Source organism: Phocoena phocoena, chromosome X (genome assembly GCF_963924675.1).
Source record: "Phocoena phocoena chromosome X, mPhoPho1.1, whole genome shotgun sequence".
Classification (NCBI taxonomy): Eukaryota; Metazoa; Chordata; class Mammalia; order Artiodactyla; family Phocoenidae; genus Phocoena; species Phocoena phocoena.
In genome coordinates this window covers 64,049,703-64,121,791 of record NC_089240.1, presented here as the reverse complement: position 1 = coordinate 64,121,791, position 72,089 = coordinate 64,049,703, and the positions used below count along the sequence as shown (strand labels likewise).

General features: G+C 37.8%; 1 protein-coding gene across 1 annotated transcript; it reads right to left on the bottom strand.

The window, feature by feature from the left end:
• Nucleotides 1–29,585: 29,585 nt before the first annotated feature.
• Nucleotides 29,586–68,311, bottom strand: UPRT (uracil phosphoribosyltransferase homolog). The gene is made up of 7 exons (XM_065901281.1): nt 67,932–68,311; nt 39,873–39,915; nt 37,086–37,155; nt 35,962–36,024; nt 33,823–33,984; nt 31,858–31,956; nt 29,586–29,692 (listed from the first exon to the last, which is right to left on the bottom strand). The coding sequence occupies exons 1-7, from the start codon at nt 68,309–68,311 to the stop codon at nt 29,586–29,588; spliced, it is 924 nt and encodes a 307-aa protein (XP_065757353.1).
• Nucleotides 68,312–72,089: the final 3,778 nt, after the last annotated feature.

Genomic DNA, 72,089 nt, shown 5'->3' with positions numbered 1-72,089 from the left:
GAAACACAATAGACAGACCAAAAATAAATGCAAACTTTTATGGTCAATTAATCTAACAAAAGAGGCAAGAATATGTAACAGAGAAAAGATAGTCTCTTCAATAAGTGGTGCTAGAAAAACTGGAAACCTTACATGTAAAAAAAAATGAATTAGAATACTCCATCACAACATATACAAAAATAAACTCAAAATGGGATAAAGACCTAAATGTAAGGCTGGAAACCATAAAACTCCTAGTAAAAAGCATATACAAGGGAATCCTCTTAAGGCTATATGCTGATTTTTCTGCAAAAACTTTGCAGACCAAAAGGGAGTGGCATGATATATTCAAAGTGCTGAAAGCAAAAACTTGCAACCTAGGATACTAGCTAACAAGATTACCATTTAGAACAGAAGGAGAGATAAAGAACTTCTCAGAGAAGCAAAAACTAAAAGAATTCATCAATAATAAACCTACCCTAAAATAAATGTGTAAGGGTCTTCTCCAAATGGAAAAGAAGAATCTATAGAAAATGGAAAATCCCAATAGGAAAGGCAAATGTATATTAAAGATTAAAGATGACTTAAATAAGCCAGCACATAGACTAAAAGACAAAAAAATTGTAAAAGCAACTATAACTACAATAAACTATAAAGGGATAAGCATGAAGATATAAAATATGATACCAAAAATACAAAAAGTGGGGGAGGAGAGTAAAAAATGTAGATATTTTAGTATGTGTTTGAACTTAAATGACTATCAGTTTAAGCTAATTAGATATAATTATGGGTCAACATAGATGAACCCCATGGTAACCACAAGTCAAAAACCTACAACAGAGACAGAAATCAAAAAGAAATGAATGCACACACACTATTAAAAAAGTCATCAAACTACAATAGGAGAAACAAAAAGAAGAAGAAATGAACAGAGAACTACAAAAACAACTGGAAAAAAATAATTAAATGGCAATATGTTAAGGTATGTTCCCTCTACACCCACTTTCTGGAGAGTTTTCATCATAAGTGGATTTTGAATTTTACCAACATCTTTTTCTGCATCTATTGAGAGGATCATCTGGTTTTTATTCTTCAATTTGTTAATGTAGTATATCACTTTGATTGATTGGCATATATTGAAAAATACTTGCATTGCTGGCATAAATCGCACTTGATCATGGTGTATGATTCTTTTAATGTATTATTGGATTTGGTTTGCTAGTATTTTGTTGCAGGTTATCAACATCTATTACAAACCCACAGCTAACATCATCAACACTGAAAAGCTGAAAACATTCCCTCTAAGATCAGGATCAAGACAAGGATGCACACTCTCACCACTTTTATTCAACATACTTTTGGAAGTCCTAGTGACAGTAATCAGAGAAGAGAAAGAAATAAAAGGAATCCAAAATGTTAAAGAAGAAGTAAAGATAACATGATACTACCATACATAGAAAATCCTAAAGATTCCACAAGAAAACTAGAGCTCATCAATGAATGTGGTAACGTTGCAGGATACAAAATTAATATAAATAAATCTGCCTCATTTCTACACACTAGCAATGCAATATAAGAGAAATTAAGGGGGAAAATCCCATTTACTGTTGCATCAAAAAGAATAAAACACCTAGGAATAAACCTACCTAAGGAAGCAAAAGACCTGTACTCCAAAAACTATAAGATGCTGATGAAAGAAATTGAACATGGCACAAACAGATGAAAAGATCTACCATGTTCTTGGATTGGTAGAATCAATGTTGTTAAAATGACCATAATACCTAAGGCAATCTACAGATTCAGTGCAATCCCTATCAAATTACCAATGGCATTTTTCACAGAACTAAAACAAATAATTTTAAAATTTGTATGGAAACACAAAAGACCCTGAATAGCAGAACGAATCTTGAGAAAGAAAAACAGAGCTGGAGGAATCATGCTGTCTGACCTCAGACTATACTACAAAGCTACAGTAATCAAAACAGTATGGTACTGGCACAAAAACAGACACATTGATCAATGGAATAGGATAGAAGGCCCAGAAATAAACCCATGCACTTATGAACAATTAATCTATAACAAAGGGGGCAAGAATATACAATGGAGAAAAGACATTCTCTTCAATATGTGGTGCTAAGAAAACTGGACAATTACATGTAAAAGAATGAAGTTAGAACATTCTCTAATACCATACACAAAAATAAACTCAAAATGGATTAAAGACCTAAATGTAAGATCAGATACTATAAAACTCCTAGAGGAAAACAAAAGCAGAATACTCTTTTGACATAAAATGACAGCAATAATTTTTTTGGATCCATCTCCTAGAGTATTAAAATTTTAAAAAATAAACAAATGGGAACTAATTAAACTTAAAAGCTTTTGCACAGCAAAAGAAATCATAAACAAAATGAAAAGACAACCCAAAGAATGGGAGAAAATATTTGTGAAAGCAGTGACTGACAAGGGATTAATCTACAAAATATAAAAACAGCTCATGGAGCTCAATATCAAAAAAAACCCAAACAACCATATTACTTTTATGGTCAAAAAAACAACCAAATCATAAAATGGGCAGAAGATCTAAATAGACATTTCTCCAAAGAAGACATACAGATGGCCAAAAAGCACAGGAAAGGATGCTCAACATCACAAATTATTAAAGAAATGTTAATCAAAACTACAATGAGGTATCACCTCACACTGGTCAGAATGGACATCATCAAAAAGTCTACAAGCAGGGAATTCCCTGGTGGTCCAGTGGTTAGGATGCTGCACTTCCACTGCATGGGGCAGGGGTTCAATCCCAGGTGAAGGAACTAAGATTCCACAAGCTGTGCCACTTGGCCCAAAAAAAAAAATGTCTACAAACAATGAATGCTGGAGAGGGAACCCTCCTACACTGTTGTTGGGAATGTAAATTGGTACAACCACTATGAAGAACAGTATGGAGGTTCCTTAAAAAACTAAAATAGAACTACCATATGATTCAGCAAGCCTACTTCTGGGCATGTATCTGGAGAAAATCATAATTAGAAAGGATACATGCACCCCAATGTTCATTGCAGCACTATTTACAATAGCCAAGACATGGAAGCAACCTAAATGTCCATCGACAGATGAATGGATAAAGAAGATGTGGCACATATATACAATGGAATATTACTCAGCCATAAAAAAGAATGAAATAATGCCATTTGCAGCAACATGAATGGACTTAGAGACAATCGTACTCAGTGAAGTAAGTCAGATATAGAAAGACAAATATATGATATCACTTATATGTGGAATCTTAAAAAATTATACAAATTAACTTATTTACAAAACAGAAACAGACTCACAGACTTTGAAAACAAATTTATGGTTACCAAAGGGGAAAGGTGGGGGGTGAATGTAAATTAGGAGTTTGGGATTAACATATACACACTACTCTCCATAAAATACTCAACAAGGACCTACTGTATAGCACAGGGAACTCTACTCAATATTCTATAATAACCTATATGGGAAAAGAACCTGAAAAAGAATGGATATATGTATATTTATAACTGATTTACTTTGCTGTACACCTGAAACTAACACAATATTGTAAATCAACTATACTCCAATATAAAATAAAAGTTAAATAAAAAAAAACACAAGGGAAGAAACTTAAAAAAAAAGAAAAGAACAAAGTACACACACACAAAAACAGAACACAGGTAACAAAATGGCAGTAAGTACATACCTATCAACAATCAATTTGAATGTCAATGGAGTAATTCTCCATTTGAAAGATATAGGGTAGTTCTATTTTTAGATTTATGAGAAACCACCATACTCTTTTCCACAGTGGATGCACCAATTTACATTCCCACCAACAATGTCCCACAAACAAAGGGTTCCCTTTTCTCCACACCCTTGCCAACATTTCTTATTTGTGTTGTTTTTGATGATAGCCATTCTGACAGGTGTGAAGTGATATCTCATTGTATTTTTTTTTTTTTTTTGCAGTATGCGGGCCTCTCACTGTTGTGGCCTCTCCCGTTGCGGAGCACAGGCTCCGGATGCACAGGCTCAGTGGCCATGGCTCACGGGCCCAGCCACTCTGCGGCATGTGGGATCTTCCTGGACCGGGGCACGAACCCGTGTCCCCTGCATAGGCAGGCGGACTCTCAACCACTGTGCCACCAGGGAAGCCCTCATTGTAGTTTTGATTAGTATTTCCCTGATGATTTGCCATGTTGAACATCTTTTCATGTGCCTGTTGAACATCTGTATGTCTTCTTTGGAAAAATGTCTATTCGGGTCTTCTGTCCATTTTTGCTAGGTTTATTTGTTTTTTTGATATTGAGTTGTATGAGCTGTTTATTTATTTTGGATATTAACCTCTTATCTGACATATCACTTGCAAATATTTTCTCCCGTTTAGTAGGTTGTCTTTTTGATTTGCTTTATCCAGCCAGAAACAGAAAGATCGCCCTGGAACCTCTGGCCTGGAATATGCATGTCCATGAGTCAAGGTTCTTGGAAAGGAGATGAGGTCAAATACTCTGCACTTTCCTTCCCTTTGTTATTACTTTTATGGTCAAAGTGGGGAGATAAGCACCTTTTTGGTACAGCCAGCTGCTACTTGTTTTTACATGGTAGGTTAGACTTTAGGTTTTACAGTGTTGGGTGTTTTTATTTGGAAAGGCCCCCTTTGCGCAGCCTGGCATTCTAGTCTTGGTCAGGTACACTGTCCCCGTGATCTTTCATGGTGCCCTCAGGAAGCCTGAGGACATTTTGCAAGTTCCCAGAATTTAGGGATTGATTTCCTGACTGTAGTAGAGGCAAAAATTGCTAAGGAACCATCCTTGGTGTGAACCTTCACCGATAGGCAGAGACTGGGGAAAATGAGCTGGGGCTTATGTATACTGTTATTCTTTGGGTGTTTGTTGGAATAAGCTGTGGAGGTTGAAAAGGAAGGAGGAGAGAGGTTTTTTTGTTTTTAAGAAAAAAGAAATGATTTTCTCTTAGATGCATCTCGAGTTGGGGTTTTTGAGCCAACACAGACTGCCAATGCTGTTTTTTCATTTGGGGAGCAGGGGTTGGACTTGAAATCACTTTGGGATTTTTTTTTCTGCAACACTGGTGAATTTTGCCTTTTACAAAAAACACTTATGGGGGCTTCCCTGGTGGCGCAGTGGTTGAGAGTCTGCCTGCCAATGCAGGGGACGCGGGTTCGTGCCCTGGTACAGGAAGATCCCACATGCCATGGAGCAGCTAGGCCCGTGAGCCATGGCCGCTGAGCCTGCGCGTCTGGAGCCTGTGTTCTGCAACGGGTGAGGCCACAACAGTGAGAGGCCCGCATACCACAAAACGCCCCCCCCAAAACCCAAAAAAACACTTATGGAGATATGTATATATATATTTTTAATCCTTTTTATAAGAGACTCTCTTCATTAGGTGTGCACCTCCATCCTAGATCCTGTTAGAGACATTGTTTTGCTGTCAGCTGGGTTAAAGGGCTAACCCTGCATGAGTTTGGTTATAAGAGAGTTTTGAAGTTTAAAAAAAAATGGGCAGAAGGTCTGCATAGGCATTTTTCCCAAGAAGACATGCAAATTGGCAACAGGTACAGGAAAATATGCTCTACATTATTATTCATCACTGAAACGCAAATCAAAAGCACAATGCAATATCACCTCATTCTATTAGAATGGCTATATCAAAAATATTAACTAAAAATAACAAGTGTTGAAGATGATGTGGAGAAAAGGGAATTCTGCTCATTGATGGGAATGTAAATTTGTGCAGTTACTATGGAAAACTGTATGGATTTTCCTCGAAAAATTAAAAATAGAACTACCATATGATCTAGCGATTTCATTTTGTTTCATATGCAAAGAAAACGAAAACATTACCTTGAAAAGATATATGCACAGATGTTCATTACAGCATTATTTACAGTAGTCAATATATGGAAACAACCTAAGTGTCCATCGAGGGATGAATGCATAAAAATGTTGTGATATATATATATATATATATATATATATATATATATACATATGTATATGTTTATATTATTCAGCCATAAAAATGAGGAAATCCTACCATTTGCAACAACATGAATGGACCTTGAACACATTATGCTGTGTGAAATAAGTCAGGCCAAGAAAGACAAATACTGTATGATTTCACTTATAGGTGGAATCTAAAAAAACAAAAACAAAACTCCCCAAAACCCCACCCAACTCATAGAAAATGAGATCAGATTTGTAGTCACCAGAGGCGGGGTTGGGGTGAGGGATAGGGAACTGGAGGAAAACGGTCAAAATGTACAAACTTCCTGTTTAAGACAAATAAGTACTAGAGATGTAATGTACAGCATGATGACTCTAGTTAACACTGCTGTATGATATATAGGAAAGTTAAGAGAATAGATTCTAAGAGTTTCATCACAAGGAGAATTTTTTTCTTTTCTTTTGTTGTATCTGTATGAGATGACATATGTTCACTAAACCAATTGTGATAATTATTTCACAATATATGTAAATTAAACCATCATGCTGTACACCTTAAACTTATAGAGTGATGCATATCAATTATTTATCAATAGAATTGGAATAAAATAAAGAAATGAAAGGGAGCCATTACCATCAACCTTACAGAAATTAAAAGGATTATAAGAGACTACTATGAAGAACTGTACACCGACTAATTAGATAACCTAGATGAAATGGACATATTCCTAGAAACACACAAATTATTTACACTGACTCAGAAAGAAACAGAAAACCTGAGCACCTATGACAAGTAAGGAGACTGAATCAAAACCTTCTAACAAAGAAAAGCCCTAGAACAGGTGGTTTCAGTGGTGAATTCTACCAAGCATTGAAAGAAGAATTAACACCAATCCTTCTCGAACCCTTCCCAATAATTGAAAAGGAAGGGATAATTCCTATCTCATTCTATGAGGCCAGTATTATTCTGATACCAAAGCCAAATAAAAATATCATAAGGAAAGAAAATTACATACCATTATCCATTATGGTTATAGATGGAAACATCCTTGACAAAATACTGGTAAACTGAATCAAATAGCATATTAAAAGGATTATACACTCTGACCAAGTGGGATTTATTCCAGAAATGCAAGGGTGGTTTAACATGAGAAAATCAATCAATACCTTATATTGATAGAACGAAGAAAAAAAACACATGATTATCTCAATTAATGCAGAAAGGCATTTGATAAAATCTAACACTTTCATGAAAGAACACTCAGAACATTAGAATAGAAAGGAAATTCCTCAATATTATAAAGGACACTAATGAAAACCCCAAAAGTAACCTCATATTCAATGGAAAAAGACTGAAAGCCTTCTCCCTAAGATCAGGGATAAGTATTCCCACTTTTGCCACCGTTATTCAACATTGTATTGTAAATTCTAGCCAGAGCAATTAGACAAGAAAAAAAAATAAAAGGCACCCAAATTGGAAAGTAAAAAGTAAAACTACCCTATTTACAGATGATATGATCCTATATAGGGAAAACAACAAGGAATCCGCAAGAAAGCTACTAGAGCTAATAAATGATTTTAACAAAGTTGTAGGGTACAAGAACAATACACACAAATCAGTTTTGTTTCTATAAATCAGCAATTAACAATCTGAGAAAAGAAATAAAGCAATTCCATTTATAATAACATCTGAAAGAATAAAATAACTAGGACTAAATTTAACCAAGGAGATGAAAGTCCTGTACACTAAAAAACTACAAAACAGTGCTGATAGAAATTAAAGAAAACCTAAATAAATGAAGAGACATCAAGCGTTTATTGACAGAAATACTTAACATTGTCAAGACCTTCCTACTACTCAAAATAATCTACAGATTTAATATAATTTCTATCAATATTCCAACAGCCTATTTAGCAGATATGGAAAAGTTGATCCTTAAATTCATATGGAATTGCAAAGGGCTCCAAACAACCAAACAATCTTGAAAAAGAAGAACAAATTAAAAAGACTCACACTTCTTGATATCAAACCTTACTACTAAGTTATAGTAATGAAAACAGTGACAGTGTGCTGCTAGGATAAGGACTGACATATAGACAGTGCAATAGAAATGAGAGGCCAGAAATAAGCTCGTATGTCTATGACTGGTTGATTTTTCATAAGTGTGCTAAGTCCATTCAGTGAGGAAAGAATAGCCTCTCAACAGATGGTACTGGGATGACTGGATATCCACATGCAAAAGAATGAAGTTGGACACTTACCTCAAACCATATAAAAAAGTTAACTCAAAATGGATCAAAGACCTAAACATAAAGCTACAACCACAAAATTCTTAAAAGAAAACATAGAGGGAAATATTCATGACCTTGGATTTGGCAATGGATTCTTAGATATGACACCCAAAGTACAAGCAACAATAACCAAAACTACATAAGTTGCATGTCATCAAATTGAAAAGCTTTTGTGCATCAACAGATATTAACAATAAAAGCAAAAATATTATCTACAGAATAGGAGAAAATATTCGCAAATCATATAACTGGTAAGGGCTTAATATTGTTTATATAAGTACTGCCACAACTGAATAGCAAACAAACAACCCAATTTAAAAATGGGCAAAGAACTAGAATAGACATTTCTGCAAAGAAGATATACAAATGGGCAATAAGCACAAGAGAAGATGATCAAAATCCAGTCATCAGGAAAATTCAAATCAAAACTACAATGAGATATCACTTCACACCCATTAGGATGGCTATTATATATATAATTACAAGTGTTAGCGAGGATGTAGATAAATTGGAACCCTTGTACATTGCTGTTGAAAATGTAAAATAGTACAGCTGCTGTGAAAAGTTTACCAACTCCACAAAAAGCTAAACATAGAATTACCATATGATCCAGCAATTCCACTCCTACATGTATGTCCAAAAAATTGAAAACAGGGACTCAAACAGATACTTGTATGTTAATGCCCACTGCAGCCGTATCACAATAGCCAAAAGGTAGAAGCAAGCCAAGTGTCCATCATCAGATAAATGAATAAACAGATACTGTTATTTACATACAGTGGAATATCATTCAGCCTTAGAGGAATGAAGTTCTGACACATGCTAAAATGTGGATGAACTTTGAAAAATTATGCCAGACACAAAAGGATACATATTGTATGATTTCACTTACATGAAATATCTAGATTAGGCAAATTCATAGAGAGAGAAAGAAGATATAAGGTTACCAGGGTCTGGAGGGAGAGAATGGGGAATTATTGCTTAATGGTTAGAGTTTCTGTTTGGATAACAAAAAATGAAATAGTGGCTTGGCTGTACAACACTGTAAATATAATTAATGCCAGTGCACTTAAAATGATTAAAATGGCATGTTTTATGTTATATATATTTTACCATGATAAAAAACAGAGAAATAAATACATTCCTAGACAAACAAGAAAGAGAGAATATGTTGCTAGCAGCCCTGCTTAGTAAGAAATGTGAAAGAAAGTTCTTTGGTATGAAAACAAGTGACCTCAGACAGTAATTCAAATCCCCCCACACACAGAGTACCAGTAAAGGTAATTATAATTATATGTAATATAAATATACACAATTAAAATTCATAATATAATTATAAATGTATAAATGCATATTTTTTCCTTTCTTAACTGATAAAAGCAATTGTACAAAACAATTTGTATACAATGTACTGTTGGACCTATAACATATAATAATATTATATATTTGGCAATTGGAGCACAAGGGAGGTAGGGGGGAGCAAAGCCATATCAGAATAAGGAGATGATACAAGATAGTAAGTTGAATCTATACAAAACAATGAGAAAAGAAGAAATGATAAATAGGAAGGTTAATATAACAAACTCTGTGACTATATATTTATTCTTTCTTAGGTTCTTTAAAAGACATAAAATTATACAAAGTAACAATTGTAAAAATGAACTGTTGGGTTTGTTACATTTAGATGTAATATATATAACAATAATAGCACAAAGAGGGGGAAGAGGGAATAGAGCTATACAGGAGTAACATTTCTATATGTCATTGGAATTCAGTGTGAATCTAAAGTAGATTCTGGTAAGTTGAGATGTATATGGTAAGCCCTGGAGTCTAAAGTAACCAATAAGAAAATAACACAAAAATATAGTGAACAATAATTAAAGTATAATATTATAAAACTTAATGCAAAAGAAAGTAGGGAAGGGAGAACGGAGGAACAAGAAAGATATAAGACATACAGAAAAGAAAAAGTAAAATGGCAGACATAAACCCAAGTATTGATACATCGATAATAATATTAACTGTGAATGAATTAATCAATACAATCAAAAGGCAGAGATTGTCAGAATGGATAAAATAATATCCAACTACATGCTGTAACAGGAGAGACAGTTTAGATTCAAAAATAAAAATAGGCTGAAAGTAAAGACATATCATGCAAAGAGCAACCTTAAGAAAACTGAAGTGAGTATACTATTATCAGCCAAAATAGACTTCAAACAAAACATGTTGAGATGAAGAGGTATACATTTTATAATGATACTCAATGATGAAATTCTGAAATTATCCCCCCCTAAGATCAGGAACAAGACAAAGATGTCTGCTTTCACCACTTTTATTCAACATTATAATGGAAATTCTAGCCACAAGAATTTGGCAAAAAAGAAATAAAAGGCATTCAGGACGGCTTGAAGATGGTGGAAGAGTAAGACGCGGAGATTGCCTTCCTCCCCACGGATACACCAGAAATACATCTACATGTGGAAGAGCTCCTACAGAACACCTACTGAAGGCTGGCAGAAGATCTCAGACCTCCCAAAAGGCAAGAAACTCCCCACGTACCTGGGTCGGGCAAAAGAAAAAAAGAAAAAACAGAGACAAAAGAATAAGGACGGCACCTGCACCAGTGGGAGGGAGCTGTGAAGGAGGAAAAGTTTCCACACACTAGGAAGCCCCTTCGCGGGCGGAGACTGCGGGAGGCGGAGGGGGGAGATTCGGGACCGTGGAGGAGAGCACAGCAACAGGGGTGCGGAGGGCAAAGCGGGGAGATTTCCGCACAGAGGATCGGTGCCAACCGGCACTCACCAGCCCAAGAGGCTTGTCTGCTCACCCTCTGGGGCGGGCGGGGCTGCGAGCTGAGGATCGGGTTTCGGTTTCAGACGTAGCGCAGGGAGAGGACTGGGGCTGGCGGCTTGAACATAGCCCGAAGGGATTAGCACACCACGGCTAGCCGGGAGGGAGTCCGGGGAAAAGTCTGCACCTGCTGAAGAGGCAAGGGACTTTTTCTTCCCTCTTTGTTTCCTGGTGCGCGAGGAGAGGGGTTTAAGAGCGCTGCTTAAAGGAACTCCAGAGACTGGCGCGAGCCGCGGCTAAAAGCGCGAACCCCAGAGACGGGCTTAAGCCGCGGCTAAAAGCACGAACCCCAGAGACGGGCGCAAGCCGCGGCTAAAAGCGCGGACCCCAGAGACGGGCGAGAGACGCTAAGGCTGCTGCTGCTGCCACCAAGGGGCCTGTGTGCGAGCACAGGTCACTCTCCACACCCCTCTTCCGCGGAGTCTGTGCAGCCCGCCACTGCCAAGTTCCCGGGATCCAGGGACAACTTCCTCGGGAGAACGCACGGCGGGCCTCAGGCTGGAGCAATGTCACGCCGGCCTCTGCCGCCGGAGGCCCGCCCCACACGCAGTGCCCCTCCCTCCCCCCCCTCCACCCCCAGCCTGAGTGAGTCGGAGCCCCCAAATCAGTGGCTCCTTTAACCCCGTCCTGTCTGAGCAAAAAACAGACGCCCTCCAGCGACCTACACGCAGAGGCAGGGCCAAATCCAAAGCTGAGCTCCTGTGAGCTGTGAGAACAAAGAAGAGAAAGGGAAAACTCTCCCAGCAGCCTCATAAGCAGCGGATTAAAGCTCCACAATCAACTTGATATACCCTGCATCTGTGGAATACCTGAATAGACAAGGAATGATCCCAAATTGAAGAGGTGGACTTTAGGAGCGAGATCTATGATTTTTTTCCCTTTTCCACTTTTTGTGAATGTGTACGTGTATGCTTCTGTGTGAGATCTTGTCTGTATAATCTTGCTTCCACCATTTGTCCTAGGGCTCTATCCGTCCATGGTTTTTTTTAAAAACTTTTTTTCTTAATAATTAATTTTAATTGTAATAACTTTATTATACTTTACCTTCATTCTTTCTTTGTTTCTTTCCTTCCTTCCTTCCCTCCTTTAGACAACGAATCACCCCAAATTGAGGAGGTGGTCTCTGAGAGCAAGATTTATGATTTTTCCCCTTTACCTCTTTTTGTGAGGGTGTATGTGTATGCTTCTGTGTAAGATTTTCTCTGTATAGCTTTGCTTCCAACATTTGTCCTAAGGTTCTATCCATCCCTTTTTTTTTTTCTTTTCTAAATATTTTTTAATTCAATAACTATATTATACTTTATTTTATTTTTACTGTATCTTCTTTCTTTCTTTTTTCCTTCTTTACATCCTTCCTTCCTTCCTCCCTCCCATCCTCCCTCCTTTCTTTCCTTCTTTGCTTCTTTCTTCCTTCCTTCCTTTCCTCCTTTCCTTCTTTCTTTCCTCATACTTCTACTAATTCTCTCTACTTTTTCTCCCTTTTATTCTGAGCCGTGTGGATGAAAGGCTCCTGGTGCTCCAGCCAGGAGTCAGGGCTCTGCCTCTGAGGTAGGAGAGCCAACTTCAGGACACTGGTCAACAAGAGACCTCCCAGCTCCACATAATATTAAACGGCGGAAATCTCCCAGAGACCTCCATCTTAACACCAGCACCCAGCTTCACTCAACGACCAGCAAGCCACAGTGCTGGACAACCTATGCCAAACAACTAGCAAAACAGGAACACAACCCCACCCATTAGCAGAGAGGCGGCCTAAAATCATAAGGCCACAGACACCCCAAAACACACCACCAGACGTGAACCTGCCCACTAGAGAGACAAGATCCAGCCTCATCCACCACAACACAGGCACTAGTCCCCTCCACCAGGAAGCCTACACAACCCACTGAAACAACCTTAGCCACTGGAGACAGACATCAAAAACAACGGGAACTACGAACCTGCAGCCTGCAAAAAGGAGACCCCAAACACAGTAAGATAAGCAAAATGAGAAGACAAAAAAACACACAGCAGATGAAGGACCAAGATAAAAATGCACCACACCTAACAAATGAAGAGGAAATAGACAGTCTACCTGAAAAAGAATTCAGAATAATGATAGTAAGGATGATCCGAAATCTTAGAAATAGAATGGACAAAATGCAAGAAACAGTTAACAAGGACCTAGAAGAAATAAACATGAAACAAGCAACGATGAACAACGCAATAAATGAAATTAAAAATACTCTAGAAGGGATCAATAGCAGAATAACTGAGGCAGAAGAACGGATAAGTGACCTGGAAGATAAAGTAGTGGAAATAACTACTGCAGAGCAGAATAAAGAAAAAAGAATGAAAAGAACGGAGGACAGTCTCAGAGACCTCTGGGACAACATTAAATGCACCAACATTCGAATTATAGGGGTTCCAGAAGAAGAAGAAAGAAAGAAAGGGACTGAGAAAATATTTGAAGAGATTATAGTTGAAAACTTCCCTAATATGGGAAAGGAAATAGTTAATCAAGTCCAGGAAGCACAGAGAGTCCCATACAGGATAAATACGCCAAGACACATATTAATCAAACTGTCAAAAATTAAATACAAAGAAAGCATATTAAAAGCAGCAAGGGAAAAACAACAAATAACACACAAGGGAATCCCCATAAGGTTAACAGCTGATCTCTCAGCAAAAACCCTACAAGCCAAAAGGGAGTGGCAGGACATACTGAAAGTGATGAAGGAGAAAAACCTGCAACCAAGATTACTCTACCCAGCAAGGATCTCATTCAGATTTGATGGAGAAATTAAAACCTTTACAGACAAGCAAAAGCTGAGAGAGTTCAGCACCACCAAACCAGCTTTACAACAAATGCTAAAGGAACTTCTCTAGACAAGAAACACAAGAGAAGGAAAAGACCTATAATAACGAACCCAAAACAATTTAGAAAATGGGAATAGGAACATACATATTGATAATTACCTTAAATGTAAATAGAATAAATGCTCCCACCAAAAGACACAGATTGGCTGAATGGATACAAAAACAAGACCCTTATATATGCTGTCTACAAGAGACCCACTTCAGACCTAGAGACACATACAGACTGAAAGTAAGGGGATGGAAAAAGATATTCCATGCAAATGGAAACCGAAAGAAAGCTGGAGTAGCAATTCTCATATCAGACAAAATAGACTTTAAAATAAGGACTATTAAAAGAGACAAAGAAGGACACTACATAATGATCAAGGGATCGATGCAAGAAGAAGATATAACAATTGTAAATATTTATGCACCCAACATAGGAGCACCTCAATACATAAGGCAAATACTAACAGCCATAAAAGGGGAGATCGACAGTAACACATTCAAGCAGGGGACTTTAACACCCCACTTTCACCCATGGACAGATCATCCAAAATGAAAATCAATAAGGAAACACAAGCTTTAAATGATACATTAAACAAGACGGACTTAATTGATATTTATAGGACACTCCATCCAAGAACAACAGAATACACATTTTTCTCATGTGCTCATGGAACATTCTCCAGGATAGATCATATCTTGGGTCACAAATCAAGCCTTGGTAAATTTTAGAAAATTGAAATTGTATCAAGTATCTTTTCTGACCACAACGCCATTAGACTAGATATCAATTACAGGAAAAGATTTGTAAAAAATACAAACACATGGAGGCTAAACAATACACTACTTAATAATGAAGTGATCACTGAAGAAATCAAACAGGAAATAAAAAAATACCTAGAAACAAATGACAGTGGAGACACAATGACCCAAAACCTATGGGATGCAGCAAAAGCAGTTCTAAGGGGGAAGTTTATAGGAATACAAGCCCACCTTAAGAAGCAGGAAACATCTCGAATAAACAACCTAACCTTGCACCTCAAGCAATTAGAGAAAGAAGAACAAAAAAACCCCAAAGTTAGCAGAAGGAAAGAAATCATAAAAATCAGATCAGAAAAAAATGAAAAAGAAATGAAGGAAACGATAGCAAAGATCAATAAAACTAAAAGCTGGTTCTTTGAGAAGATAAACAAAATAGATAAACCACTAGCCAGACTCATCAAGAAAAAAAGGGAGAAGACTCAAATCAATAGAATTAGAAATGAAAAAGGAGAAGTAACAACTGACACTGCAGAAATAAAAAAAATCATGAGAGATTACTACAAGCAACTCTATGCCAATAAAATGGACAATCTGGAAGAAATGGACAAATTCTTAGAAATGCACAACCTGCCAAGACTGAATCAGGAAGAAATAGAAAATATGAACAGACCAATCACAAGCACTGAAATTGAAACTGTGATTAAAAATGTTCCAACAAACAAAAGCCCAGGACCAGATGGCTTCACAGGTGAATTCTATCAAACGTTTAGAGAAGAGCTAAAACCTATCCTTCTCAAACTCTTCCAAAATATAGCAGAGGAAGGAACACTCCCAAATTCCTTCTACGAGGCCACCATCACCTTGATACCAAAACCAGACAAGGATGTCACAAAGAAAGAAAACTACAGGCCAATATCACTGATGAACATAGATGCAAAAATCCTCAACAAAATACTAGCAAACAGAATCCAACAGCACATTAAAATGATCATACACCATGATCAAGTGGGGTTTATCCCAGGAATGCAAGGATTCTTCAGTCTACGCAAATCTATCAATGTGACAAACCATATTAACAAACTGAAGAATAAACACCATATGATCATCTCAATAGATGCAGAGAAAGCTTTCGACAAAATTCAACACCCATTTATGATAAAAACCCTGCAGAAAGTAGGCATAGAGGGAACTTTCCTCAACATAATAAAGGCCATATATGACAAGCCCACAGCAAACATCATCCTCAATGGTGAAAAACTGAAAGCATTTCCACTAAGATCAGGAACAAGACAAGGTTGCCCATTCTCACCACTCTTATTCAACATAGTTTTGGAAGTTTTAGCCACAGCAATCAGAGAAGAAAAGGAAATAAAAGGAATCCAAATCGGAAAAGAAGAAGTAAAGCTGTCACTGTTTGCAGATGACATGATACTATACATAGAGAATCCTAAAGATGCTACCAGAAAACTACTAGAGGTAATCAATTAATTTGGTAAAGTAGCAGGATACAAAATTAATGCACAGAAATCTCTGGCATTCCTATATACTAATGATGAAAAATCTGAAAGTGAAATCAAGAAAACACTCCCATTTACCACTGCAACAAAAAGAATAAAATATCTAGGAATAAACCTACCTAAGGAGACAAAAGACCTGTATGCAGAAAATTATAAGACACCGATGAAAGAAATTAAAGATGATACAAATAGATGGAGAGATATACCATGTTCTTGGATGGGAAGAATCAACATTGTGAAAATGACTCTACTACCCAAAGCAATCTACAGATTCAATGCAATCCCTATCAAACTACCAGTGGCATTTTTCACAGAACTAGAACAAAAATTTCGCAATTTGTATGGAAACACAAAAGACCCCGAATAGCCAAAGCAATGTTGAGAACGAAAAAAGGAGCTGGAGGAATCAGGCTCCCTGACTTCAGACTATACTACAAAGCTACAGTAATCAAGACAGTATGGTACTGGCACAAAAACAGAAAGATAGATCAGTGGAACAGGACAGAAAGCCCAGAGATAAACCCACGCACATATGGACACCTTATCTTTGATAAAGGAGGCAGGAATGTACAGTGGAGAAAGGACAGCCTCTTCAATAAATGGTGCTGGGAAAACTGGACAGGTACATGTAAAAGTATGAGATTAGATCACTCCCTAACACCATATACAAAAATAAGCTCAAAATGGATTAAAGATCTAAATGTAAGGCCAGAAACTATCAAACTCTTAGAGGAAAACATAGGCAGAACACTCTATGACATAAATCACAGCAAGATCCTTTCTGACCCACCTCCTAGAGTCATGGAAATAAAAACAAAAATAAACAAATGGGACCTAATGAAACTTCAATACTTTTGCACAGCAAAGGAAACCATAAACAAGACCAAAAGAGAACCCTCAGAATGGGAGAAAATATTTGCAAATGAAGCAACTGACAAAGGATTAATCTCCAAAGTTTATAAGCAGCTCATGCAGCTCAATAACAAAAAAACAAACAACCCAATCCAAAAATGGGCAGAAGACCTAAATAGACATTTCTCCAAAGAAGATATACAGAATGCCAACAAACACATGAAAGAATGCTCAACATCATTAATCATTAGAGAAATGCAAATCAAAACTACAATGAGATATCATCTCACACCAGTCAAGATGGCCATCATCAAAAAATCTAGAAACAATAAATGCTGGAGAGGGTGTGGAGAAAAGGGAACACTCTTGCACTGCTCGTGGGAATGTGAATTGGTTCAGCCACTATGGAGAATAGTATGGAGGTTCCTTAAAAAACTACAAATAGAATTACCATATGACCCAGCAATCCCACTACTGGGCATATACCGTGAGGAAACCAAAATTCAAAAAGAGTCATGTACCAAAATGTTCACTGCAGCTCTATTTACAATAGCCCAGAGATGGAAACAACCTAAGTGTCCATCATCAGATGAATGGATAAAGAAGATGTGGCACATATATACAATGGAATATTACTCAGCCTTAAAACGAAACGAAATTGAGCTGTTTGTAATGAGATGGATAGACCTAGAGTCTGTCATACAGAGTGAAGTAAGTCAGAAAGAAAAAGACAAATACCGTATGCTAACACATATATATGGAATTTAAGGGAAAAAAATGTCATGAAGAACCTAGGGGTAAGACAGGAATAAAGACGCAGACCTACTGGAGAACGGACTTGAGGATATGGGGAGGGGGAAGGGTGAGCTTTGACAGGGCGAGAGAGAGTCATGGATATATACACACTAACAAACGTAGTAAGGTAGATAGCTAGTGGGAAGCAGCCGCATGACACAGGGATATTAGCTTGGTGCTTTGTGACAGCCTAGAGGGGTGGGATAGGGAGAGTGGGAGGGAGGGAGATGCAAGCGGGAAGACATATGGGAACATATGTATATGTATAACTGATTCACTTTGTTATAAAGCAGAAACTAACACACCATTGTAAAGCAATTATACCCCAATAAAGATGTTAAAAAATAAAATAAAATAAAAATAAAAGGCATTCAAATTGAAAAGGAAGAAGTAAAATTATTTCTATATGCATATAACATAATCTTATATATAGAAAATCCTAAAGGTTACACACACAAAAAAACCTTTTAGTGCTAATAAACAAATTCAGCAAAGTTGCAGGATATAAGATCAACTCAGGGACTTCCCCGGTGGTCCAGTGGTTAAGACTTCACCTTCCAATGCATAGGGTGCGTGTTTAATCTCTGGTCAGGGAGCTAAGATCCCACATGCCTCATGGCCAAAACACCAAGACATAAAAACAGAAGCAATATTGTAACAAATTCAATAAAGACTTTTAAAATGGTCCACATCAAAAAACTTTAAAGAAAAAAATAAAGATCAACACAGAAAATCACTACTATACCTATACAGTAGCAATGAACATTCTGAAAGGAAATTAAGAAAACAATTCCATTTACAGTGGTATCAAAATGAATAAAATACTTAGGGATAAATTTAACCAAGGAGGTACAAGACTTGTACAATGAAAACTACAAAACATTGTTGAAAGAAATTAAAGACACAAATAAACGAAAAGATCTCATGTTCATGAATTGTTAAACAATATTGTTAAGATGTCAACATTACTCAAAGTGACCTGCAGATTCAATGTAATCCATATCAAAATCTCAGTGGCCTATTTTGCAGAAATGGAAAAGCTTATCTTAAAATTCATAAGGAATTGCAAGGGATTCCAAGAAGCCAAAATAATCCTAAAGAAGAAAAAAGTAGAAGAACTCAAACTTCCTGATATCAAAACTTACTAAAAAACTACAGTAATCAAAACTGACATAAGGATAGACATATACAACAATGAAACAGAATTGAGAGTCCAAAAGTATACTCTTACATTTATGGTCAATTAATTTTTGACAGGGTACCAAGACAATTCAGTGGGGAATAAATACTTTTTAACAAATGGTGCTGAGATAACTGGATAACTACAAAATGCAAAAGAATGAAGTCAGGAACTTCCCTGGCAGTCCAGTGGTTAAGACTCCATGCTTCCACTGCAGGGGCTGCAGGTTTGATCCCTGGTTGGGGAACTAAGATCCTGCATGCCACACACAGCTCAGCCAAAAAGAAAAAAAAGAATAAAGTCGAAATCTTTCCTTACAATATACATGAAAATCAACTGAAAACGGATCACATATTATACGATTACATTTATATCAAAGTTCAGAATAGGCAAATCCAAAAAAACAGGAAGTAGATTAGTGGTTTCCAGGGACTGATGGAGGGAAAATGGAGAGTGACTACTACAGTAAGTCCCCTACATACGAACCTTCAAGTTGCGAACTTTCAAAGATGTGAACGTATGTTTGCATGTCAAATCACATAATTCACATGTCTGGCATACGTTGTCACATGTGTGCATCTTCTACAAGTGGTTGTGCTTTTGTGTACTTTATTGTACAGTACTGTATAGAGGACAGTAGTACAGTATCTTTATTTCAAGCCCAGGATGACGAGAAAAAAAGAGCTACTACCCAGACATCACTGGATCGTTTATTCAAGAGGGTAGATAGAATTGAATCCAGCAAGCAACCAGAACCTGTGCCATCAACATCAGGTGTGAGTGAAACTGCAGCTTGCCCTCCGTCTCCTATTGCTGAGGATCCTTCAGCTCTACCATCTCCCACCTCCTCTCCCTCCTCCAGTCAGTAACTCTTCTTGCCTGTTCACTCGATGCCTGCCCTTGTATGCCAGCTGTTGTACTGGACTACTGTACTTTTCAAGGTACTGTACTGTAAGATTAAAAAGGTTTTATTTTTTGTGTTTATGTATTATTTGTGTAAAAAGTATTATAAACCTATTACAGTACAGTACTATACAGCCTATTGTGTTAGTTGGGTACCTAAGCTAACTTTGTTGGACATACAAACAAATTGGACTTATGAACAATGCTCTTGGAACGGAAATTGTTCGTATGTAGGGGACTTTCTGTAATGAATACAGGGTTTCTTACTGAGTTGATGAAAATGTTCTGGTAGGCTTGTATCCCCACAGGAAATGACCCTACCTTGAGACAAGGAGGGCCCGGGGAGGCCTTTATGGCATACTCAGAGTAAATTGCATCTAGGTGTGACTACTACACATATAACTTTAGTATGTGGGAGCCAACATTTTTGGGTACAAAACATGTATCCTAATCAAAATCAGGCAATTAGTGTGCAATGGCAACAACATGCCTGGTAGATTGGTCCATGAGATAGAAGACATTGGTCGTGATATAGAAGAGAGCTGTAGGAGAGATAGGTGCCAGTTTAAGCATCAAAGGGCAAACTCAATTCACTTTTTTTTTTTTTATTTATTTTTTTTTTTTGCGGTACACGGGCCTCTCACTGTTGTGGCCTCTCCCGTTGCGGAGCACAGGCTCCGGACGCGCAGGCCCAGTGACCATGGCTCACGGGCCCAGCCGCTCCGCGGCATGTGGGATCCTCCCGGACCGGGGCACGAACCCGCGTCCCCTGCGTTGGCAGGCGGACTCCCAACCACTGCGCCACCAGGGAAGCCCTCAATTCACTTTTAATGAGTGGCAATCAGAAGAAAAAGTTGTGTTAGTGAGGACAGACCAATTAGAAGGGATTCTCTTTCAGAAGAAAGGAAAAGAATGGGAATCAGCCTGGGAAGATGATGAGGCTTTAGTGAACTAAACCAGGCAGATTCAATGAATAATGCTGGACAATGCTAGGCCTTGATGTTGGGAAAGGGCTTGTACCCTAATCCCCAACAGGGTCTCTTGACTATTTTAAAACAGATTCAGCCTTAAGTAGCAATGGAGCAATGACTCTTCACCTAGGGCACACTTATGAAAACTTTTGGACCTTCAGACATATGGAAGTTCTCTAGGGGCAAAGAGTAATTTGCATTGATGCAACTCTGCTAGCCCTCATCCCAAGAATGGATCAAAATCAGATATACCCTGTAATGCAGTCAGCAGGAGTAAGAACCATACTGAATTACACTCTTGTCCTTGCCATAGGAAAGAGATGGGCCCTGCTACACAACAGTACATAATGGAAACGGTCTCAGTAAAATCATGTAAACGCCAGAAAGATGACTAGCTTTGTCTCCCTATTAGGGACAAAATCATATGTTGAAGCCTTAACCCCCAGTAACTCTGAGTGTGACTGTACAGGAGACAAGGCCTTTAAGGGGGTGATTAAGTTAAAGTAGGGCCATTAGGGTAGGCCCTTATCTAATATGACTGGTATCCTTATAAGAGGAAATTAGGACACACAATGGGAGACCAGGGATATGTACACACAGAGGAAAGACCATGTGAGGACAGAGAAGACAGCCATCTGCAAGCTAAGAGAGTCCTCAGAAGAAACTAAACCTGCCAACACCTTCATCTTAGACTTCTAGACTCCAAAACTGAGAAAATAAAATTCTGTTGTTTAAGCTACTCAGTCTATGATATTTTGTTATGACAACACTAGCAAATTAATACACGTGACTTAGAACCTGGAAATAACCCAATCCTGGCCAGTTGCGACAATACCCATCCATAATAACACCTTGTAAACGAGCAAAGGTCAGTTATGCTGGGAAGGTATAATAAGTACCTCTCTTGATTCTTACTGGCCTGTGGAATGAAACAAAACTGGACTATAACCATAGTGTGATACAGTTTAATATTGGCATTGCTCCTAAGAGTCAATTATCTCATATATATATTGATAAGTATATGTATTGGGAAACTGAATTAAAGCCTCGCCAGGATGTGAAATCAATGGGAAATGGTTGATGTTAAGAGGAATCTGATGTAGTTAACATCAGTTAATTAATGTGCTAAATAGTTCTACACAAGTTTATCATAAGGTACAAATAACTATAGGCCAAAGACAAATTAATACAAAAATATGGAGATTTATATAATGGCTTTATAGGATGGACTAGTTGCTTCTTCATGTCTATCCCTATCCTGCACTGGCTCCTTCATGCTGGGCATACTCATGTTAATATATTACTACATCTTTTATATCAATATAAATGCTAAACTAAATGTAGGTACTCAGAAAAATACAATCATTTTCCTGTAAGAGAGCCAAAGGCCAAGAGGGTGAATTTTGCAGAAAGAGTTGACTTAGCAGGTCTAAGTTGCTCAAAATCTGCACATTCCCATTAAGAGTCTGTTTTCATAAATGGCCCTTGTCCAACTACCAGGAATTGAGCTCTCAGAATATTTTAACTCATAAAAGTGTTTTTGCACACTTGGAGGTTTGAAACACAGTCTATCAATATGTTTAGATAGTCTGTAAATAATGTAATTTATGGTGAACACTTGCTTTCCTTAAGGTGGTCTGTTTTGATAACTGTGATCAATCATGCAGGTATTGGGTACCTATGTGACCAAACCTCAGTAAAAACTCTGGAATCTTAAGCAAGTGAACTTCTCTGGTAGACTACACTTCACACATGTTACAATCTATAGATAGAGGAATTAAGTGCATCCTGTGCAGTTCTACTGGAAGAGGACTCTTGGAAGCTTATACGTGATTTCCTCCAGACTTTGCCCCATGTGCCTTTCCCTTTGCTGATTGTGCTTCATATTCTTTTGCTGTAATAAATCATAACCATAATTATAATGAATTCTGAGTCCTAATGAGCCCTGAGAGTGGTCTTGAAGATATCTGACACAGGCACACTAGAAAATATCCAATTAACATAAAAGAAAGCAGTAATGGAGGAACAGAGGGACAAAATAGATATATAAGACATATAGAAAACAAATAGCAAAATGGCAGATGTAAATCCTACTTTATCAGTAATTGCATTAAACATAAATGGAAGAATAACAGCAGACCTATCAATAACATGACAAGAAAGAGAGTGAAGCAACATCTTTATGGTACTGAAAGAGAAAAAACTGCCAAGCTAAAATTCCACACTGGAGAAATATCTTTCAAAAGCAGAGGTGAAATAAACTTTTTCATACACACAAAAGCTGAAAGAATCTCTTACTAGGAGACCTGCACTATAAGAAATGTTAAAGGAAGTCCTTTGGGTAGAAGGAAAATAATATGTGATGGAAACCTGGATCTACACAAAGAAATAGAAAGCACCCAAAATAGATAAATTAAAACGACTTCTTTTTTTTTCTTATTTCTTTTTACATCTCTTTAAAAGATAACTGTTGAAAGCAAAATATAATAGCAATGAATTGTGGAGTGTAACACATGTAGAAGTAAAATGTATGACAATAATAGCACAAAGGCTGGGGAGGGGGGAATGGAAGTACAATATATTGTTTAAGTTCTGAAATGTGAAATAGATTGTGATAAGTTAAAGATGTATACTATAAGCCCTAAAGGAACCACTAAAAAACAAAGCATTATATCTAATAAGCCATTAAAAGAGACAAAATGGAATCATAAATATTCAATTAATCCAAAGAAGGTCGAAAAAGAGGAAAAAGCAAATGGGACTAATAGAAGACAAATAGCAAAATGGTAGATTTAAAAACCAAGCATATCAATAATCACATTAAATTAAAATGATCTAAACATCCCAATTAAAAAAGAGACTTGGATGAAAAAGCAAGATCCAACTCTAGGCTGCCTGCAGGAAATCCAGAATAAACATAAAACACAATAGGTTAAAAGAAAAAAGATGAAAAAATCAAATACCATACTAACACTATCGAAAGAAAGCTGGAATGTTTATATTTACAGCAGCCAAAGTAGATTTCAGAACAAAGAATATTATTAGGGATAAAAGGAGACATTTCATAATGACAAAGTATCAATCCATCAAGAGGACATAGCAATCCTAAAAGTTTATGCACCTAACAACAGAGCTTCAAAATACATGAAGGAAAAATTGATAGAACTGAAAGGAGAAACAGACAAATCCAGAATTTAAGTCAGCGATTTCAACACCCCTCTCAATAATTGATAGAATAAACAGAAAACTTGTAAATAAATCAAAGACCTGAACAACACCATCAATCAACATGAGCTAACTGACATTTATAGAACACTCCACCCAACAACAGTGGTATACACATACCTTTAAAGCACACAGGGAAGATTTACCAAGAGAGACTATATTATGGGCCATAAGACAAATAAATTTAAAATTGAAAAGGATTCAAATTATATGATGTATATTCTCTGAATTAAATTAGGAATCAATACCAAAAAGAAATCTAGAAAATCCAATAAATATTTGAAGATTAAATAGCACACTTCTAAATAGCCCTAGATCAAAGAAGGAATCAAAAGGGAAATGAAAAAAGTATTTTGACCCAAATAAAAATGAAAACACAACATATCAAAATTTGTGGGGTATAACCAAACCAGTATTTATAGGGAAATTTGTATAATTAAATGCTTATATAAGAAGAAATGTCTGAAATCAAGTTGTGGCCACCCAACCAGCAACATCAGTATCACCTAGGAACTTAGATATGCAAGTCCTTGGGACCTCCTCCAGACCTACTGAATCACAAACTCTAGGTGTGAGGCCCAGCCATCTGTGGCCCTCCAGGTGATTCTGATGCACATTCAACTTTTGATAAACACTCATGTATACTGCTTCTTGTTTTTATTGTGTTAGGGTTTCTTTCTTCAATAAGGAATCTACACAGTTTATACTGTTGTTAAGTTCATGTCATTAAAAACAACTAGTTTTGAATAGACTGCTAATTTTGTGTCATTTAGAAAATTTCATGGGTTCAAAAGAGTCCTGCAATTGGTTAACCCTACAAATAATGCCTCATTTGCTAAAAAGATTCAAACTTCAAAAGACATAGTTACAACTGCTCTTGAAATCTGCAGAGGGGTAGAGGACAATCACCAGTGGGAAATGTGACCCCACTGAATAATTCCTACTGCTTATAGTAGGAATTCCGTTTATGTGGGAACCAAATGTAGTCAATTCCCAATCATGTTCAGTGATGAAAAGGAACAGAGACACATTAAATTTAAATGGCTGATAATATAAAATTAATTTGCTTGAAATATTTTATACCTATACTCGAATATGAATTTGTCTAATGTTCTGGAAAGTCACTTCAAACAAAATACTGAAACCCTAATATAAGCACTAACTCAGAAGCACTGATTCCTACAGTGGTAGACATCACCTTTCCAAACTAATTCAGTGCATCAACCTGAAGCAGATCTGGTCTCTATCTAAATTTGCTGGCTCACATCTTTCCTGGGACAAGGAGATAAAGATCTTGGTTTTAATGGGTTTCAGTTAGAGCTTCTGCTAATCAGTAATAAACAAAATCTACATTGTATCAACATACTTAACTGACAAATACAGATGATAATTTCAACAAGAACATGAGAGCAACATTTGTCTTGGAAGAATTGTAATATGGGTAATCTATCAATTAATCTCAGTTTATTATGAGTCTTCAAAAATAAAGGGAAAAATATAGTGAAGTCCTTCTAGGCTCCAAAGGGAAAATGCAGTCCATTCTACACCAGCTTTCCTTCCTTTCCCGGAATTTTTGCTGACTTCTGTCAGCTTTGATTCTAAGAAACGGGCTTCTGTTCTTTTCTGCTTTTTTTTTAAAAAAAAAAAAACAGAAGGCCACAAGAGCTGCCTATGGGGCTATAGGAGTATAATTAATCAAGTAAACAGCCAGCCACCATTGTTAAAATGTTTTAATATCAATGTAAAATGAGATCAGGGTTTTACAAGAAAGTTTCAGAACATGAACATCCTTTCCTAAAATGATTTATCTTCCTTTCAGAAGCCTAAATATGAACACATATAAATCTTAGGGATTTTTTTAATATCATGGTATTTTTTCCCATTTTAATACATCTACAATTGACAAACATGCAAAAGAACTAAGTTCCAAATTAAAAGCCTCTAGTAGAAACATCCAAATTAAAAATGAGGCATTTTATTTATTTTTTTTTTCACGTGGGAGATTTTTTTTTACATCTTTATTAAGCATAATTGCTTTACAATGGTGTGATAGTTTCTGCTTGATAACAAAGTGAATCAGTTATACATATACATATGTTCCCATATCTCTTCCCTCTTGCATCTCCCTCCCTCCCACCCTCCCTATCCCACCCCTCCAGGCAGTCACAAAGCACCGAGCTGATCTCCCTGTGCTATGCGGCTGCTTCCCACTAGCTATCTACCTTACATTTGGTAGTGTATATATATGTCCATGCCTCTCTCTCGCTTTGTCACAGCTTACCCTTCCCCCTCCCCATATCCTCAAGTCCATTCTCTAGTAGGTCTGTGTCTTTATTCCTGTCTTACCCCTAGGCTCTTCATGATATTTTTTTTCTTAAATTCCATATATATGTGTTAGCATACGGTATTTGTCTTTCACTTTCTGACTTACTTCACTCTGTATGACAGACTCTAGGTCCATCCACCTCCTTACAAATAGCTCAATTTCGTTTCTTTTTATGGCTGAGTAATATTCCATTGTATATATGTGCCACATCTTCTTTATCCATTCATCCGATGATGGACACGTAGGTTGTTTCCATCTCCGGGCTATTGTAAATAGAGCTGCAGTGAACATTTTGGTACATGACTCTTTCTGAATTATGGTTTTCTCAGGGTATATGCCCAGTAGTGGGATTGCTGGGTCATATGGTAGTTCTATTTGTAGTTTTTCAAGGAACCTCCATACTGTTCTCTATAGTGGCTGTACCAATTCACATTCCCACGAGCAGTGCAAGAGTGTTCCCTTTTCTCCACACCCTCTCCAGCATTTATTGTTTCTAGATTTTTTGATGATGGCCATTCTGACTGGTGTGAGATGATATCTCATTGTAGTTTTGATTTGCATTTCTCTAATGATTAATGATGTTGAGCATTCTTTCATGTGTTTGTTGGCAGTCTGTATATCTTCTTTGGAGAAATGTCTATTTAGTTCTTCTGCCCATTTTTGGATTGGGTTGTTTGTTTTTTTGTTATTGAGCTGCATGAGCTGCTTATAAATTTTGAAGATTAATCTTTGCCAGTTACTTCATTTGCAAATATTTTCTCCCATTCTGAGGGTTGTCTTTTGGTCTTGTTTAGTTTCCTTTGCTGTGCAAAAGCTTTGAAATTTCATTAAGTCCCATGTGTATATTTTTGGTTTTATTTCCATTTCTCTAGGAGGTGGGTCAAAAAGGATCTTGCTGTGATTTATGTCATAGAGTGTTCTGCCTATGTTTTCCTCTAAGAGTTTGATAGTTCTGCCAATAAAATGTACAATCTGGAAGAAATGGATAAATTCTTAGAACTTCACAACCTGCCAAGACTGATTCAGGAAGAAACAGAAAATATAAACAGACAAATCACAAGCACTGAAATTGAAACTGTGATTAAAAATCTTCCAACAAACAAAAGCCCAGGACCAGATGGCTTCACAGGCGAATTCTATCAAACATTTAGAGAAGAGCTAACACCTATCCTTCTCAAACTCTTCCAAAAAATAGCACAGGGAGGAACACTCCCAAACTCATTCTACGAGGCCACCATCACCTTGATACCAAAACCAGACAAGGATGTCACAAAGAAAGAAAACTACAGGCCAATACCACTGATGAACATAGATGCAAAAATCCTCAACAAAATACTAGCAAATAGAATCCATCAGCACATTAAAATGATCATACACCATGATCAAGTAGGGTTTATTCCAGGAATGCAAGGATTCTTCAATATACACAAATTAATCAATGTGATACACCATATTAACAAATTGAAGGAGAAAAACCATATGATCATCTCCATAGATGCAGAGAAAGCTTTTGACAAAATTCAACACCCATTTATGATACAAACCCTCCAGAAAGTAGGCATAGAGGGAACTTTCCTCAACATAATAAAGGCCATAAATGACAAACCCACAGTCAACATCGTCCTCAATGGTGAAAAACTGAAAGCATTTCCAGTAAGATCAGGAACAAGACAAGGTTGCCCACTCTCACCACTCTTATTCAACATAGTTTTGGAATTTTTAGCCACAGCAATCAGAGAAGAAAAGGAAATAAAAGGAATCCAAATTGGAAAAGAAGAAGTAAAGCTGTCACTGTTTGCAGATGACATGATACTATACATAGAGGATCCTAAAGATGCTACCAGAAAACTACTATGAATGAATCTGGTAAAGTAGCAGGATACAAAATTAATGCACAGAAATCTCTGGCATTCCTATACACTAATGATGAAAAATCTGAAAGTGAAATCAAGAAAACACTCCCATTGATCATTGCAACAAAAAGAATAAAATATCTAGGAATAAACCTACCTAAGGAGACAAAAGACCTGTATGCAGAAAATTATAAGACACTGATGAAAGAAATTAAAGATGATACAAATAGATGGAGAGATATACCATGTTCTTGGATTGGACGAATCAACATTGTGCAAATGACTCTACTACCCAAAGCAATCTACAGATTCAATGCAATCCCTGTCAAACTACCACTGGCATTTTTCACAGAACTAGAACAAAAAATTTCACAATTTGTATGAAAACACAAAAAGGAAGCATTTTAATTTACTTATTGGTCATACGCCCAGGAAAAACCATCCATTCCCCCACACCTCAGAAAAATCACCACCAATTCATTTCTAGGTCATTGATGGCATTAACAGTATTTAGCCCTCCCTTGTCAACATCCAGACATCCCTGGTTCAATCTGAGCAATTAGTGTTACATTTCCAGTTGCTGGAATGCCCCACCATCGTCTTCACTGCATTACACTTGACAAGGCACCTACCAACAATGCACATGGTAGGAAGTGAGCCATGAAGAACATAATGGCTTGAACGAAGAGCTAACTGTATACCCTGGATCTGCCAACTGAGTAAGGACACTAATGGAAACGTAAAATTATATGAGGCATTCTTTATTCATCCTCTCCAAGTTACCAGTGTGTATTGTACTAGGAAGTAAAGCATAGAGGAAGGTGACAACAGCCACATATACGAAATCTCCCTAGAACTAAAAGCAAACTAAACAAAATGCAAACTAGAGTGGGCCAATGAACTGACTCCCATTTGGGTTTTATTTGTGGCTGCAAGCAACCTCTAAACTGAGGTTCATAAATTAGGGAACAGTTTAATGCACTGATGGATCAGCAATTTGCATAAGAACATTATTAAAATATTTTTGAAGAGTTGCATGTGCTTCATTGCTGAATTTGGTGCCAACGGTCAAGAAATAGCTAAATAAAAAAACAAACCTCAAGTATTTCCTTTTAATATACCTACTTCCAAAAATTACAAAGTATCTTTAAAATGATTTTCTATGTCATTCCTCAAGTGAATTAGTCAAACAGGTAGAAACTCATAACTGTAGTATTACACAATAGAATAATTTTCCTTCAATAACTTAGTCTGTTCCAAAGTATTTCTGTCCAAAATGTGTAGGTGCAACAGGATGAACTTCAGTAGTTAAAATTGTGATCTCTGGAAACTCCTGAATGATTGATTTGGCACCTTCAAAAAATAAAAGAGAATTGTCATTATGGCGGAATTTTTTGATAACATTACTTGGAATTCAGTAATTTTATAATCAGTCACTAGGTCTAATATTGACAGACCAAGAGCAATGACCTTTGGACACATAGTCAGACTTGGTTAATCTCTTAGTTTATATAATGTCTGTATCTGAAAAGTTTTGATAGTAGTCAGAACATGTTTCCACCCACTCACTAATAAATTCTTAGAATCAAATTGTTTTCTATCCAAGATTTGAAAAATATATTCAGTTATAGCAACTTTTCCCCTGAAGAGTCTTTTTTTGTTTTATTTTAAAGGCAGCTGGAATACAGAGAATACAGTCCTTTCTGGAAACAGGATCATACATAAGATGCTGGTTTCTCAACTGGAACACTGTTGAAACAAGTGCAAAGACTTCTTTGTTATGTTAGAGAAAGCTAGCTTTTGAGAAGTTATGACTCTAGCTTGGGCGGGGAGGAGATGGAGGAAGAAAGGAAAGGGACTAGCTAGGATGCCAGTCAAACTAAAAAGCCATAGCAAGGCTGCCACGGAATAAGATTTTTTCATCTATAATGTCAAAGAATTAGTATACTATTCTAATGTATACTATTACAACTAACACGGTTACTTTTCTACTCCCAAAGACAGAAAACCCAATAATTATTTGGTTATCTCAGTGTTTACAATGCCACCTCTGTTATATGGATGGATAACCAAGCAAATTACCCTTTGGCACCATCAACATTTGAACTACAGGTAATTTTTTATTATGAAACAGCAAGATAATCAATGGCATACTAAATGCAGCCATACCAACTGGTTTCTCTGTAGCCTCTTCAGGGTTGGCTGAGACTTGGAACCTTTGGAAATGAGGAAACGCCCTAACTAGAAGCCACATATTTCTCTTTCTTCTCGATTATGAAACAAATACAAATTCATTGTAGAACATTTGGAAAATACAAAAAAAAGCTTAAAAAAGAAAATGAATCACTTAGAATCCCACCACCCTAAGACAACCACTATTAATATTATGTGATTTAAAATGAAAATTGAAATAGTATTGTGCATCTGTCTAGCCTTTCATGCTGAGGAAAGATTTATTAGGTCCCATCTTAATCCAAGCCTGATTTTGGTAGTCATAATAGTCATAATTTGTATTAGTCATCTCTAAACTTGGCGATGACATTTTATACTATTCTAATGCTGTTGTTTATTCTGCTCTTACATTTACCAGATTCTTTGATGTCATTAAATATTTTTTCAAAAACATGATCTAACAGTTATATAATATTATACTCTTTGAATATACAGTTGACCCTTGAACAACATGGGGGTTAATCCACATATATAACTTATAGTTGACCCTCTGTATCTGCAGTTCCTCTGCATACATGAATTCAACCAACCATGGACTGTGTAGTACTGTAGTTTTCAGTATTGAAAAATATCCACGTATAAGTGGACCAACGCAGTTCAAACCCACGTTGTTCAAGGGTCAACTGTATATTTATTTAACCATTTCCAAGTAAGTCATTTATATACTTTCAAATTTTCTCTTACATGAAATACAGCTTTACAGTGACTATCCTAAATGCTGAATTTCTACATGCCTTTATGATTATTTTCTTAGGATACTTTCACAATCGTCTTAGATTACATGGCAAAAAAAACTAGGGTCGTAAATTAGGCTTACCTCTCTCAGGAAATGGAGGACACAAGTTCTTTCACTGTGCCCTTTGAGCAGAAGTCTAACTTTACAAACTTTTGATCTTTGCTTCACACTGCAAAGCTTACTTCAGTAAGACCACAGGGCTAGCTAGAACCTCGAGTTTCTTGCTGTTTGAGAGCAGTTTTCAGGCTCAGGTGGGGAGGCAGGAGAAATAGTGACCTTTCAGCCATTTGCAAGCTCTACTCAAACAGGGCCCCCATGAAAACAACTGCAATCCCCTTCAATGGAATTAGTTCATACTTCTCCATTTGAATTTGAACAACAGTAGAATGGTGTAAAGTATTACCACTAAGCTTAGAGATGACAAACACAAGTTATAACTACCAAAATTCAATTTGAATTTAATGTGGAAGCAAATGAACTTTTCCTCAGGATAAGAGGCTGGGCAGATGTACACTTAACCACCCCATGACCATCAAGAGCATGAACTCACCATGAGGAGTGGAGAACAGACTGAGTAGGATAATAACACTAGGTTGAACTCCATGTTCTATGAGAACCTTTACAGCTTCAATTACAGTGTTTCCAGTGCCTGAAATAAAATGACAACCAAATGCATTGGCAACTTTAACATTCATCTCAAAATGTCTTTGAGTTTCTTTGAAGTAAAGGCAGTTTAGTAATGTAATACAAGATACTACTAGAGGGCTTCCCTGGTGGCGCAGTGGTTGAGAATCTGCCTGCCAATGCAGGGGACATTCGAGCCCTGGTCTGGGAAGATCCCACATGCCGTGGAGCAACTGGGCCCATGAGCGACAATTACTGAGCCTGCGCGTCTGGAGCCTGTGCTCCACAGAGAACGAGAGGCAGCGATAGTGAGAGGCCCGCGCACTGCAATGAAGAGTGGCCCCCGCTTGCCACAACTAGAGAAAGCCCTCGCACAGAAATGAAGACCCAACACAGCCATAAATAAATTAATTAATTTTTTAAAAAAAAGATACTACTAGACACCTTGAGAAAACCATAGTTCAAAAAGAGTCATGTACCATAATGTTCATTGCAGCTTCTATGGAAGCAACCTAAGTGTCCATCAACAGATGAATGGATAAAGAAGATGTGGCACAACCTAGAGGGGTGGGATAGGGAGGGTGGGAGGGAGGGAGACGCAAGAGGGAAGACATATGGGAACATATGTATATGTATAACTGATTCACTTTGTTATAAAGCAGAAACTAACACACCATTGTAAAGCAATTATACTCCAATAAAGATGTAAGAAATAGATAAATAAATAAAAAATAAAATAAAAAGATGTGGCACATATATACAATGGAATATTACTCAGTCATAAAAAGAAGCAAAATTGAGTTATATGTAGTGAGGTGGATGGACCTAGAGTCTGTCATACAATGAAGTAAGTCAGAAAGAGAAAAACAAATACCATATGCTAACACATATATATGGAACCTAAAAAAAAAAAAAGGGTTTTTAAGAACCTAGGGGCAGGACAGGAATTAAGACACAGATGTAGGGAATGGACTTAAGGACACAGGGAGGGGGAAGGGTAAGCTGGGACGAAGTGAGATAGTGGCATGGACTAATATATACTACCAATTGTAAAACAGACAGCCAGTGAGAAGCAGCCGCATAGCCCAGAGAGATCAGCTCGGTGCTTTGTGACCATCTAGACGGGTGGGATAGGGAGGGTGGGAGGGAGATGCAAGAGGAAGGAGATATGGGGATATATGTATATGTATAGCTGATTCACTCTGTTATAAAGCAGAAACTAACACACCATTGTAAAGGAATTACACTCCAATAAAGTTGTTAAAAAAAAAGATACTACAAGACAAAGCTTCATTTGAAGGTGCCTGTTTTTTATCAATGATGTTATTTTCAATAACAGACATAACCCATATACTTTTCAGTTTTCAAATGCACAACAAGCCCTAAATTCGTTCAGTATTTGAGACATCAAATATAACACCCACCTACCACCCCTAACCCCAGGATATGAGTAAGCTTAGGAAACAGACTAGAATAGGAAAAAAAAAATTACCTCCAAAGAGGATAAATCCTTGAGAAAATCATTGCTATACTCATTAGGCTAGAGAAGGGACATATTTCAATGTATTTTCTGTGCTCTATATATTTTGCCTCATTAAATCCTTTGCTTCAATGTGCTAATTTTAAGATAGAAGTTTTTGGAGCTAATAAAGTTTGACTAATGTGTATTCTCTTATTACACAATAAGAATTCCCCAGAGAACTGCCCAGGGCAACTCCAAATCAAAACAGAAAACACATTTAGAAATGGTTTTCTAAAGAATGGTTTTTGAGAAAAACAAAAAACACATTTAGAAACGGTTTTCCCCTTTATATAAGGGTACCTAGAAGGCAGGCACTAAGTTGAATTTAAACCCTAACCAAAGGTTACAAACTAAACACAAGCCACTCACTGAGAATCGGATACATCAGAAGGACTTTTCTCCTGTAAATGTCTGGGGGGAACTTGGCATAATATACTTTGGCTCTTTGTGTCTCCTCATCACTCTGAATCAGGATCTTTCCAATTCGTATGGATCGACAGCAGTCTCGTAAACCTTGTTCCATTGCCTCACCTTGAAGAAGGAAATAAAAAAGAAGGAAAGAGGGATTAGGAGGAGATACAGTGAAAGTCCAAGAATAGGCCAAAGCAGAGTTTTTGACTGTTATTAATACAATAAATAAAGACATTGTCAAAATGGAAGCAATTCTTCTTAAGCTAACAGCTTTTACTTCGGATATGCTCATATTTTATACTTAATTCAGGTCAATGAAACTAGGATACGGTAGTTTTATTGCTGGCTTGCAAGTTTTAGAGCTGTCGTGCTTCCATGATTACAGTAAATAAAGTGTTTTATTAAGCTGCTCCTTGAACTTTTCTAATATCAGGAACATTTTAGTCCTATTATTTTAAAGAAACTGTGTTCCTTTCATCTGGCAAAAATATAAATATTTATGGAAGAATGGGGGCTACAGACCAAAGGCTCTCCATTTAGATTAAGCTGGCGTCAAGAGATATCACTTAGACCCAGCAATGACTTCAATGGCAGAGGCTTCATTGGCAAACAGTGACAAAGTAATATATGTTCCCTCTCTCCCCTAGAGAATCACAACCAACACCACCACCACACCCTTGGTTTCTGAACACAGAGCTATTTTTGAGTCTGAATTCCTTTAAGGAAGTGTTTGCCAAAAGTCAACCATTTTCATACCATCGTCAAGATTTTAGGCCACATCAAAATTCTACTTGTATGGTTATTTACTTAATATTTTTCTTTAAATTAACTGGTTTTTTTACATTTATTTTAAAAGGAAACTTTATATCACTAGTGAAAATATAAAAACAATTTCTTTCTATTAGGTATGAAAATCAACCAATAGCTATTAAGGTTAAAAACACCCTGTCTATGCATCACCCCCAAGGTCATCCTGTATACACTAGGGGTGCGAGGACCATGCTGCTGCCTTTAGGGCAGAAGCTGGACTAAAACAGAAGAAATTGTGCCTTAAAAGCCCATCTCCATTGTCTTCACCAGTTTTAAAAGGTTGAACACCACTGTCCTGAAAATCCTATCGTTGCTTAAGAGCTACCTTCTATAAAAAAGGGAGCTTAAAGCTCCTATTTTATTGGAGATATTCAATTGTTCACAAACAGAACTTCATAGCCAGAGAAGAAAAGGGAATGTTTATATGTGAAATAAAAATCCGGGGACTTCCCTGGTGGTCCAGTGGTTAAGACTCCATGCTGCCACTGCAGGGGACACAGGTTGGATCCGTGGTGGGGGAACTAAGATCCCACATGCTGCATGGTATGGCAAAAAAAAAAATCTGCTTCCAATGCAAGCAAGTGGGGCTTCTACCATACCCTGGATCCTGTGCAAAGAATAATTAAGGAATTAAGTTGCTGAATGGAAATAATCATCCCCATGTAACAGGTATAGGTCCTAATTACAGGCATGTGATTTTGCTGCACAAAGGTTGGTTTAGAAGGATAATCGGTTGGACTCAAACACAAATATTTATAAGACTAGCAATTGGAAATACCTAGAGTTAATCACAGTTAAGTTCTTTTGCCTACATAGTCACATACCCATCAAATATAAAACTAAAAATATTAAACAAGCCATTCAGTCCAGTTCCTGACAGGGTAGGACTGTTCCTCACAAAAGAAATTAAAAAAACAGAACAAAGATTTTCTCTAGTTGTTCTACAGGCCTGAATTTGTGCTGTATTCCCTCAAAATTCAAGCTGCCCTGTTCTCTCCAAGATAGATAGCATCATTGCATCCTCTTGTTCTCCCACCCTCCTCTGAATCTTTCAAAGCTGGCTTGCCCATGGGGATAGGCCACTAGGGAAGATGCTCTGCAGTTAAAATTAGCCAAACTCGGCGACACATAGGCTATGATTCCAAGGCACCATGAGGATAGACAACACAGGTGGTGAGATTTAAGCTAAGGAAGGCTGCAATTGTGACAGACAAGACCGCCTCTCTCCTGGAAAACAGCAACTGCATCTATGCACGCAGAGACAAAGTCACACATATGCAAACCTACCGCTTCTCATTATGCTGACCCCACAGTTTCCCTTCTCAAATTTCACTCCTTCATACTTGTACCCTGTTGGGGAATAAAACCGAAGAATTTATCTTTCATCATTGGAGAGACCTACTTATTTAATAAAGTAACTAAGCTTTAAAGCAGATGGGTACAGAGCAACTCTTGTCCAGACATACTGTATAACATCTTAGGTTCCCTGTGAAAGTAATAAGAAGAGCCATGATTTTTCATATTTACTTTTTAATTCTCATAAAAAACCTGTGGGAATAATTGGGAGAGGTAGACTTCATCGACAGGGAACAGGCCTTATGATAGAATGATATTCACATACATGTTCCTCAAACTGAATTCAGACAAGAATTGTACTCCAAGAATGCTAGAAAGCCCATCAATTCAAACTGGGACCCCACTGTGAGCCACAGCAGAGAGCCTCCTCATTCCGGTCCCTTTTTATGAGCCTCCATTCTGCATTAAAAAGCAGAAGAGAAAGGTTGAAGTAATTATCAAGACATGTTCATGCCTTGGTCTCATCCTGAATTTGTATCAATTATGATGCAGCAAATTCAGCCCCCAATTTTCATAAAATCAACCTCTGGATATAACAGCTTCCATTATTTACTAAAGAACCAAATCAGAATTTCAAATCCCTAAAATAGGGATCCTTGGTTTCTTTCTATTAGAGCAGAACAAAGCCCCTTCTCTAATCCTCATCATTTTTAGTTTTCCTTTTTTTTTTCACTTTTCATCCTTTTACCTGGAGTTTCAATGCCAAACCAGCCCACCCATTTGTTAGCACCAGAAGCTTCCCTACAGAGGTGAAGATAAGCTGCCAGCAATTCTTAGCTCTGGTCCCAATGTACCATCATCAAAGGCAACACCTGCATGCTGAAGAATATTTATTAACCTTTAACTTGAACTGACCAGCAAGCCATTAACAAAAGGTCATCCACATAAATTTCTTTGCTAAATGTCTCCAAGTTTATTAAGTTGTTTAAAAGAACAGCTCCACATAGACTCCTCATTTTGCATACTGATTTACTCAGACTGCTTTTTTTCCATTTTCCCCCAATTCTATCTCAGAATTTTTATGAGGCGAATATGAGAGTAACAGCCCTGGTTACCTGTTGGAGTGGTCACCATGCATTCTTTATATGGTAGCTGATTCAATCCCTCTTCCACAACAAGTCTGATCTAGAGAGTCAAAAGAAGAATAAGTTGAGAACTTGTTAAGAATCTCCTGTTAGCTGTAAGCCTCAGGAGCTGAAAACTAGGCAAAAAGTCAGTAACATACGAGGCAAGGATTTAGCTTATGGAAGTAGGAAGGGGGTCCCTATCATGTGTTAGATACAGAGATAGAAACAAATGCCAGGCTGCTTGCTGCTAGGTATCCAACCTCGGTTAGGCACATGATTGCCACTAAAAGGCTCAAGTATGCTTTCTGATTCTCATTCAGTCAGTCCAGGCTATGAGAAATGCAAAACTACAGCAAGTGCCAAGAGTCATGGCAGGAACACTTGGAAGTAATATACTTCTGGCTACTCTAGAAATAGTGCTCACTGGAAACTTCTTTGCCTTGTTTAGTACTCTGAAATTGTCAAGTCAGATACTTTTTAACAAAGGCCCACCATAATGCAAAATAAAGCCTGAATTTCTTAGGAGGAAATAAATGAGTGAATGGGGCTGAACCAATTTACTGAACTTGAAGAAGGATCCAGTCGAATGCATTGGGACTTCCCAGCTTAAAAAAAAAAAAAAGGCTCCTAATGATCTTAATATGTGGTACAGAGGAAAGAATCCATCACAACTACTAGGAATAGCCTCCAAAACCCACCGGTTATGGTATTTCTGACTACCCAGAGCCCATTACAAAAAGGCAGTGCTGAGTCTGCAAAGCACATTTTCTCCAATCAATATTACATTACTGATTGAGAATCAGGAACATCAGGGAGAAATGTCAGGCCCCATGCTCTGTTATCACAACAAAACATCCTGCTGCCATTAAAATGATCAATGCTAAATGGGCCAGCACTTTGTCAACCTGCAGCACCAGAGGGTCAAGGAAGCTCATGAATACTGTGTGTGTGTGCATACTCACCTCTAGCCACCACCTTCTGTGGAGGTTAATGTTTCTTATGAGCAAAAAGTACAAGGGAAGAAGAGGATCATTTTCTTTGAAGAGCCTAGTTCTCCTAGTAACACTCCTCTAAAGAGTCTTACCTCCTGCCCATCTCCTGCAACTCTGGGACAGAAATTAGTGTGTCCTAGCCTTACAGGAGAATATAAAACCAGAAGAAGGATGACTAAAATATAAAGAACTCAAGATCTGAGCGCCAGGAGAGCCAATCGTGACAAATTCAGGATAGAATTAATGTCCACTATAACAGGACCCTTGTGCTAGAAGAGACAGTGTACTAGAAATCCTCAACACTAGAAACCTCAACAGCTCCTGTCCCTACCACAATCACAACTGACCCTCCACACCCCCCACCCCCAATATCAGGACCTTCAAATCCAACTGCAGAGAACAGACAGGTCCTAATTACCATCCCCTGAGGTGAATTATGCCCTGGGTCCTTATTATCTCATTTGACTAAGATATAATACTTGCCCTTCCAGGCAAGCATTTTACAATAACCATGAACTTACTTCCTATGTTCTCCAGAAAAATGGAACAAGGAGAGCAAAAGAAAGAGCAATCATTTTCTACCAGTGAACACCAAGACCTCTGTTTTCCCCACAGCAGCCACTGACACAATTGCCTTGAACCTGTCCCTTTGGTTTGATAAAAGCATAAAGACAGAATAACCTATCACTCCAAGAATATCAACTACATTTATCTTGATGCAGTCCAAGGATTATTACTGGCCCTGGAAGCTCAAATAGAAGTGGCCTTTGAACCAAGAATACTTAAAGTCAAAAATGGAACAGGAGTTGTCTACACTCTTTTGGAATAAAGATTTCCCTAGGGAAAAGGTAAATAAAGAGTTTCATGCCTCCCCCCACCAACACCATCACATTCCCTTTAATAATATATCTTCTACTATCTGATTATAACTATAAGCTTAATAAGTCACTTTTCTTTCTTTTCCAAACTAAATACTGAGAACAGTATTTAGATTGTAAACCCTACAATATCAGGGACCATGCTATATGCTTTACCACTGTATCTCCTCCCCCCACAACACAGTCTAGCACAGTGTCTGACTCACATGAGTTCAATGTATATTTCATGAACAGATGAATACTAATAACCACAGCAGAATATGTGTCAACCTCATTCTAAGCACTGAACAAATTTAGATATAAACACAAGAAGTAAACAGGGCTTACCCAAGACAGCCCAATTTGGCCTGAGATCCTCTCAGATGACACTAGCTAAACAGAATTGGGCTTGGTCAATTCTTAACAGCAAGTCCCTGAGCATAGACAGTACAACTTAGTATTTCACGTGTGAGGATACTACAGAAAAGAAGAGGCAAAATAGATATCCAACCCCATGTAAACTACAAGCTAGGTATTAGTTTTTGTGCATTCAATGGATCCCACAAGGGTAACTACTAGGTCTTTTACATCTTTGATTTCCATTTAATTTACTTCACTTCACTGCCCTAAGAGGAGGCATTTAAGCCTCAGGATCAGGTTACCAAGATCCACTTGAAAGGTAGTAAGTGGTACCTCAGAACTACAGAGAATTAGTTCATGGACAATGCTTTGAGGTGAATGGGACTGAGGCAGAGCTTTAATGCAACAGTAGAAACAACACTTGCAAAGTCTAGCAAGATGTGGGTTACTTGGTACAATCACTTTTGACCCCAGAATGCTCTAGAACAAAAAAGCCCCTTGGCCTACTACGATTGTATCACTAGGAACAACAGTGAAATGAAAATGGAAAGCCTCCATCCACCTACCAAGCGATCCGCAGAAAACATGAAGTCCCCTCTACTGGCTGTCCTAAAAAAAAAGTACAAGTTTTAGTCTAGATTAGAGCTTTAAAGTGAAATATTACTTAATATATATAGTAACTCTGATATTAAAACGTATTACATGCTAAAAGCTTAAAGGCTTACCTGTAACAGACTATTATTGAGACATGACATTTTTCACTAGGATACAGGAACCTAAATGGAATGACTTGGTAAATATTATTGAAAATGCTCATTTGATATTAACACTAGAGAGAGGAATTGAAAAGATCATGTAGTCTCCCACGGAACTGCCCAAGTATATACTCTTCAATCAGGAGATGAACAAGTTCCCCCTGGAAGATGGCAGCAAGCCCAGAGCTCAAGTTAAGAAAAAAACTTTGCAGTTAGAAAACCAGGTTCTCCCCATTCTCGCGCACCATTCACCTTGATCTAAAACCCTATTACCAGCATAAGTAACCTATCTATTGATACTTTGTCTCTAATCCTTTTTGGAATGAGAATGGCACAAACAAGTAAATCCTCTGTTTCTGCCATTGCTTTCAACAAGACATAACCTAATTTCCAAGACCTCTTTCTCAAACTACTGATAACTTTTTCCTTTGCCTGTTTTTCAATCAAATAGTTTATTCCATACATCTTTCTACCTACTTCCTGTACACTTCCTTCTGGCCAGTACTTTCAGATCCTGAGGTACCCAGGTAATAATAATCGAGGGTTGCGCCTACCCACAAACTGTTAACCAGCCAAAAGAAGAATGTTTATAAGACTGACATTTTTTCTGTATGTAAAAACCTAGCATTGTTCCTCCTCTTTCTCTCATGTAAGTTAAATGATCTGATAGATTTACAGTTTATGTACTTAAAAATACCCATCAGCCTATCCATAGCATACCTAAAATATTCCCCAACACAGCATCAAAATGGCATATGCAAGCATATATTATCTCACTATACGATTAATCATGACTCTTTTTCAGGCTTCATTTACTTTCTCTGACAGGGAAAAGCAATGAAATACCCCTGACACAAATGGCATTAGGTTTCTTAGAGTAACCACAGTTCTATCATTATTACAGATACTCTCTAAAATATGGACCATAATTGAGCAATAGGAAGACTATAGACCTGTATTCTTCTTTTTAATTTTAATTTTTTACATCTTTATTGGAGTATAATTACTTTACAATGGTGTGTTAGTTTCTGCTTTATAACAAAGTGAATCACTTATGCATATACATACGTTCCCATATCTCTTCCCTCTTGCATCTCCCTCCTTCCCACCATCCCTATCCCACCCCTCCAGGTGGTCACAAAGCACCGAGATAATCTCCCTGAGCTATGCGGCTGCTTCCCACTAGCTATCTACTTTACGTTGGGTAGTGTATATATGCCCATGACTCTCCCTCGTTTGTCAAAGCTTACCCTTCCCCCTCCCCATATCCTCAAGTCCATTCTCTAGTAGGTGTGTGTCTTTATTCCTGTCTTACCCCTAGGTTCTTCATGACATTTTTTTTCTTAAATTCCATATATATGTGTTAGCATACGGTATTTGTCTTTTCTGACTTACTTTACTCTGTATGACAGACTCTAGGTCTATCCATCTCATTACAAATAGCTCAATTTCGTTTCTTTTTATGGCTGAGTAATATTCCACTGCATATATGTGCCACATCTTCTTTATCCATTCATCTGATGATGGACACTTATGTTGTTTCCATTTCCGGGCTACTGTAAATAGAGCTCCAATGAACATTTTGGTACATGACTCTTTTTGAATTATGGTTTTCTCAGGGTATATGCCCAGTAGTGGGATTGCTGGGTCATATGGTAGTTCTGTTTGTAGTTCTTCAAGGAACCTCCATACTGTTCTTCATAGTGGCTGTACCAATTCACATTCGCACCAGCAGCGCAAGTGTGTCCACACCCTCTCCAGCATTTATTGTTTCTAGATTTTTGATGATGGCCATTCTGACAGGTGTGAGATGATATCTCATTGAAGTTTTGATTTGCATTTCTTTAATGATTAATGATGTTGAACATTCTTTCATGTGTTTGCTGGCAGTCTGTATATATTCTTTGGAGAAATGTCTATTTAGATCTTCTGCCCATTTTTGGATTGGGTTGTTTGTTTTATTTGTTATTGAGCTGCATGAGCTGCTTATAAACTTTGGAGATTAATCCTTTGTCAGTTGCTTCATTTGCAAATATTTTCTCCCATTCTGAGGCTTGTCTTTTGGTCTTGTTTATGGTTTCCTTTGCTGTGCAAATGCTGTGTAGTTTCATTAGGTCCCATTTGTTTATTTTTGTTTTTATTTCTGTTTCTCTAAGAAGTGAGTCAAAAAGGATCTTGCTGTGATTTATGTCATAGAGTGTTCTGCCTATGCTTTCCTCTAAGAGTTTGATAGTGTCTGGCCTTATATTTAGGTCTTTAATCCATTTTGAGCTTATTTTTGTGTATGGTGTCAGGGAGTGATCTAATCTCATACTTTTACAAGTACCTGTCAAGTTTTCCCAGCACCACTTATTGAAGAGGCTGTCCTTTCTCCACTGTATATTCCTGCCTCCTTTATCAAAGATAAGGTGACCATCTGTTCAAGGGTTTACCTCTGGGCTCTCTATCCTGTTCCATTGATCTACATTTCTGTTTTTGTGCCAGTACCATACTGTCTTGATTACTGTAGCTTTGTAGTATTGTCTGAAGTCAGTGAGACAGATTCCTCAAGCTCCGCTTATCTTTCTCAAGATTGCTTTGGCTATTCAGGGTCTTTTGTGTTTCCATACAAATTGTGAAATTTTTTGTTCTAGTTCTGTGAAAAATGCCACTGGTAGTTTGATAGGGATTGCATTGAATCTGTAGATTGCTTTGGGTAGTAGAGTCATTTTCACAATGTTGATTCTTCCAATCCAAGAACATGGTATACATCTCCATCTATTTGTATCATTTTTAATTTCTTTCATCAGTGTCTTATAATTTTCTGCAAACAGGTCTTTTGTCTCCTTAGGTAGGTTTATTCCTAGATATTTTAATCTTTTTGTTGCAATGGTAAATGGGAGTGTTTTCTTGATTTCACTTTCAGATTTTTCATCATTAGTATACAGGAATGCCAGAGATTTCTGTGCATTAATTTTGTATCGTTCTACTTTACCAAATTCATTGATTAGCTCTAGTAGTTTTCTGGTAGCATCTTTAGGATCCTCTATATATAGTATCATGTCATCTGCAAACAGTGACAGCTTTACTTCTTCTTTTCTGATTTGGATTCCTTTATTTCCTTTTCTTCTCTGATTGCTGTGGCTAAAACTTCCGAAACTATTTTGAATAAGAGTGGTGAGAGTGGGCAACCTTGTCTTGTTCCTGATCTTAGTGAAAATGCTTTCAGTTTTTCACCATTGAGGATGATGTTGGATGTGGGTTTGTCATATATGGCCTTTATTATGTTGAGGAAAGTTCACTCTATGTCTACTTCCTGCAGGGTTTTTATCATAAATGGGTGTTGAATTGTGTCGAAAGCTTTCTCTGCATCAATTGAGATGATCATATGGTGTTTCTCCTTCTATATGTTAATATGGTATATCACGTTGATTGATTCGCATATAAGGAACAATCCTTGCATTCCTGGAATAAACCCCACTTGATCATGGTGTATGATCCGTTTAATGTGCTGTTGGATTCTGTTTGCTAGTATTTTGTTGAGGATTTTTGCATCTATGTTCATCAGTGATATTGGCCTGTAGTTTTCTTTCTTTGTGTCATCCTTGCCTGGTTTTGGTATCAGGCTGATGGTGGCCTTGTAGAATAAGTTTGGGAGTGCTCCTCCCTGTGCTATATTTTGGAAGAGTTTGATAAGGATAGGTGTTAGCTCTTCTCTAAATGTTTAATAGAATTCGCCTGTGAAGCCAACTTGCCCTGGGCTTTTGTTTATTGGAAGATTTTTAATCACAGTTTCCATTTCAGTGCTTGTGATTTGTCTGTTCATATTTTCTATTTCTTCCTGATTCAGTCTTGGCAGGTTTTGCATTTCTAAGAATTTGACCATTTCTTCCAGTTTGTCCATTTTATTGGCAGAGGGTTGCTTGTAGTAATCTCTCCTGATCTTTTGTAATTCTGCAGTGTCAGTTGTTACTTCTCCTTTTTCATTTCTAATTCTATTGATTTGAGTCTTCTCCCTTTTTGTTCCTGAAGAGTCTGGCTAATGGTTTATCAATTTTGTTTATCTTCTCAAAGAACCAGCTTTTAGGTTTATTGATCTTTGCTATAGTTTCCTTCATTTATTTTTATTTCTGATCTGATCTTTATGATTACTTTCCTACTGCTAACTTTGGGTTTTTTTTGTTTTTCTTTCTCTAATTGCTTTAGGTGCAAGGTTAGATTGTTTATTTGAGATGTTTCCTGTTTCTTAAGGTAGGACTGTATTGCTATAAACTTCCCTCTTAGAACTGCTTTTGCTGCATCACATAGGTTTTGGGTCATCGTGACTCCATTGTCATTTGTTTGTACGTATTTTCTGATTTCCTGTTTGATTTCTTCAGTGATCACTTCATTAGTAAGTCGTGTATTTTTAGCCTCTGTGTGTTTGTATTTTTACAGATATTTTCCTGTAATTGATATCTAGTCTCATAGCGCTGTGGTCAGAAAAGATACTTGATACAATTTCAATTTTCTTAAATTTACCAAGGCTTGATTTGTTACACAAGATATGATCTATCCTGGAGAATGTTTCATGAGCACTTGAGAAAAATGTGTATTCTGTTGTTCTTGGATGGAGTGTCCTATAAATATCAATTAAGTCCATCTTGTTTAATGTATCATTTAAAGCTTGTGTTTCCTTATTTATTTTCATTTTGGATGATCTGTCCATTAGTGAAAATGGGGTGTTAAAGTCCCCTGCTTGAATGTGTTACTGTCTATTTCCCCTTTTATGGCTGTTAGTATTTGCCTTATGTACTGAGGTGCTCCTATGTTGGGTGCATAAATATTTACAATTGTTATATCTTCTTAGATTGATCCCTTGATCATTATGTAGTGTCCTTCTTTGTCTCTTCTAATAGTCTTTATTTTAAAGTCTATTTTGTCTGATATGAGAATTGCTACTCCAGCTTTTTTTTGGTTTCCATTTGCATGGAATATCTTTTTCCATCCCCTTACTTTCAGTCTGTATGTGTCTCTAGGTCTGAAGTGGGTCTCTTGTAGACAGCATATATAAGGGTCTTGCTTTTGTAAACATTCAGCTAATCTGTGTCTTTTGGTGGGAGCATTTAATCCATTTACATTTAAGGTAATTATCGATATGTATGTTCCTATTCCCATTTACTAAATTGTTTTGGGTTCGTTATTATAGGTCTTTTCCTTCTCTTGTGTTTCTTGTCTAGAGAAGTTCCCTTAGCAGTTGTTGAAAAGCTGGTTTGGTGGTGCTGAACTCTCAGGTTTTGCTTGTCCGTAAAGGTTTTAATTTCTCCATCAAATCTGAATGAGATCCTTGCTGGCTGGCGTAGTCTTGGTTGCAGGTTTTTCTCCTTCATCACTTTCAGTATGTCCTGCCACTCCCTTCTGGCTTGTAGGGTTTCTGCTGAGAGATCAGCTGTTACCCTTATGGGGATTCCCTTGTGTGTTATTTGTTGTTTTTCCCTTTCTGCTTTTAATATGTTTTCTTTGTATTTAATTTTTGACAGTTTTATTAATATGTGTCTTGGCGTGTTGCTCCTTGGATTTATCCTGTATGGGACTCTCTGTGCTTCCTGGACTTGATTAACTATTTCTTTTCCCATATTAGGGAAGCTTTCAACTATAATCTCTTCAAATATTTTCTCAGTCCGTCTCTTTTTCTCTTCTTCTTCTGGAACCCCTATAATTCGAATGTTGGTGCGTTTAATGTCGTCCCAGAGGTCGCTGAGACTGTCCTCAGTTCTTTTCATTCTTTTCTCTATATTCTGCTCTACAGTAGTTATTTCCACTATTTTATCTTCCAGGCCACTTACCCATCTTCTGCCTCAGTTATTCTGCTATTGATCTCATCTAGAGTATTTTTAATTTCATTTATTGTGTTGTTTATCATTCCTTGTTTCATCTTTAGTTCTTCTAGGTCCTTGTTAAATGTTTCTTGTATTTTCTGTATTCTATTTCTAAGATTTTGGATCATCTTTACTATCCTTATTCGGAATAGTTTTTCAGGTAGATCATATTTCCTCTTCATTTGTTAGGTCTGGTGCGTTTTTATCTTGCTGCTTCAACTGATGTGTGTTTTTCTGTCCTCTCATTTTGCTTATCTTACTGTGTTTGGGGTCTCCTTTTTGCAGGCTGCGGGTTTGAAGTTCCCTTTGTTTTTGGTGTCTGTCACCAGTGGCTTAGGTTCGTTCAGTGGGCTGTGTAGGCTTCCTGGTGGAGGGGACTAGTGCCTGTGTTCTGGTGGATGAGGCTGGATCTTGTCTTTCTGGTGGGCAAGTCCACGTCTGTTGGTGTGTTTCTGGGTGTCTGTTAACTTATTATGATTTTAGGCCGCCTCTCTGCTAATGGGTGGGGTTGTGTTCCTGTCTTGCTAGTTGTTTGGTATAGGGTGTGCAGCACTGTAGCTTGTTGGTCATTGGGTGAAGCTGGCTGCTAGTGTTGAGATGGAGATTTCTGGGACATTTTCGCCATTTGATATTATGTGGAGCTGGGAGGTCTCTTGTGGACCAGTGTCCTGAAGTTGGCTCTCCCACCTCACAGGCACAGCACTGACTACTGGCTGCAGAACCAAGAGCCTTTCTTCCACACGGCTCAGAATAAAAGGGAGAAAAAGTAGAAAGAAAGAATTAGTAGAAATAGAAAGAAGGAAAGAAAGAAAGAAAGAAAGGAAGAAAGGAGGGAGGGAGGGAGGGAGGGAGAGAGGGAAGAAGGAAGGAGGGAAGGAAGGAAAAAAGAAAGAAGGAAGATAAAGTAAAATAAAATAAAGTAAGATAAAATAAAAGAAAGTTATTAAAGTAAAAAATAACTATTAAGAAGAAAACATTAAAAAAATGGACGGATAGTACCCTACAACAAATGGTGGAAGCAAAGCTATACAGACAAAATCTCACACAGAAGCATACACATACACACTCACAAAAAGAGGTAAAGGGGGAAAAAATCATAAATCTTGCTCTCAAAGTCCATCTACTCAATTTGGGATGATTTGTTGTCCAAAGGAGGGAAGGAAGGAAAGAAAGAAGATAAAGTAAACTAAAATAACGTTACTAAAATAAAAAATAATTTTTAAGAAAAAAAATTTTACAAAAGGATGGATAGAACCCTACGACAAATGGTGGAAGCAAAGCTATACAGACAAAATCTCACACAGAAGAATACACATACACACTCACAAAAAGAGGAAAAGGGGAAAAAGTCATTAATCTTGCTCTCAAAGTCCACCTCCTCAATTTTGGATGATTCGTTGTCTATTCAGGTATTCCACAGATGCAGGGTACATCAAGTTGATTGTGGAGCTTTAATCCGCTGCTTCTGAGGATGCTGGGAGAGATTTCCCTTTCTCTTCTTTGTTTTCTCAGCCCCCGGGGCTCAGGTTTGGATTTGGCCCCGCCTCTGAGTGTAGGTCGCCGGAGGGTGTCTGTTCTTCGCTCAGACAGGACGGGGTTAAGGGAGCAGCTGCTTCGGGGACTCTGGCTCACTCAGGCCGTGGGAGAGGGGTACGGAGTGCGGAGTGAACCTGCGGCGGCAGAGGCCGGCGTGATGTTGCACCAGCCTGAGGCGCACCATGCGTTCTCCCGGGGAAGTTGTACCTGGATCCCAGGACCCTGGCAGTGGCGGGCAGCACAGGCTCCCTGGAAGGGGCGTGTGGATAGTGACCTGTGTTCACACACAGGCTTCTTAGTGGCGGCAGCAACAGCCTTAGCATCTTATGCCCGTCTCTGTGGTCTGTGCTTTTAGCCGCGGCTCACGCCCATCTCTGGAGCTCCTTTAAGCAGCGCTCTTAATCGCCTCTCCTCCCACACCAGGAAACAAAGAGGGAAGAAAAAGTCTCTTGCCTCTTCGGCAGGTCCAGACTTTTCTCCGGACTCCCTCCCACCTAGTCGTGGTGCACTAACACCCTGCAGGCTGTGCTCATGCCACCAACCCCAGTCCTCTCCCTGCACTCTGACTGAAGCCTGAGCTTCAGCTCCCAGCCCTGCCCACCCCGGCGGGTGAGCAGACAAGCCTCTTGAGCTGGTGTGTGCCGGTCGCCACTGATCCTCTGTGAGGGAATCTCTCCACTTTGCCCTCTGCACCCCTGTTGCTGTTCTCTCCTCCATGGCTCCGAAGCTTTTCCCCCTCCACCACCTGCAGTCTCTGCCCATGAAGGGGCTTCCTAGTGTGTGGAAACCTTTCCTCCTTCACATCTCCCTCCCAATGGTGCAGGTCCTGTCCCTATCCTTTTGTCTCTGTTTATTCTTTTTTATTTTTCCCTACCCAGGTACGTGGGGAGTTTCTTGCCTTTTGGGAGGTCTGAGATCTTCTGCCAGCGTTCAGGAGGTGTTCTGTATGAGTTCTTCCACATGTAGATGTATTTCTGGTGTATCTGTGGGGAGGAAGGTGATCTCGCATCTTACTCTTCTGCCATCTTCCAAAATCCCTAAGTCTGTATTCTTTATATATAAATACTCCCTAAACTCAAAAAACTCTATCCACACACCTACACATAGACAGCCCATTTAAAACAGGCTTTATGTACTGTGGTTTTCAAATGAAACTATACTAATAATATTACACTTTCATCTTTCATTTCTATAATTAACCTTCACAACATGCTTGTCAAAGAAGTAAAAGTCAGCGAACTACCAAAAAAAAAAAAGACTGACGCCTACTTCCCCATTTGCTAGACCTACATAAACTTGTCTAAGTAGCCAGAACACAGTTTTTCAATAGAGAAGATAAGTCTGGATTTGTCTTAAGAAATAACCAATAGTATATCTTGAGAACACATCTGAAATGTTTGTCTTTAATTTTTAAACAGTTACACAAATATATTACATAGAAAAGTTAAGTTAGTTGATCAGAGTTGCCCAAATTCATTATTTTACTTTAGAAACAGACATTGTAACATCTTCACACTCTCCTCAAAAATATCAGCCTCATCTGATAACTTCTGGATGATAAGTACTTCTCTACATTCCAAAAAAGGTACACACTATGAGAACCTAATGTGAACTGTTATCCCTTCATAGCTATTTGACTTCCAGTTAAAGCAGTCACTGCTCCAGGTCATTCCACTACAAACAGTAATTACTAACTTATCCCCTGATGTTTTTGACAGGCTTCAGATGGACACTGTTTACTTAAATCAATTTAGAAACTAAAGTACAGTTAGAATACAGTAAGTTGGTTGCATTTCTTAAAAACCCACAGTCACACCGCACGGGTTTGTGACCAGGGGCTGTCACAGTTCTCATTCTGGGTTATGGTTTTATGTTTAAATTATCCACATCAACCAGCAGCATCATTTGGGATTTCTGAGCAGACACTTCAAGCACAATTTCTGGACTGAAAGGGTGAAAAATGTCTGACAGCAATGCAAGCTTCCTCCGTGCTGCCGGAGCAGGCAACTTAGACAAAGTAGTGGAATATCTCAAGGTGGGAATATACATCAATACCTGCAACCAGCCGTGTGGATGAAAGGCTCTTGGTGCTGCAGCCAGTAGTCAGTGCTGTGCCTCTGAGGTGGGAGAGCCAAATTCAGAACACTGGTCCACAAGAGACCTCCCAGCTCCACATAATATCAAATGGTGATAATCGCCCAGAGATGTCCATCTCAACACCAACACCCAGCTTCACTCAACGACCAGCAAGCTACAGTGCTGGACACCCTATGCCAAACAACTAGCAAGAGAGAAACACAACCCCATCCGTTAGCAGAGAGGCTGCCTAAAATCAAAATAAGTCCACAGACACCTCAAAACACACCACCAGACGTGGACCTGCCCACCAGAAAGACAAGATCCAGGCTCATCCACCAGAACACAGGCACTAGTCCCCTCCACCAGGAAGCCTACACAACCCACTGAACCAACCTTACCCACTGGGGACAGATACCAAAAACAACAGGAACTATGAAACCACAGCCTGCAAAAAGGAGACCCCAAAAACAGTAAGATAAGCAAAATGAAAAGGCAGAAAAACACACAGCAGGTGAAGGAGCAATATAAAAACCTACCAGACCTAACAAATGAAGAGGAAATGGGCAAGCTACCTGAAAAAGAATTCAGAATAATGATACTAAAGATGTCCAAAATCTTAGAAATAGAATACAGAAAATACAAGAAACATTTAACAAGGACCTAGAAGAATTAAAGATGAAACAAGCAACACAGAACAACACAATAAATGAAATTAACAATACTCTAGAAGGGATCAATAGCAGAATAACTGAGGCAGAAGAATGGATAAGTGACCTGGAAGATAAAATAGTGGAAGTAACTACTGCAGAGCAGAATAAAGAAAAAATGGAAAGAACTGAGGACAGTCTCAGAGACCTCTGGGACAACATCAAATGCACCAACATTCAAATTATAGGGGTTCCAGAAGAAGAAGAGAAAAAGAAAGGGACTGAGAAAATATTTGAAGAGATTATAGTTGAAAACTTCCCTAATATGGGAAAGGAAATAGTTAATCAAGTCCAGGAAGCACAGAGAGTCCCATACAGGATAAATACAAGAAGAAACACGCCAAGACACACATTAATCAAACTGTCAAAGAATAAATAAAAAGAAAACAAATTAAAAGCAGCAAGGGAAAAACAACAAATAACACACAAGGGAATCTCCATAAGGTTAACAGCTGATCTTTCAGCAGAAACTCTGCAAGTCAGAAGGGAATGGCAGGACATATTTAAAGTGATGAAGGAGAAAAACCTGCAACCAAGATTACTCTACCCAGCAAGGATCTCATTCAGATTTGATGGAGAAATTAAAACCTTTACAGACAAGCAAAACCTGAGAGAGTTCAGCACCACCAAACCAGCTTTATAGCAAAGGCTAAAGGACCTTCTCTAGGCAAGAAACACAAGAGAAGGAAAATACTTACAATAACAAACCAAAACACTTAAGAAAATGGGAATAGGAACATACATATCGATAATTACCTTAAATGTAAATGGACTAAATGCTCCCACCAAAAGACACAGACTGGCTGAATGGATACAAAAACAAGACCCATATATATGCTGTCTACAAGAGACCCACTTCAGACCTAGAGACACATATAGACTGAAAGTGAGGGGATGGAAAAATATATTCCATGAAAATGGAAAACAAAAGAAAGCTGTAGTACCAATTCTCATATCAGGAAAAATAGACTTTAAAATAAAGACTATTAGAAGAGACAAAGAAAGACACTACGTAATGATCAAGGTATTGATCCAAGAAGAAGATATAACAATTGTAAATATTTATGTACCCAACATAGGAGCACCTCAATACATAAGGCAAATACTAACAGCCATAAAAGGGGAAATCGACAGTAACACAATCATAGTAGGGGACTTTAAAACCTCACTTTTACCAATGGACAGATCATCCAAAATGAAAATAAATACAGAAACAGAAGCTATAATTGATACACTAAAAAAGATGGACTTAATTGAGATTTATAGGACATTCCATCCAAAAACAACAGAAAACACATTTTTCTCAAGTGCTCATGGAACATTCTGCAGGATAGATCATATCTTGGGTCACAAATCAGGCCTGGTAAATTTAAGAAAATTAAAATTGTATCAAGTATCTTTTCTGACCACAATGCTACGAGACTAGATATCAATTACAGAAAAAGACCTGTAAAAAATACAAACACGTGGAGGGTAAACAATACAGTACTTAATAACGCAGTGATCACTGAAAAAATAAAAGAGGAAATCAAAAAATACCTTGAAACAAATGACAATGAAGACACGATGAACAAAAATCTATGGGATGCAGCAAAAGGAGTTCTAAGAGGAAAGTTTATAGCAATACAATCCTACCTTAAGATACAGGAAACATCTCAAATAAACAATATAACCTTGCACCTAAAGCAATAAGACAAAGAAGAACCAAAAAACCCCAAAGTTAGCAGAAGGAATGAAATCATAAAAATCAGATCAGAAATAAATGAAAAATAAATGAAGGAAATGATAGCAAAGATCAATAAAACTAAAACCTGGTTCTTTGAGAAGGTAAACAAAACTGATAAATCATTAGCCAGACTCATCAAGATAAAAAGGGAGAAGACTCAAATCAGTAGAACTAGAAATGAAAAAGAAGAAGTAACAACTGACACTGCACAAATACAAAAGATCATGAGAGATTACTACAGGCAGCTATATGCCAATAAAATGGACAATCTGGAAGAAATGGACAAATTGTTAGAAATGCACAAGGTGCCAAGACTGAATCAGGAAAAATTAGAATATATGAACAGAAAAATCACAAGCACTGAAATTGAAACTGTGATTAAAAATCTTCCAACAAACAAAAGCCCAGGACCAGATGGCTTCACAGGTGAATTCTATCAAACATTTAGAGGAGAGCTAACACCTATCCTTCTCAAACTCTTCAAAAATATAGCAGAGGGAGGAACACTCCCAAACTCATTCTATGAGGCCACCATCACCTTGATACGAAAACCAGAAAAGGATGTCACAAAGAAAGAAAACTACAGGCCAATATCACTGATGAACATACATGCAAAAATCCTCAACAAAATAGCAGAAAACAGAATGCAACAGCACATTAAAAGAATCATACACCATGATCAAGTGGGGTTTTTTCCAGGAATGCAAGGATTGTTCAATATACGCAAACCAATCAATGTGATACACCATATTAACAAATTGAAGGAGAAAAACCACATGATCATCTCAATAGATACAGAGAAAGCTTTTGACAAAATTCAACAACAATTTATGATAAAAAATCCTGGAGAAAGTAGGCAGAGAGGGAACTTTCCTCAACATAATAAAGGCCATGTATGACAAACTGACAGTAAACATCGTCCTCAATGGTGAAAAAATGAAAGCATTTCCAGTAAGATCAGGAAAAAGACAAGGTTGCCCACTCTCATCACTCTTATTCAACATAGTTTTGGAAGTTTCAGCCACAGCAATCAGAGAAGAAAAGGAAATAAAAGGAATCCAAATCAGAAAAGAAGAAGTAAAGCTGTCACTGTTTGCAGATGACATGATACTATACATAGTGAATCCTAAAAATGCTACCACAAAACTACTAGAGCTAATCAATGAATTTGGTAAAGTAGCAGGATACAAAATTAATGCACAGAAATCTCTGGCATTCCTATACACTAATGATGAAAAATCTGAAAGTGAAATCAAGAAAACACTCCCATGTACTACTGCAACAAAAACAATAAAATATGTAGGAATAAACCTACCTACGGAGACAAAAGACCTGTATGCAAAAAATTATAAGATACTGATGAAAGAAATTAAAGATGATACAAATAGATGGAGAGGTATACCATGTTCTTGGATTGTGAGTATCAACATTGTGAAAATGACTCTACTACCCAAAGCAATCTATATATTCAATGCAATCCCTATCAAACTACCACTGGTATTTTTCACAGAACTAGAAGAAAAAATTTCACAATTTGTATGGAAACAAAAAAGACCCCGAATAGCCAGAGCAATCTTGAAAATGAAAAACGGAGCTGGAGGAATCAGGCTGCCTGACTTCAGACTACAGTACAAAGCTACAGTAATCAAGACAGTATGGTACTGGCATAAAAACAGAAACATAGATCAAAGGAACAGGATAGAAAGCCCAGAGCTAAACCCACACACATATGGTCACTTATCTTTGATAAAGGAGGCAAGAATGTACAGTGGAGGAAGAACAGCCTCTTCAATAAGTGGTGCTGGGAAAAATGGACAAGTACATGTGAAAGTATGACATTAGATCTCTCCCTAACACCATAAACAAAAATAAGCTCAAAATGGATTAAAGACCTAAATGTAGTACCAGAAACTTTCAAACTTTTAGAGGAAAACATAGGCAGAACACTCTATGACATAAATCGCAGCAAGATCCTTTTTGACCTTCCTCCTAGAGAAATGGAAATAAAAACAAAAATAAACAAATGGGACCTAATGAAACTTCAAAGCTTTTGCAGAGCAAAGGAAACCATAAACACGACCAAAAGACAACCCTGAGAATGGGAGAAAATATGTGCAAAGGAAGCAACTGACAAAAGATTAATCTCCAAAATTTATAAGCATCACATGCAGCTCAATAACATAAAATCAAAAAACTCAATCCAAACATGGGCAGAAGACCTAAATAGACATTTCTCCAAAGAAGATATACAGACTGCCAACAAACACATGAAAGAACGTTCAACATCATTATTCATTAGAGAAATGCAAATCAAAACTACAAGGAGATATCATCTCACACCAGTCAGAATGGCCATCATCAAAAAATCTAGAAACAATAAATGCTGGAGAGGGTGTGGAGTAAAGGGAACACTCTTGCACTGCTGGTGGGAATGTGAAATGGTACAGCCACTATGGAGAACAGTATGGAGGTTCCTTAAAAAACTACAAATAGAACTACGATATAACCCAGCAATCCCACTACTGGGCGTACACCCTGAGAGAACCATAATTCAAAAAGAGTCATGTACCAAAATGTTCATTGCAGCTCTATTTACAACAGCCCGGAGATGGAAACAACCTAAGTGTCCATCATCGGATGAATTTATAAAGAAGATATAGCACATATATACAATAGAATATTACTCAGCCATAAAAAGAAACGAAATTGAGCTATTTGTAATGAGGTGGATAGAGCTAGAGTCTGTCATACAGAGTGAAGTAAGTCAGAAAGAGAAAGACAACTACCATATGCTAACACATATATATGGAATTTAAGGAAAAAAATGTCATGAAGAACCTAGGGGTAAGACAGGAATAAAGACACAGACCTACTAGAGAATGGACTTGAGGATATGGGGAGGGGGAAGGGTAAGCTGTGACAAAGCGAGAGAGAGGCTCTCTCACTATATATATAGTGTATATATATATATACACTGCCAAACGTATGGTAGATAGCCAGTGGGAAGCAGCCGTATAGCACAGGGATATCAGCTCGAGGCTTTGTGACCGCCTGGATGGGTGCTACAGGGAGGGTTAAAGGGAGGGAGACGCAAGAGGGAAGAGATATGGGAACTTATGTATATGTACAACTTGTTCATTTTGTTATAAAGCAGAAACTAACACACAATTATAAAGCAATTATACTCCAATAAAGATGTAACAAAAAAAAACAGGATATCGACCGTAACACATTCATAGTAGGGGATTTTTACACCCCACTTTCACCAATGGACAGATCATCCAAAATGAAAATAAGTAAGGAAACACAAGCTTTAAATGATAAACTAAACAAGAAAGATTTAATTGATATTTATAGAACATTCCATCCAAAAACAACAGAATACACATTATTCTCAAGTGCTCATGGAACACTCTCCAGGATAGATCATATCTTGGGTCACAAATCCAGCCTTGGTAAATTTAAGAAAATTGAAATCGTATCAAGTATCTTTTCCGACCACAACACTGTGAGACTAGATATCAATTACAGAAAAAGACCTGTAAAAACTACAAACATATGGAGGCTAAATAATGCACTACTTAATAACGAAGTTATCACTGAAGAAATCAAAGAGGAAATCCATAAATACCTAGAAACAAATGACAATGCAGACACGATGACCCAAAACCTATGGGATGCAGCAAAAGCAGTTCTAAGAGAGAAGTTTATACCAATACCATCCTACCTTAGGAAACAAGAAAAATCTCGAATAAACAAGCTAATCTTGCATCTAAAGCAATTAGAGTAAAAAGTACAAAAAAAATCCAAAGTTAGCAGAAGGAAAGAAATCATAAAGATCAGATCAGGAAAAAATGAAAAATAAATGAAGGAAACGATAGCAAACGTCAATAAAACTAAAAGCTGGTTCTTTGGGAAGATAAACAAAATTGATAAATCATTAGCCAGACTCATCAAGAAAAAAAGGGAGAAGACTCAAATCCATAGAATTAGAAATGAAAATGGAGAAGTAAAAACTGACACTGCAGAAATACAAAAGATCATGAGAGATTACTACAGGCAACTCTATGGCAATAAAATGGACAACCTGGAAGAAATGGACAAATTCTTAGAAATGCACAACCTGCCAAAACTGTATCAGGAAGAAATAGTAAATATGAACAGATCATCACAAGCACTGAAATTGAAGCTGTGATTTAAAATCTTCCAACAAACAAAAGCCCAGTACCAAATGGCTTCACAGGTGAATTCTATCACACATTTAGAGAAGAGCAAACACCTATCCTTCTCAAACTCTTCCAAAATATAGCAGAGGGAGGAACACTCCCAAACTCGTTCTACGAGGCCACCATAGCCTGATACCAAAACCAGACAAGGATGTCACAAAGAAAGAAAACAACAGGCCAATATCACTGATGAACATAGATGCAAAAATCCTCAACAAAATGCTGGCAAACAGAATCCAACAGCACATTAAAAGTATCATACACCATGATCAAGTGGGGTTTTTTCCAGGAATGCAAGGTTTCTTCAATATACACAAATCAATCAATGTGATACACCATATTAACAAACTGAAGAAGAAAAACCATATGGTCATATCAAGAGATGCAGAGAAAGCTTTTGACAAAATTCAACACACATTTATGATACAAACCCTCCAGAAAGTAGGCATAGAGGGAACTTTCCTCAACATAATAAAGGCCGTATATGACAAACACACAGCCAACATCGTCCTCAATGGTGAAAAACTGAAAGCATTTTCACTAAGATCAGGAACAAGACAAGGTTGCCCACTCTCACCACTCTTACCCAACATAGTTTTGGAAGTTTCAGCCACAGCAATCAGAGAAGAAAAGGAAATAAAAGGAATCCAAATCAGAAAAGAAGAAGTAAAGCTGTCACTGTTTGCAGATGACATGATACTATGCATAGAGAATCCTAAAGATGCTACCACAAAACTACTAGAGCTAATCAATGACTTTGGTAAAGTAGCAGGATACAAAATTAATGCACAGAAATCTCTGGCATTCCTATACACTAATGATGAAAAATCTGAAAGTGAAATCAAGAAAACACTCCTATGTACCATTACAACAAAAAGAATAAAATATCTAGGAATAAACCTACCTAAGGAGACAAAAGACCTGTATGCAGAAAATTATAAGACACTGGTGAAAGAAATTAAAGAGGATACAAATAGATGGAGAGATATACCATGTTCTTGGATTGGAAGAATCAACACTGTGAAAATGACTCTACTACCCAAAGCAATCTATACATTCAATGCAATCCCTATCAAACTACCACTGGCATTTTTCACAGAACTAGAACAAAAAATTTCACAATTTGTATGGAAACACAAAAGACCCTGAATAGCCAAAGCAATCTTGAGAAAGATAAGCGGAGCTTGAGGAATCTGTCTCACTGACTTCAGACAATACTACAAAGCTACAGTAATCAAGACAGTATGGTACTGGCACAAAAACAGAAAGATAGATCAATGGAACAGGATAGAGAGCCCAGAGATAAACCCTCGAACAGATGGTCACCTTATCTTTGATAAAGGAGGCAGGAATATACAGTGGAGAAAGGACAGCCTCTTCAATAAATGGTGCTGGGAAAACTGGACAGGTACATGTAAATGTATGAGATTAGATCACTCCCTAACAGCATACACAAAAATAAGCTCAAAATGGATTAAAGACCTAAATGTAAGGCCAGAAACTATCAAACTCTTAGAGGAAAACATAGGCAGAACACTCTATGACATAAATCACAGCAAGATCCCTTTTTACCCACCTCCTAGAAAATGGAAATAAAAACATAAATAAAGAAACGGGACCTAATGAAACTACACAGCATTTGCACAGCAAAGGGAACCATAAGCAAAACCAAAAGGCAGTCCTCTGAATGGGAGAAAATATTTGCAAATGAAGCAACTGACAAAGGATTAATCTCCAAAATTTACAAACAGCTCATGTAGCTCAATAACAGAAAAACAAACAACCCATTCCAAAAATGGGCAGAAGACCTAAATAGACATTTCTCCAAAGAAGATATACAGATTGCCAAAAAATACATGAAAGAATGGTCAACATCATTAATCATTAGAGAAATGCAAAGCAAAACTACAATGAGATATCATCTAACACCAGTTAGAGTGGCCATCATCAAAAAATCTAGAAACAATAAATGCTGGAGAGGGTGTGGAGTAAAGGGAACACTCTTGCACTGCTGGTGGGAATGTGAATTGGTACAGCCACTATGGAAAACAGTATGGAGGTTCCTTAAAAAACTACAAATAGAACTACCATATGACTCAGCAATCCCACTACTGGGCATATACCCTAGAAAACCATAATTCTAATACAGTCATGTACCAAAATGTTCATTACAGCTCTATTTACAATAGCTAGGAGATGGAAACAACCTACGTGTCCACCATCTGATGAATGGATAAAGAAGATGTGGCACATATATACAATGGAATATTACTCAGCCATAAAAAGAAACGAATTTGAGCTATTTATAATGAGGTGGATGGACCTAGAGTCTGTCATACAGAGTGAAGTAAGTCAGAAAGAGAAAGACAAATACCATATGCTAACACATATATATGGAATTTAAGGAAAAAAAAGTCATGAAAAACCTAAATGTAAGACAGGAATAAAGACACAGATCTACTAGAGAATGGACTTGAGGATATAGGGAGGAGGTAATGTAAGCTGTGACAAAGTGAGAGAGTGGCATGGACATATATACACTACCAAACGTAAAATAGATAGCTAGTGGGAAGCAGCCGCATAGCACAGGGAGATCAGCTCGGTGCTTTGTGACCACCTAGAGAGGTGGGATAGGTAGGGTGGGAGGGAGGGAGACACAAGAGGAAAGAGATATGGGAACATATGTATATGTATAACTGATTCACTTTGTTATAAAGCAGAAACTAACACACCATTGTAAGGCAATTATACTCCAATAAAGATGTAAAACAAACAAACAACAGCAACAACAAAAAACCCACAGTGGTCTGCAATATCCACATCTATATCCCTTACACTGTTAACACTAGAGTTTCATAAAACAGATATTTGCTTGTTGGATCAATCGTGTTGCACATAATCTTTGGACCCCTACTTTAGGCCCAACACTGGACTAAAGTATGTGTTAATAAAGATGTTTTAATGTAAACCAGACCCCAGGTCTTATTAACTCCATATACTTTATTTCAAATCATAACTCTATTCACTTTTGTCTCAAAACCATTTTTTAAAAAAAATCTATCATACTGGAAACAAAGTTTTGAAAGAGATTTTAATCATCTTGTATCTGATAACTGTCCCAAATAATATCTAATGCAAAATTATCACAAAGAAACACACACACTGACACACATCCCTGGAATATTCTAAAATATATTCAAATATTTAAACAGTGAGATCCAGGTGCTCATAATTCAGAGCATAGAAATCTAACTAATGTTAAGCAGAGTATCTTTTAGATTGTGCAAACCCCATACAGGATTAACAATGCAGACCTAACCATATCTGAGAATATACTTTTCTTGACACTCCCCCCAACAAATGTGTCACACATCTATAGTAACAAAATGAAAGCCAAAGGTAGCCATTTTTTTAAAAATGATCTTCACACAGAAACAAGAAAAGAATGAGAATCATACCAGAAGCCAAATCCTCATTTTAATGTGGATTTGGTAAACCAGACTCTTCCCTACTTAAGACCGTCTATAAAGCACTTTAAAATTTCCAGAGAGGCTATAGCAATTGTATATTTATATATTTTAAAACACGTACATCCCATAGCAAACCCCAACGAAGATGAAATCAAGAGAAATCTCTGACCTTTCTTCCGAAAGGCTAATAGGTATTTACTTATCATCATAACATATGGAATGAGAGGAATGTCTTTATAATATTAAAAAATTAAGACTTCAAGTAGAGATCCTCTCGCCTCTTCTTACTAGACCTCACTACTACTACTGCTGCTGCTGCTATTACTACTACCACCACCACCATCACCACCACCATCATCACCACCACTAGAGGGATTCTCTAGTGTGTTGGAAGACATCCTCTCCTGGGGCAATTACACTTCAATTTCTACAGCAGAAACTTCCATTTGATCACTATCTGCTACTTCTCTCTCTTCAGAATAAACTTGACAACCTCTCCTCTTCTTTTTTAAAGAAAATTCATTTAATAACTGTACACACACACACCCACCCAAGTGTACAAGATTTATTTAGAAGGCTTTTCTTAAAAGGTCCAAAAGTTACAGCAGGTATGTAATATTATACATATATTACTCCCTTCGTTCCCACAGGTCATCATTTATTAAAAGCTTCTTTGGTGCCAAGTATTAAGCACTTTTCATGCATTACCTGGTCTAATCCTCACATAACCTTAAAATGTAGATTCTATTCTTACCACCTCTTTAGTGAAGAAAGTAGTGAGGCTTACAGAGGTGAAGTATTCCAAGGTTCTTCCCAGACTGAAGCTCTCTTAAGTCCCTGAGTAAAGCCATTATCTATATTTTGCTCTAATAAGGGAACGTTTACTAAAAGGTAACCAGTTTTTAGGTGTATTTTAATGATAGTTCTCTCCCTGTCAATCAGACTGGCATGTAAATACAATGCAAATAATGAAATAAAGAGACTGGCAGGCACATAAAACATCATTAAAATTTTCCTTCTCAAGATGGAGAAGCTGCTATTATAATGTGGCTTGTAAAGAGTATGTAATTAAGGTTAAAACAAGAATACACCCTTTTCAAATGATTAAATTAAAACCTCTGACTCATAACTTAAAAAACAATTTAATTTAAATCCAAGTAGTACTGAATTAGGTGTCATTTTTTTCTCTAAATATTTTTTTATTTCCTCTGATTTCTTCAGTGATCTCTTGGTTATTTAGTAACGTATCATTTAGCCTCCATGTGTTTGTATTCTTCACATTTTTTTCCCTGTAATTTATTTCTAATCTCATAATGCTGTGGTCAGAAAAGATGCTTGATATGATTTTAATTTTCTTAAATTTACCGAGGCTAGATTTGGGACACAAGATGTGACTTATCCTGGAGAATGTTCCGTGTGCACTTGAGAAGAAAGTGTAATCTGCTGTTTTTGGATGGAATGTCCTATAAATATCAGTTAAATCCATCTGGTCTATTGTGTCATTTAAAGCTTCTGTTTCCTTATTAATTTTCTGTCTGGATGATCTGTCCATTAGTGAAGTGTTAAAAGTCCCCCACTATTATTGTGTCACTGTCGATTTCCTCTTTTATAGCTGTTAGCATTTGCCTTATGTATTGAGGTGCTCCTATGTTGGGTGCATATATATTTATAATTGTTATATATTCTTGGATTGATCATTATGTAGTGTCCCTTCTTGTCTCTTGTAACATTCTTTAAAGTCTATTTTATCTGATACAAGTATTGCTACTCCAGCTTTCTTTTGATTTCCATTTGCATGGAATATCTTTTTCCATCCCCTCACTTTCAGTCTGTATGTGTCCCTAGGTCTGAAGTGATTCTCTTGTAGACAGCATATATATGGGTCTTTTTGTAGCCATTGAGCGAGCCTGTGTCTTTTGGTTGGAGCATTTAATCCATTCACATTTAAGGTAATTATTGTTATGTATGGTCCTATAACTATTTTCTTAACTGCTTTGGGTTTGTTTTTGTAGGTCCTTTTCTTCTCTTGTGTTTCCCACTTAGAGATGTTCCTTTAGCATTTGTTGTAGAGCTGATTTGGTGGTGCTGAATTCTCTTAGCTTTTGTTTGTCTGTAAATCTTTTGATTTCTCCATTGAATCTTCAGGAAATCCTTGCCAGCTAGAGTAATCTTGGTTGTAGGTTCCTCCCTTTCATCAAATATATCATGCCACTCCCTTCTGGACTGTAGAGTTTCTGCTGAGAAATCAGCTGTTAACCTTATGGGAGTTCCCTTGTGTGTTATTTGTTATTTTTCCCTTGTTGCTTTTAATAATTTTTCTTTGTCTTTAATTTTTGTCAATTTGATTACTATGTGTCTTGGCGTGTTTCTCCTTATCCTTCCTGGGACTCTCCTGTACTTGGGTGGCTATTTCCTGACCCATGTTAGGAAAGTTTTTGACTATAATCTCTTCAAATATTTTCTTGGGTCCTTTCTCTCTCTCTTCTCCTTCTGGGACCCCAATAATGTGAATGTTGGTGCATTTAATGTTGTCCCAGAGGTCTCTTAGGTTGTCTTCATTTCTTTTCATTCTTTTTTATTTATTGGTTCCATAGCAGTGAATTTCACCATTCTGTCTTCCAGGTCACTTATCCATTCTTCTGCCTCAGTTATTCTGCTATTGATTCCTTCTAGTGTATTTTTCATTTCAGTTATTGTATTGTTCATCTGTTTGTTCTTGAATTCTTCTAGGTGTTTGTTCTTGAATTCTTCTAGGTCTTTGTTAAACATTTCTTGCATCTTCTTGATCTTTGCCTCCATTCTTTTTCCAAGGTCCTGGATCACCTTCACTATCATTATTCTGAATTCTTTTTCTGGAAGGTTGCCTATCTCCACTTCATCTAGTTGTCTTTCTGGGGTTTTATCTTGTTCTTTTTATCTCATTCCTTGTTCCTAAATAGTCCTCTGCCTTTTCATTTTGTCTATCTTTCTGTGAATGTGGTTTTTGTTCCATAGGCTGCAGGATTGTAGTTACTCTTGCTTCTGCTGTCCTAGGTCTCATTTTTGAAAATGAGGATTATACACAAAGATTGTCTTTAGCATTGGGGGTGGGAGAAGTTAAGTCTGGGCATAAAAGTTGCCAGATTTAGCAAATAAAAATACAGGGCACCCAGTTAAATTTGTATTTCAGAAGTATGTCCCATACAATGTTTAGGATATACTAAGAAAAGTATTCATTGTTTATCTGAACTCAAATTTAACTGGGTGTCCTGTATTTATCTAGCAACCTAAGCTAAGGAGGAAGAACTAAATGGACTCAGTTTTAGCCCTAATATGTTCTTGGTTTTTTTGTTTGTTTGTTTTTTTAAGCAACAGTTTAAAGGGAAGTAAAAAATATAAGCTTTTCTGGCAGGTTTAAACCAAAGGAATGTTTCACTTTGAGTTAATGTTTAGTGGAAGCTCTGAAAACACAAGCGCTACTTCCATAGCTACTTTGTTATGTGATCATTAAAATAAAGAAGCTCTAAGCTCAGTCTGTCATTGTATGCAGATGATTTATAAATGATTTTCCTCCTCCTTCCTTCCCCCTCAAAAAAAAAAACAAAATGCAGTTAAGTACTTGCAGCAAACCTAATCTGATGTGAAAACCAAAACAAACAACAAACAAAAATGAAAATAGCTTTTACTACCTGCCAGGTGCAAGTCATCAGGGCCACAGATCTTAGGCACCTTCTTAAGAATCTCATAAAATAGTGTCATTAGTTATTTATTTGCACCTCAAAGCAGAGTCCAATGTAAACATTCGAGATCAGGTAGAAAAAGAAGAGAAGCTATCAGTTTCCTTTAGAACCCAGGCCTCAGTCATTCAAGTTGATTTATTAATTTTTATAATGATTGGAACATTAATTCCCCTATATGCCAGGTACTGTGCCAGGCCACACTTTCTTTCTGCCTCCCCAGAGTCCAGACTAGCTGGTAAGAGATTACTAGGATATGCCCAATAAATATTATAACAGAGGTATGTATAAAAAGTCGACTTCCTCACTCCTGGCCTAAAAGCCAGTTAGAAAATTCACATGGAAAACCAAAACCATGTCCATGATTTATTGATAAATAACTTGTAAGTCATAGTGTTTTCTGTGGTGGACATTTTGGTTTTGTATAAGTTGAAGGGAACACTTCTGAGATTCCTCCAGTCTCAGGGTGATACCAGGCCAGGTTCTCTAGGCTGGTTCTGTTTAGTTTAGAATCCTTGGCTCAGCCTATACCCTAAATCCAAAACTAGCCAAATCACCATGCAAGGGAGAATGGCCATTCTCCTGCAGGCAGTGGCCCAGCCTGAGCACAGCACAATAACCTGTGGTGTTTGAAAAGCTACAAGTGCTCAGGTTCCACCCAAGACTACTCTACTACTCCACTCTAAGGATGGGTTCCAAAAAAAAAATAAAAAAGACTCCCCAAGCAATTCAAATGTACAGCTTTGGTTAAGAACACTACCTAGCCAAATGACACAAATCACATCAGGCTGCGCTCATATTAGGGCTGCACAGGATGTTCATCCATCCTGAGGTTAATTGTCTCCCCACCAGGTGACTTAAAAAAAAAATCACAAGAATGAATGTGTTCTTTCTTTAGCGCTATTTCATGGACTAAAATACTCTAAGATGGCTCAACTTTCATCCAAGCTGCCTGCTGAGGCCATGGTGAAACCCCTTTGAGGGCAAATATACAGGAAACATTCAATAGCTCATGAAACAGCTTTACTTTAATGTTTCAGAAAACGAAAGAAAACAAAAACTGGGGATAGGAGATGATCTTTTAGATACACTGCACTGCCTTATATATGAGGTCATGAACTGTGTTCAAGGGAACAGTGCATTACACTCAGATTTTGCTGGGTTTAGTATATAAAGGAGGCAGAAAGGGAAGGATGTGTGGTTTAAATCCACTGCAACAACAAAAACTCCAAATGAAGCAGTCATTTCTTCCTGAGTTCATGAGTGACCCCTGTGTGACAGAGTAAATTATCTGATCATTTGATGTTTAGACTACTGCATACTCAAATAGAGAAAAAAACATTTCCTTGAAATTCAATAATACCACCAACATTTTATGCTGCAAATACAGCACATTTCAAAAAAATAAGTAAAAAGATATTTTAAATAAGTCCAATGTTCTCAATCTTGCCTGCTTTATGTATTTACAACAACATGCAGTTCTCTGTCTCAACCCCATTTCCCCATGCCAAAGTCAATTCAGAAAGCAATCCCTTCACTAGATAGACACTAAGGACCAGGAACAATAAAAGGAATAACAAGTACTTCAATGGCCTCTATCATCAGACAGTTCCATAGTGCACATATATGATGTCACATCAAAATAGAGAAGAGCATAAGGGTACAAGGAAGACAGACTGATAACTGATGGCACCTTCCATAACTAGACCCCTGTAAATATAGCTCCTCTAACCACGAGCACTCCACACCAGCCCCGGATAAAACAGGTCCTGTTTGTGTGAGGGGATGCCAATTTTTTAAGATAAAGGAACAGAGGCCTCCATTAACAGATTTGATTAACAGAAACAAAACTAAAACTCTGTCTCCACCCTAAATAAGCATCAATTAGTTATTAAAAACTGTAGTGAGTTTTTCTATTCTGTATCATAGCAGGATAAAAATAATCTAGGATCTTTCAGTGCTATTTTTTAAAATAAGAATATGCATTCTATGTAGTTAAATTCCTTTTACTGTCTCCCAAAAGCTTAAGAAACCAGCACTTACGGATACAATCTGAACCATGCACAAATCTAAACATAAAGGCTTGAAATGCCATAAATATGCATACTGTTCACAACAAATGTTCATAGACAGTATCTTGTTTTAGCCTTCCAGGAGCTTCATGAGATATTAGGAACATCCTCATTTTACAAATGATAAAGCTGAAGCACAGAGATGCTAAACATCTTGCCTAAGATGACTCTGGATCCTGCTGTCTCCTTCCAAACTCAGGAAAAAAAAAAAGAAAAAAAATATTTTGCTTACACCCAGGTTTACTACACCACCCAGGCTTTTCTGAGTAATGCAGTAAAATCAGGTATTGATACTGTCATATATGAATGCTGAATGTCATGCCCTCTCCAAGTTCTATAGCAACTGTTCACTTTTACATGGTCAGGAAGACCCCTTTGTGAAATCTAATGAAAGCGAAGGAATTCCCACCCCATAAAAAAGCAAATATGCAAATGTTCATAGTAGCATTATTCATAATAGCCAAAAATGGAAACCAAACCACCCAAATGTCCATCACCTGATGAATGGATAAACAAAATGTGGTATATCCATACAGAGGAATATCATTCAGCCAAAAAAGAAATGGTGTACTGATACAAGATGGATAAAGCTTGAAAACATTATGCTAAATAAAAGAAACTAGCCACAAAAGACCACATGTCATATGATTCTATTTACATGAAACATCCAGAATAGGCACATCAATAGACACAGAAGGTAGATTAGTGGTTGTCTAGGGCTCTTGGTGGGTTGGAGGGAAGTGGGGAGTGACTTTTCATGGGTGTGGGTTTTCTTGTTGAGCTGATGAAAATGTTCTAAAATTGTGTGGTGGTGGCTGCAAAGCAATAAACATACTTGAAAACCATTGAATTGTACACTTTAAAAGGTGTATTGTATGGTATGTAAATTATAGCTCAATAAAGATGTTATGGGACTTCCCTTGTGGTGCAGTGATTAAGAATCTGCCTGCCAATGCAGGGGACATGGGTTCGAGCCCTGGCCTGGGAAGATCCCACATGCCCACAGAGCAACTAAGCCCGTGTGCCACAACTACTGAAGCCCGTGCACCTAGAGCCATGCTCCACAACAGAAGAAGCCACTGCAATGAGAAGCCCGTGCACCACAACGAAGAGTAGCCTCAACTCGCCGCAACTAGAAAAAGCCTGCATGCAGCAACCAAGACCCAATGCAATATTTTTGTATTTATTTACAAAAATAAATAAATTTATTTTAAAAATACTAAAAAATAAAAATGCTATTTTAAAAAATCATTAAAAATGCACATACAAATAACATTTCCCAGATAATTTCTGAGGGTTTGCTAAAGCCCAGAAGCCCATCTACAGGTACAGCACAAGGTCCAAGACAGCACAGGTCCAAGACACAAAGTCAGTAACTCTTGCTCTATAGAAACAAGAATCATCCTATTTTCTTTGTTTTACAGATTAAGTCTTATTTCAGTTCCCCCCACCACAACTACCAAGCCTATGTCTCCTACTTTTTAAGATCACTACTTCATTTATTGGTTCATGTGACCACAGTTTTCAATATTAATTCATTAAAAACCATTAAATACTTTCATAAATATAACTTTAACAGCTACAAAGAACTTTTAGTAATTGAATGACTATTGCTTGCAAGGCATAGTTGGAATTCAAAAATGTAAAAGATACAACTTCTGCCCTCAAGGAGCTTAAAATCTAACAAGTGCGATAAGAGTGAAACGAACAACAATACACAAAACAGAAGGTGAATCTTGCACTAAAAAGGCCAGGGAAGGTCAGTGAGGAAGAATGATTGAAGGAAAGCTTCTTGGCAGAGGTGGACATTTAATGATAAATGTTGAAGAGTAGGTAGGATTTGAACGTGCAGAGGAGTAAAGAGAATTTGAGATGCGAGGAGAAGTGGGGATGTTTCAGAATAGTTCCTAGGGACCACGAAGATGGGCCTTAATGTCAAGCTAAGGATCCTGACTTTATTTGGTAGGCTCAGAGAAGCCAAACAAGGCTGCTGAGTACAGTAGTTAGCGAATCAAAGCAGTATATTAAGAAGATTAATTGTTCAGTAATGTGTGGGTACACGTAGAAGAGAGAAATGGAGACAAGGAAACAAACTGGGAGTCTATTAAACAGTATGAAGTGAAAGGGCTACGCTCTCTGCCCTGTGTCTGTTCACGTGGTAAACCTACAACCCAGAAATGGTTACTGCCCACGAGAACAGGCACAGGGCAGATCAGCACGTTTACCTGACTGGAATGACTGAGTATTCCGCTCTTAAGAGACAAAGAGGAAACAGGAGGTTACCTAAAATGCTTCCAAACTACACAAAGCGATGTTAAACACAGGTACTGGGAAAGAGGGTAGGAGGCCTGAGTCAAGTGACACCGCCCCGCAAAGAAAATGCCCTGCCGAAATCTCCAGACCAGCTTCCCTAGGCCAAGAACCTTCGCCCTTTTACTTCCAATCCCCGCCCAACCCCTGAGAGACCCTCCACCTCCCCTTCCCCTTCCGCTCTGGCTCACTTGTCCCGGATGATGGTCTGCAGCTCCCGGATCTGATCATTCATTGGCAGGAGCTTAAGCTGCGCCCCAATCTGTCGGGAGAGTTCGCAGTCCCCTAGGAGGGAGTCGCTGGCTGGCGCGTCAGAGTTGCCAGTGCCACCGTTGCTCTCTGAGTTGAGGGTGGCGCCGCCGCAGGCCTGAGAGTCCCGCTCAGCCGGTACGCTAGAAGAGCTTACTCTCCCCCTGAGGAGAGTCAGCTTGCCCGCGAAGTCGCTGTTTCCCCCGGCATGGTCCGGGATCAGTTCGCCAGCTTGCTGCAGCTCGGGGTTTTGGGTCGAGGCACAGTTTACTTGCTGGTTGTGACAGGGCATGGTTTCCAGACACCGTAACTCCGTGGCCATACACCAGGCACCAGGCCGTCCCCGACCCCTAAGGATGAAGGAGAGCAGGGAGAACGGACCAAAGCTCCTATGTTCTCCCGGTCGCCCCGCCTCCTCGCAACCTCTAACCGCCGCTGCCCTCTCACCCCTTTGGCCTCCACCGCTTCCTTTTCGCACATTACGTCCCGGCCCCGCCCACACCAGACTTACAGCCCGCCTAGACACTCGATTGGCTTCGCTCCCTGCCACTCTGCAGCGAACGGCCTGTTAACCCTTTGCGTTGCCCCGGCTGCGTGGGGGTCCCACACCGAACTTGGCAGACGAGGAGAGGCCAGGGATATTTGGTTTCCGGGTCTCCCGGGAGCCTCTAGGGATTCTGCCTGCAGAACTTTGAGTGAGTGATAGATCCGGGAGAAAACTAAGGCTGGAGAGTGCTAAAATGATGACACACAAAGACCCATGTTTTCAGACTTTGTGTCCTGGCAGAAAAGTTAAACTTCAGTAACTGCATCTACTGTATGCTTGTCTGTGTAGCCCAAAAAGGAAGTTTAAAAATGCCTAGCAGCATGCTGAAGAGCCTGCCCTCTACTAGACTGTTGTACCAGCTGCAGCTTCCCAAGTGTGCTTGACTACTAGAGCTTTCCTTATCTTTATTGGTTGGACCCTACACTGTACAGTTACCATGAGGATTCTGACAGCATTTCAGACCCACTACCGCTTTGCTTCTTTTAAATACTTGGAAAGACACTTTTTTTTTTTTTTAGCGTGAGGATATAGTATAAAGGCTTGAGCTAAGAATGTCTAGGGCAGTGCTTTTCAACACCTTTGTGTGTTAGAACAATTATAAAGTTTGTTAAAATGCAGGTTGTCGTGGCCTACCTTTGAGATTCTGATTCAGTAGATCTGAGATGGGACCCAAGAATCTTTATTTTTAACACGTAACCCAACAATTCTGATTTTTTTTTAAATGGTACTTTTTGAGAACAGTGGCTTACAGGCTCCCTTTTTGAAGAGCTACAAAATCAGAAACCTGCTAATTCTACTAAAAAATTATTGAGCAGTATTTAACAATTTCCCTCCTGTCTCTGGACTTGACTTTGTCCATCCATAAATGAGATGCATTAACTATTTGACCCCTAAATGTTCTTCCAATTTTGACATTCTGTAATTCTATTTTGCCTTCCAAAAGCCAATTCTTAAAATTCCTTGTTCCACACCAGAATATAACCAGCATATGCAGAGATTCAAACAAATATGAATAACGGATAACAGGAATATTGAGGCCTTTGGTGAGACTTGAGCCTTGATCTGGCTCTCTTTTCCATTTTTTCTTTGTTTGTTTGGTTTTTGTTTTGGTATCAGTATTAATGGTATTTTCTCCCTTTTTTCTCTCCCATATTCTCTGCTTTGTGTCTTACCCTCTAGGTCAGTACACTGTTAGCTGTAATTATAGAGAGTTTAAATTTGATTGGATGATAAAAATTGCAGCCTTAAACTGTAATCCCACTCATTTTTGAAAGCCTGTGCATCTTTTCTCCTAGCACACAATGTGACTCAAAGGATTTCTGGGTTTAAAAGCTGAATCTGATAACATGAAGTGGGCAGGAGCAATTAAATGGCTACTTTGCCAATGAATACTCTAAGGAAAACAATGAAATACAGTATTTTTCATTATCAGTACTTTAAATGCAGTAATGAATTTAAAATGGTATTGTGAGACATCCCAGGACCAAAACTGTACTGAAGTCATTTTTGTCTAGTGTTTCTTCAGGCAAATGACCTTGTTCTCAGTGCCACAGAATATGAATTAGAACAGTACAACCACCAGTGTGTCTTGTGTTTTCATTCTTATAAGAAACACCCATGCATATACTTACCTATATTAACCAATAATCATTAGCAAATCTATTTATCTAGTCAATTTAATTAAGATGCTATTGAAGTAAAATTCACTGATGATTAATGATAACACCTTAAATTTGGTGGTTTATAACCTACAAAGACCTTCTATACATTCTCAAAAAAAAGTTTGAGGATTACCAAGCCCCGTTTATAGATGATAACTATGTAATTCTTTTTCCTAAAGTGACTTCTCCAAGGTCACACATCCAAAATGGAGAAAAGCAGAGAAGAAACCCCAGTCTTTTCACTTTAAACCCAGTCTTTTTTACACATACCTACAGATTCATGAAATCATTTAGTTAACAAATATTGGTTGAGTCCTTACTATTTGCCAATCATGTTTCTAGGTGCTAGAACAGACACAAAGAAAAATGAATGAAGATCTTAGAATTCTCCATGGTTGTAGAGGGCATGGAGGTCATGGATAATATGGATCTTTGAAAACCAAAGGATAATGTTAGGCAGCATGGAAACCTACGCTAAAGATACTAACAGCAGAACTGACAACTGTGAATATAGCTCTCTTGCTTCCCACTTTTTGATGGAGGTACAAAGCCTGATAAAGCAAAAAGCTGGAAAATTCTCCTGTAATCATTGAGATGACTGTAAACTTCATTTTACGTTTTGAGTTATAAATTTGAGATGATCCCTAAGATTTATGGGAAGCAGTAAACCAATTGCATGTATCAGTAGATATCCTTCACATGCGTCTACACAGTGCCTTTACAAAACACTTTTATATAGGTTATCTCATTCGACATTGTGGAGCAGTTGGCCTCAGTATTACAATTCCTGTTTTACAGGTGAGAAAATTGAAACTTGGGAGCCTAATTTATAGTCACATCATAAGTAGTAGAGTTAGGAGAAGGCAGAAGAGTTAATTTATTATTAAATTATTAATACTAAACTCTATTTTCCATGCAGTATGCTTTAGTTATCTCATTTAAGCCTTTCAACAACCTTAGGAGGTAGGCTCTATTTTGTTATCCCCATTTTATAGATAGGAAAATAGGTGTAGTGAGATTGAGTATCTTGATAATGTCACACAGGTGATAAGTGCAGGAGCAGGGATTTGAACCTAAGTGTGATCAGGTCAATTTGTTTCTATAACCCAGGTCCTTAGAGTAGCCCAGGTTATATTCCTCTACTGTACACCATACTTTTTGCTTGTACTATATAGTATCTCACCTGCAATACCAGATTTAACCTATGAACCCAAAATTGTACTTTATGACTGAGCTGGGGAATTCTGATATAGTTTTCTATTAATGCTTAGTACTCTGATGAACTCCTTGACAATCCCTTTGTGCCATAAACTCCAGCAGTTCTCTAACTGAAGTTGACTTGGTGATGCTTACACCATTGCATTGTAATTTCTTGTGAACAAAAATCTATTAATTAAAAGAATAGCCAATGTTCTGAGAAAATAGTGTGATTCACTTTGCTTTCAAAATGAATAGCTGTATCACCTTTCAGATGTATACCTTACCTTTGTTCTGTGGTTCCCAATGACCTCAAAATGTCTATTTGGATATCTTTTCAGATATATATATCATTTCTTCTTCACCATTTACTCCCCATAGATTCAAAAATGTTTGAATCACTTTTCAAATACATATTTACAGCCTTATGAAGTTAGTTTACTTGTGAATACAAAACCTCCCCTGTAGATCTTAAACAATTCCTGGCAGATATGTGGGGAAGGACAGGCAGATTTTGTATAAAAGATAATACCGGGAGGACCTTGAAGATGGCGGAAGAGTAAGACGCGGAGATCGCCTTCCTCCCCACGGATACACCAGAAATACATCCACACGTGGAACAACTCCTACAGAACTCCTACTGAAGGCTGGCAGAAGACCTCAGACCTCCCAAAAGGCAAGAAACTCCCCACGTA

Excerpts from the sequence above, each read along its gene's own strand:
- UPRT (XM_065901281.1), bottom strand. The coding sequence starts at position 68,311 with ATGGCCACGGAGTTACGGTGTCTGGAAACCATGCCCTGTCACAACCAG. Across the intron at positions 36,025-37,085 it reads CATGGTGACCACTCCAACAG|GGTACAAGTATGAAGGAGTG; the intron begins GTAACCAGGGCT and ends ATTCCCCAACAG. Across the intron at positions 31,957-33,822 it reads TCTGATGTATCCGATTCTCA|GCACTGGAAACACTGTAATT; the intron begins GTGAGTGGCTTG and ends ATTTTATTTCAG.